The sequence below is a fragment of the Oncorhynchus kisutch genome, linkage group LG18 (genome assembly GCF_002021735.2).
Source record: "Oncorhynchus kisutch isolate 150728-3 linkage group LG18, Okis_V2, whole genome shotgun sequence".
NCBI lineage: Eukaryota > Metazoa > Chordata > Actinopteri > Salmoniformes > Salmonidae > Oncorhynchus > Oncorhynchus kisutch.
In genome coordinates, this window is record NC_034191.2 from 58336935 (window position 1) to 58409023 (window position 72089).

Consider the following 72089-nt stretch of genomic DNA (forward strand, 5'->3'; position numbering starts at 1 on the left):
AAAAGGTTATGATCTGAGATAAGGAATGACAAGGCTTCTCCTTCTGGCTGGTGCATGGCCACATGCTCACTTGGCCGCTCGCTCGCTCACTCACTCACTCACTCACTCACTCACTCACTCACTCACTCACTCACTCACTGGACTCTACCCACACACACACACATACTACACTAACACATACTACACTGACACTCCAACACACACACACACACACACACACACACACACACACACACACACACACACACACACACACACACACACACACACACACACACACACACACACACACACACACACACACACACACACACACACACACAGTCTCCCTGGTGTTTTAATAATGTGACACCAGACCTCAGGCCACAATATGTTTCCCCAGCAGGACACTGCAGCTCCACAGTGGTTCTCAAATCCCAACAGTTACAGAGCAGAGAAAAAGGCATACTGCTGTTAACGGATCTGCGTGAGCTCAGATTCATGTAGATTCAGTCAGCCCCAAGCATAATGGTGGCTTTCTAGTCAAAGGAATTGTTTATACAGTACAGTTCTGTTAGATGAGCTTCGATGACTCGTAATAGATTTGTATGTGGCTTCCAAACAAATGCCTCAGACTGCCTATAGCTTCTACTTAGCAGGACTGTTTCAACACATTATCTGCATCCAAAATGACACCCTGCTTATTCCCTATATAGTGCACTTCTTTTGACCAGAGGTCATAGCGCTGGTCAAAGGTAGCGCACTATGTAGGGAAAGGGGGCCATTTGGGACACAGATTTATCTGGGGTGGCCGTTAGCCTAGCGGTTAGAGTGTTGGACTAGTAATCAAAAGGTTGCAAGATCATATCCCTGAGCTGACAAGGTAAAAATCTGTCGTTCTGCCCCTGAACAATGCTGTTAACCCACTGCTCCTAGGCCATTAAAAATAACAATTAGTTCTTAACTGACATGACGAGTTAAATAAAGGTAAAAAAACAGGCACGGGTCATGCATTTATGCAAATCATTAGATGGAGAAGAATGGCTGGTGCAGCCGATGTCTACCTGCTGCCCAACAGATGTTTTGTGAAATACTGACACTGTTTCCTCCCCCAGTGGCAGTTTAGAAAACTAGAAATCCCATGAGTGTCAGTCTAGACTCAACATTCACTATAAGACTCTATAGTCTGATGCATTAAGACGTACGCTCACGTACCGCTATCTAAACCTCTAAGATTTAGTTTAATGTGAGAGCCCAACATCCAATAGTGTGAAATAATTAAAAGATGTAACACACACACACACTGACACACACTGACACACACACACACACACACACACACACACACACACACACACACACACACACAGACACACACACACACACACACACACACACACACACACACACACACACACACACACACACACACACACACACACACACACACACACACACACACACACACACACACACACACACACACACACACACACTCTACCTGCTACCTGAAGGAGCATCTAGTCTGCAGTTTGTCCTGTGATGAGTCCACTCTGTTGTGCTGGGAATTCAGTACAGGAACACCAATTACACATTTGGCATCCATTTGTTTACTCTTAGAGATCTCAGCTGCCATGTGGAGAGAGACTGGGTCTGCATCCCAAATAGCACCCCATTCCTTACTTCCTTAAAAGTATTGGACAGTGACATTTTTGTTGTTGTTGTTTTGGCTCTGTACTCCAGCACTTGAAATGATACAATGACTGTTAAGTTAAGTGCAGACTGTCAGCTTCAATTTCAGGGTATTTTATCCATATCGGGTGAACCGTTTAGAAATTACAGCATTTCTATTGGGCACAAAATAATCTGAAACACAACCAAAACAAACAGCAAATGCATCCAACAAGTTTGTAGAGTCACGAGCTTGATGTAATATTGCATGCTAGGAATATGGGACCAAACACAAAAACATTTAATACACACAGAAGTGAATTTGTCCCAATTCTTTTGGTCCCCTAAAATGGGTGGACTAAACGGTTCACCCGATATTGATGAAAAGACCCTCAAATTAAAGCTGCAGTCTGCACGTTAACGTTATAGTCATTGTATCAATTCAAATCCAAAGTGCTGGAGTACAGAGACAAAACTCTGTCCCAATACTTTTGGAGCTCACTGTAAAAATGGTGCACTATTTAGGGAATAAGGTGCCATTTAGAACGCAATCTGCCTGGGACTCTTCTTCCTCTCCTCCATTAATGCTGAGCTGCCTACCTACTTCTCTCTCTTCACTCTCCAAAGACCAGTGTCCTTTCAGGAATGGGTTCTAAAAGGACAGGACACAGCCGTTGAATCATGTGGTTGTATTTTTAACTTAGATTAGACATCCCTCAGGTAATGGAGGTTGTATCTGTTGTCTTAGAAACCCGCCACTGTCTCCGAATTGAACAATTAACCTTTGGTTACATCGTATTTCATACTCTTCCCTCAGATTGTATGAGAAAACCATTTCATTTGGTCCAGTTGTTCCCTATAACAGGCTGCTTTGACCCTGTATTCTGAGAAGTATGTCTCACATGATCACTAAAACATCGATGCCCTTGGTAGGAGTTCTTTATGCAGAACACAATATTAATCAAACCAAAGGGGAACGAACTGAATCGATAGGGAAGAGAAGTGTACACTACTAACGCAGTGTACACAATACCCTCCCTGTGTACTGACAGGCATTGGGAGGACAAAGATGAGAGAAAATCCCCTAAATGAAATTATGCATATATCTGGCACTGGGCATATAGTCTGTGGAACGGGGGCAGCATTTACGTCTGGCAACAAGACTGTATTTGATCTGAAGATGACGTGGGAGTGGAGAAGGCATGTGTAGCACACACAAACACAGATGCACACGCTTATACACACGCACATGTGCATTGCTTTGCGTGGCTTGATCAGTAGCTGAAGAACTTGTTACTATGAGTCAGGGTGAGTAAGAGTTCCAACATAGGCTAATTATCATATGCTAGGTGGTGAATCTGAATGAAAACAAACGAGCTATGGACATGTCCGAAATAGCACCCTACTCCCTTCACGCTATAGGGAATAGGGTGCCATTTGGGACGAGCGGACAGAACCCCAGCCCCCAATTGTATGAACGCCCTCCTCGCAACTTTCTCCGTTCTCATCAGAAACAACAGAGACTGCCAAAGGAATTAGCATCAAGCGGGATGATACATTTGTAATCTATTCTGAGCATAGTAAACAACACAAATTGGATTTCTAATTCATTGTGACTCATTTATGTAAAGCGGAAAGAGGGAAAGAGTATCGCCATAGCAACAGGTTTAATTCCATGTGCAACCTATAGCCATTGATATTACAAACACCTTAGTATCACCCTCTTATCAGATTTTGTAGCAAGCCATTTATACCTATGTCCTTTCAGTGTTTACAATGTAAGGAGACGCGTATTCACTCACATGAATGCAAACATACAAAGATGTATGTACGCGTTCCCCAACGCACGCCATACGTACGCACACACACAGTTGAGTGACTGGAAGTCTGTCGGTAGAAGTCAACAGGTGTTGTTGTATTCTGTGGCGTGGTTCTCGGCACGTGCCCGCTGCACCCATTCATTGGTCAGATTAATTAGAGGAAAGCTGTCCAGAAACCCGGCTCTCCATTCGGCCAGGGAAATGAAAATTAAAACCTGCTCCTGAAGCAAAATTGCAAAATGTCAGAGGAAACGAGAGACAAAAATCAATTGCAAGAGAAAGGCCTCCCATTGCAGCAACTGACTTTGAGGCTCACAATGTTTTATTATCTAAATCCATGAGAACAACAAACCTAATTAATGATAGCTCTGTGTGTGTGTGTGTGTCTGTGTGTGTGTGTGTGTGTGTGTGTGTGTGTGTGTGTGTGTGTGTGTGTGTGTGTGTTTGCCTGTGCCTTTTCGTGTTGGAGGGTATTTGAGTGTGTGTGTGTGCCTAAGTTCCAATTTAGCCAATTCATCAATAACTTACAGACACCTAACTGATTAATGAGGTGTAAGCCCCTAATCAGTTAATAATACATTGGCCCAATGCCACTAAACCTGCTTATTCATATGGTTATCTTAAGAGTTTTGTTCATTATAAAGATTGTACACTGTCTGGAGTGTAAATGATATTTCTTTTTTGTCTTAAAACATGGTTATTGAAAGTTGAATTGTTTCTCCACTTTGATGTAGATTAATATACAATAATAAACTGTGTGTTATCTATACTACACAATTCAAGGCACCTGAAAGAGGTTTGAGGAAGGTAATAAACATACTGTACAATTCCCATCCTCACACAGTACCAGTCCAACGCTACACGCTTTCTGAGAAGAGCCATTTTCAGGATGTCTCGGTGTCTGTAAAACACCGCTCCAGCTCTGCCACCTTTCACCGCAAATGTGGAAGTGTTGAGACTCTACCCTGTGCTAAGAAAACAGATATCGCTAGCTTAAACAGACATATTTTGATGGGGATTGGTTTCTGTGTGTTAATAACAAGATTTCGATTGTGTCGGCTAAGGGATGCTTTAATCATAGTATTGACCATGCTATTACAGTAACAGGTGATTCTACTTCAAGACCTCTTGACAGTTCTCTCTCACAACCCGAGGTTTCAAACCTCAACGGTATTTCCCTGGTTAAATAAAGGTTAAGAAAAAAAGGAAAATGTTAAAATGCTATTCTTATCACGCTCATGATTAGCTTGGCTTTCTATTCCCTATATAGTTTACAAGGCTCTGGTTAAAAGTAGTGCACTGTATAGGGAATAGGTTGCCATTTGGGATGCACACATGGACATGATTGGTAGGATATTTGATCGGTATGGCTCCATTTGGAGTAAAATAACACCAGAATATGCTTTTCAGATGGATACATTTTTGAGTACGATACAGTATCTCCTGTCACCACCTTCAATCAGTGGTCTACATCATGGACAAGACCTACTGTGGATTAGCATGTCATCAGCAAGAGAACAGAGAGAGCAATGATAGAAACCTAAATGGCTAAATAAAGTTTCATTGGAACCTGTGTCGAGATGTCTATTTTACAACACTAAAGCCACAGCCTTGGTCCAGTTACAGACCAGTCAAACCATCTCAAGTTGGATCTGCAGATCCAGAACAACTACAGGTATGAACGTCATCAAACTTTATCATTCCCTGTCCTTATATGAATCACTGGTCAATACCCAGTGTTGATAAATAGTTTCTGTTGTTGTCTCAAGCTGAACCAAGTCAACTTATTTGACGGGAACTAAACGTATAAGATGTTGCAAAGCAATATTTCCGAAGTTATGTCTAACTTTGAATTTTCCACTCGAACGAACATTTCAAATTGTTGTTGCTTCCCTCTAAGGGCTTAATGCCTGATTCACAAGTCGACCAATTTGATGTTTTGTTTTTTTTCCGTTTTCTTTCTGATGTTGCAGTAAACACAACTATTATCTCTGTTTCATTATCTCTGTTCCATTATCTCTGTTCCATTATCTCTGTTCCTCCCTGACTAACATTCGCACACAACAGACATGCAGCCATTGAAATATACCTAAGTCATTAGACTTGAGGCCACTTTTAGTAGCTATCTACCAAATCGTTCAATTTTCAGACTCATTTCACCCTGTTGATATGAAAGAGATGAGGAAATCTTCCTGAAAAATAAATATGAACAATATGTAACGTTTCTGAAAAGACTTCTTCAAAAACCACAAATTGCTTTCCAATTATCCAAGTGTCTCCTGTCTGTTTTTTCTCTCATTGTGTGCTCTGTCATGCAAGTATGAGTTTTGCCTCTTGCGCTCCCCTAGCTGCCTGATACCCTGTCTAGCCTTTCCCCTTGTCTTTCTATAAACCACCTGGGAGACAGGGAGAGGGACACGCATCACTGACTCTACCCAGAGATGTGAAGCAGAAACAGGAGAGATGCAGGGATGCAATTTCTGACTGCATCCCAAATGACACCCTATAACTCATAGAGCTCTGGTCAGAAGTAATGTACTAGGGAATAGGGTGCCATTTGGGACAACTTCTTTCTGCTGAGACAGGCCTATGTCTAGGGACTGGTAAAACTCTATCTACACTCTTAGAAAAAAAGGTTCCAAAAGGGTTCTTCAACTGTCCCCATAATCTGTAGAAAGGGTTCTACATGGAACCCAAAAGGGTGCTACCTGCAACCAAAAAGGGTTCTTCAAAAGTTTATTGTATGGGGACAGTTGAAGAAACCTTTAGAGTTCCATATAGCACCTGTTTTTCTATCAGGTTCTGTTCTGTTTGTAACATACACTGCAATGTCACAACAATAGAATCACTTCTTCCAAAAGCGCCCCCCCCCCCCTCTCTCCCTCCCCCTCTCTCTCTCCCTTTTCTCTCGCTCTGTCTTTATCTGAGCTAGTTTCCTGTAGATTCATGTCTAGTGATGCCAACTACAACAGCCAGCCTGCTGCCAAATCCCATGGCGGGAGTCCTCTCTGATTCCTCCTCTGACCACACACTAGCCCCATCCGTCACGCCTGCACACACACACAAACATATGTATGCACACACACACAAGCGCGCGCACACGCACACACACAACCCAGACTGACTGCACCATCCCAGGGAAACAAAAGGGGTATATGTACACCTGCAAGGAGAGGAGAGGATCAGAGGTGCTACCACTGACCCTCCCACTCTAATTCCAGTTTCCAGTGTATTGGCACATTAGGTTGCCCGACAAAGGCTTTTTATCAGTGTAATATGGTGCCATAGATGAGAGATCTTGGGTCCTGTGCCCATCATTATACATTATAGGCACTGCTTTCTTTTGCTCTTTCACGTCGTCCACCACTTACTGGCTGATCTGTACTCCTCTCTTTACCTATCCTCGGTTGGCTTTTGCAGCTTTTATACGTGGAATGAAAATGAAAAACAACAGTGTCCGTTTAAAATTAGATTCTATTTATTGATGTTTATCAAGGTTGCTGCATTGAGTTTACAGTGTCAAAGGTTAGTCCTGTTTGCAGAGGACGACCCTCATCTCTCAACGTGGCGTACGTTTCAACAGCATTTATCCTTTTTACTCTCAGTTAGCATCAGAAACCCAAAGCCACAATAGGTTTTCCATACCATTAATGACAGAGCCGCAGACAGCCGGCGACAAAGACAGGGAGAGGTTGTCTCACTAGTCAGACGGTCATTTGGTTTTTAGAAAAGAAACGAGTAAGGGAAGAAAATCGTAACAAATGACAGCAACAGAATCGAGTATCAACGGCGTGGATTTGTCTTACATTTCCTCCCTGATCTCGTTCCCCAAGCCGTCCCCATTTATTTATTTATTTATTTTTTTTGGGGGGGGGGGGGTCTCATGAGATGGAGTTTTTTTAATGTATTTATTTCTATCGTTCATTTCTTTTTCTCGGAGGAGGTGCCGTGAAGTTCAGCACATTAACCGTATTGACATAAACAGCGTGCGAGGCGCATTCCCTCTTTCCTTTGATGGGGGTTTAAGTAGGACGCCATCGGGAGACTTATGGAGGAAACATTCCCACGGGATCAATAGATTAGGGCACACAGTTAATCTTAGTAAACTGAGAGAGCAGAGCTACACATGCGGAATAGGAAACTCACTGACAGTCAGATAGTCATATCCCTAACATATGGGCTTCCATCAGTCTTTTATTGTAATCACTCTTCTCCCTAATATGGGTCGTAAAGGAAGGAGGGAGAGAAAGAGAGAGAGAGGGAGAGAGAGAGAGAGAGAGAGAGAGAGAGAGAGAGAGAGAGAGAGAGGGAGGGAGGGAGAGAGGGGGAGAGAGAGAGAGAGAGAGGGAGGGAGGGAGGGAGGGAGGGAGGGAGGGAGGGAGGGAGGGAGGGAGGGAGGGAGGGAGGGAGGGAGGGAGGGAGAGAGAGAGAGAGAGGGAGAGGGAGAGGGAGAGGGAGAGAGAGAGAAAGAGAGAGAGAGGGAGAGGGAGAGAGAGAGAGAGGCAGAGGGAGGGAGAGGGAGAGGGAGAGGGAGAGGGAGAGGGAGAGGGAGAGGGAGAGGGAGAGGGAGAGGGAGAGGGAGAGGGAGGGAGAGAGAGAGGGGGGGAGAGAGAGAGGGAGAGGGGGGGAGAGAGGGAGAGGGGGAGAGACGGAGGAGAAGGGAAAACGTCTGTTGTTTTCCAGATGTGTTCGTCTCGCGTTGCTTTTCCCTCCTATGAATATCTTAGAGCTTGATGGAACTACAATATTGGTAAACTGAAATGTTTTCAGGAAGGAATTGTCCATTAGGTTGCTTACTGTATATCTTGATGGAGGTGTCAACAACATTATGGCTACTATACCTTCCATGTTGCTGCCCCTGTGCAGTTGTGGGTATTGTTCCATTTGAGTGAATTCCTAAACATCATGTGTTACTAATGACATCAGGCCTTAGGTGTGTCTAGACTATGTTCGGTGCTATGTCTGGTGCAATGGCACCTGTGCTCTTCCTCACCATTCCCTATCGCTCTCTCTCTCCCTATCGCTCCCTCCCTCCCTCCCGTCCTTCCTTCCTTCCTTCCTTCCTTCACTCTTTTTCTCTCTCTCCCTCCTTCTGACCCTGTGCTCCAGCAGTGGTCCAATGTGAACCGGACAGAACAGGGTCCTCATTACCCCCTTCTCTGTACAGGAGGAACCTCTGCACCATTCATCATGCTGTTTCAATTAAACCCATCTAAAAAATGATTAAATAATCATTTTCATTAAGCCACCGGGTAATGGAACAATATATCCTAGTTATGAAGGACTTTGGACATCAGCTGGGGGATGTCTGTGGTTAGCTACACATCAGATGGACAGACGGGATTGTAGGGACAGACAGAAAGGCAGAGACAGACAAAAAGAAAGACAGACACAGACGTTGCAAGGAATGGAAAAGAGAAAAACAGAGAATGCTCGTTAGACCAGAACAGTCATTTAAATGTGGAATAACTAGCCTATGATGTGTGCATGAGGCAAAAGGGGGGGAAATGACTTCATCTTTGATTTCGGCCACATTATGGAACATTCCATGCATGACCCATTTAATGTCACTCACATGTGCAGACGGGCTGACAGGGCAGACAGTAGGGAGGGAGGTCTCCAGTCATCTATTCTACACATCAGTGAGCAGGGGAGAGGAAGGAGTCAAATGGGAAATGTCATGATTGTTTATTTGTCTCTGATAATGCAGGACTGTGTCTCTGTCTCCCAGTCAGACGGCTAGATAGGCATACAACCTGACTGGCAGTGGGATAGTTTCAAACCTGTCTCACACACTCAAATAAGCCCCACACACACACACACACACACACACACACACACACACACACACACACACACACACACACACACACACACACACACACACACACACACACACACACACACACATACACAGGGTTAAATAATAGCCTTCATTATGGATGGAAATCCTCAGTGCTCTAGTAGCCAGTGGAAAGGGAGGTGACCCTCACGATGGTTTCCATCAGCCTACTGCTGCACATTAACGATTAATTGATGTCACAAGGGACTGCTGATCAAAGGCTTTTTATCCATCACCCCACTGAAATATGCTCCACTGCTCCATTCTATCTGAAATATACCCCACTGCTCCATTCTATCTGAAATATGCTCCAGTGTTCCATTCTATCTGAAATATGCTCCAGTGCTCCATTCTATCTGAAATATACCCCACTGCTCCATTCTATCTGAAATATGCTCCAGTGTTCCATTCTATCTGAAATATGCTCCAGTGTTCCATTCTATCTGAAATATGCTCCACTGCTCCATTCTATCTGAAATATACCCCACTGCTCCATTCTATCTGAAATATGCTCCAGTGTTCCATTCTATCTGAAATATGCTCCAGTGCTCCATTCTATCTGAAATATACCCCACTGCTCCATTCTATCTGAAATATGGTCATGTACTCCATTCTATCTGAAATATGGTCATGTACTCCATTCTATCTGAAATATGCTCCAGTGTTCCATTCTATCTGAAATATGCTCCAGTGCTCCATTCTATCTGAAATATACCCCACTGCTCCATTCTATCTGAAATATGCTCCAGTGTTCCATTCTATCTGAAATATGCTCCAGTGTTCCATTCTATCTGAAATATGCTCCACTGCTCCATTCTATCTGAAATATACCCCACTGCTCCATTCTATCTGAAATATGCTCCAGTGTTCCATTCTATCTGAAATATGCTCCAGTGCTCCATTCTATCTGAAATATACCCCACTGCTCCATTCTATCTGAAATATGGTCATGTACTCCATTCTATCTGAAATATGCTCCAGTGTTCCATTCTATCTGAAATATGCTCCAGTGTTCCATTCTATCTGAAATATGCTCCACTGCTCCATTCTATCTGAAATATACCCCACTGCTCCATTCTATCTGAAATATGCTCCAGTGTTCCATTCTATCTGAAATATGCTCCAGTGCTCCATTCTATCTGAAATATACCCCACTGCTCCATTCTATCTGAAATATGGTCATGTACTCCATTCTATCTGAAATATGCTCCAGTGTTCCATTCTATCTGAAATATGCTCCAGTGTTCCATTCTATCTGAAATATGCTCCAGTGTTCCATTCTATCTGAAATATGCTCCAGTGCTCCATTCTATCTGAAATATGCTCCAGTGCTCCATTCTATCTGAAATATGCTCCAGTGCTCCATTCTATCTGAAATATGCTCCAGTACTCCATTCTATCTGAAATATACCCCACTTGTTGCCCCCGCCACCCCCATCTCTGCCCCACTCATCCCTATCCCCATAGACCCCCTCTTGCTCAGCCTTAGTACCCTCCACCCCCCGTCTACCCCTTCCCAGGGTATTTACCCTTCCCCTTTCCCCCCAACACAGACTCTGAGCTGCTAAATCAAATCAAATCAAATTGGTCACAAAGAGATATTTAGCAGATGTTGTTGCGGGTGTAGCGAATTGTCTGTGTTCCCAGCTCCAACAGTACAACAACAACACACACACATCTAAAAGTAGAAGAATGGAATTAAGAAATATGTGCCCTCGTGATGCGATGATGCGTTGGGCAGGCCGCACCACCCTCTGGAGAGTCTTACGGTTGCGGGCGGTGCAGTTGCTGTACCAGGCGGTGATACAGGATGCTCTCAATTGCTCTCAATTGCTACCTCCTCCACAGTTTTAAGTAGCACCATTCTGGCAACTGTCAGCATAAAATAGCATAAAATAAGGGAAAGTCGTATTTACGTCGCCTGGTTTTAAACTGTTCTAATGTTTCCTTCATGCCCTTTACATTCATGCCACCTATGATTTCCCTTCACCATTGTCTCTTATCTCCATTTCCTTTTCAGCAATCATGCGAATACCGTAAGCGTGCATCACTTAGGTGGTTAGCTAGCGAGCTAAAATTATTGTTAGAATAGATGGTTTATTGGCGTTTTCAACCGATTTATTGGTTCTTTGGATTTTAAACTAGTATTTACGACAATTCTAATCCATTCAAAATAAAACTGTGAAATTCCAACATGTTCTACAAGACTCTTTTCAGTCATCACACCATGTCTTAAACAGCATACATTATGTTTGTGTGCCCATTTCAGCATAGCATTTAGTCCAATTCACTTAAGAAGCCACAGCTTGGACTGTTATTGGCATCTATAGAACCAGTGTATATGCCAGACAGAATTGGACTAAATGAAATTCCCTGCAGGTCTATACTGTGTTTGAAATTGATCTGTTAGAGTCCTGTGGATTTATTCATAGGTTTATATTTGGGTAACAATGGGAGGTAGACTCCCATACAGACCAGGAGCTGAGCTGATCTTTTCTACCCAGCATGCATTTGGTCAAGGTGGAGAGTGGTAGTGATACAAAGGTTACATCCCAATAGGTTGCAACCCTTCCATCTGACCTGTGCACTCGTTCACTACTCCCCACACATCTCAAATCAATATATCCGTGAAGGGAAGTGAACGAGTGCATACTTCAGGAGAAAGGAGGGCTTCAAAGTCAGGGAGGAGACTGGACCGGTTCAGCCGTGCCACAGACTCACGCTGTGCTCTCAAAATAAAGCATTTTGTGCTCACACCTAAACATCTTGGCGCTGCCTTTTATTCTGAGTACAGTATTCTTCACTGTTCCATCATGTGAGAAGTCTTTTTTAGTTCTTTCCAACAATATCTCATCTTTATCTTATGGATAATTCATGGCAAGGTCTTCAATGTAAGGCTTTCACAGTGAGAAAGATTTCACTGCAGGTTTCGAATCAAGTTGTCAAGCAGTGTCTAGCTAATTAGGACCCTGAACACTCAACCACAAACGCAGGTGAAAGGCTAGGGCATACCTAATAGAATAAAGAGGAGAGGAGCCTACAGTATTTCGCACTCTCCTTCTAACTAAGTGCCTTTGTATGCATGGTGGCATGCTGTAGTGTTGTGTACGAGAGCAGCTAGGCGACAGTAATATGGCTGTAATATCAGATGGTTGGCATCAGGCCTGGACTGATTAGTGTAGCCCAGAGTCTGACTTACTGTGTGTTGCCTTCACTGAACATTCCGTCTAAGGCGCTTTAGGTCCCAATTAGTTCAGACAGACGGCATCTAGTGAGCACCCTGAGTTGTAATCGTATAAAGGATTGGACTACTAATGTTCTTTCTATTGGCTAATGTTTTGGCTCTTGATTGCGACATACAGTATGTTACAAACACAGAAAAAAGTTCCCATTTGTTTTGTTTGCTGGGTAATTGAAAGTGTTACGGACGTCTGATCTACACTGTAAAGCCATGAAACATGTGACATGCTTATAACCTAACCGTCAGTGTTTAATTAAATGACATCACCGAAGTCAAGCAACATGTCAATAGCTCTCACAAATAAAAGTAATGATGAAGTCAATCTCTCCTCCACTTTGAGCCAAGTGTTTAAGTCAAATCAAATTGTATTGGTTAAATACACATGGTTAACACATGTTATTGCGAGTGCAGTGAAATGCTTGTGCTTCTAGTTCCGACAGTGCAGCAATATCTCACAAGTAATCTAACAATTCCAACGTAAACTACTGTAACGGCTGTTGGTGGAAGAAGGTGAGGACCAAAGCGCTGAACACTAAATACAAAAATAACAAAGGGAATAACCAAAACAGTTCTGTCTGGTGCAGACACAAAAAGAGAAAACAACTACCCACAAAAACCCAGTGGGAAAAAGCTACCTAAGTACAGTCACAATCAGAGACAACGATAGACATCTGCCTCTGATTGAGAACCACACCCGGCCGAACAACAAAGAAATACAAAACATAGAAAATTAACATAGAATGCCCACCCTAGTCACACCCTGGCCTAACCAAAATAGAGAATAAAAGCCTCTCTACGGCCAGGGCGTGACAACTACTTAATACACACAAATCTAAGTAAAGGAATGGAATAAGAGGATATACATATACGTTTATGAATGAGCAATGAATACAGTATATACAGTATGAGATGAATAATGCAAGATATGTTAACATTATTAAAGTGGCATTATCAAAGTGACTAGTGATCCATTTATTAAAGTGGCCAATGATTTCAAGTCTGTATGTAGGCAGCAGCCTCTCTGTGTTAGTGATGGCTGTTTAACAGTCTGATGACCTTGAGATATAAGCTGTTTTTCAGTCTCTCGGTCCCTGCTTTGATGCACCTGTACTGACCTCGCCTTCTGGATGGTAGCGAAGTGAACAGGCAGTGGCTCGGGTGGTTGTTGTCCTTGATGACCTTTTTGGCCTTCCTGTGACATTGGGTAATGTAGGTGTCCTGGAGGGCAGGTAGTTTGCCCCCGGTGATGCGTTGTGCAGACCGCACCTCCCTCTGGAGAGCCTTGCGGTTGTGGGCGGTGCAGTTTCCGTACCAAGCGGTGATACAGAACAACAGGATGCTCTCAATTGTGTATCTGTAAAAGTTTGTGAGGGTTTTAGGTGACAAGCCAAATTTCTTCAACCTTCTGAGGTTGAAGGAACGCTGTTGCTTTTTCTTCACCACACTGTCTGTGTGGGTGGACCATTTCAGTTTGTCCGTGATGTGTACGTCGAGGAACTTAAAACTTTCCACCTTCTCCAGTCCTGTCCCGTCGATTTGTATAGGGGGGTGGGGGGTGGGGGGGGGGGTGCTCCCTCTGCTGTTTCCTGAAGTCCACGATCATCTCCTTTGTTTTGTTGACATTAAGTGAGAGGTTGTTTTCCTGACACCACACTCCGAGTGCCCTCACCACCTCCCTGTAGGCTGCCTAGTCGTTCTTGGTAATCAAGCCTACCACTGTACTGTCATCTGCTAACTTGAAGATTGAGTTGGAGGTTTGCATGACCATGCAGTCATGGGTGAACAGGGAGTACAGGAGAGGGCTGAGAACGCACCCTGAGGGCCCCAGTGTTGAGGATCAGCGAAGTGGAGATGTTGTTTCCTACCTTCACCACCTGGGGGCAGCCCGTCAGGAAGGCCAGGACTCAATTGCACAGGGCGGGGTTGAGACCTGTGCAAGCTTAATGATGAGCTTGGAGGGTACTATGGCACTATGGTGTTGAATGCTGAGCTGTAGTCAACAAACAGCATTCTTACATTGGTATTCCTCTTATCCAGATGGGATAGGGCAGTGCGCAGCGTTATGGCGATTGCATCTTCTGTGGATGTATTGGGGCGGTATGCAAATTGAAGTGGATCTAGGGTGACAGGTAAATTGGAGTTGATATGATCCTTGACTAGCCTCTCAAAGCACTTCATGATGACAGAAGTGACTGCTTTGGGGCGATAGTCATTTAGTTCCATTACCTTTGCCTTCTTGGGTACAGGAACAATGGTGGCCAATTTGAAGCATGTGGGGACAGCAGACTGGGATAGCAAGAAATTGAACATGTCAGTAAACACACCAGCCAGGTGGTGTGCACATGCTCTGAGGATGCGGCTAGGGTTTCTGTATGGGCCGGCAGCCTTGCGAGGGTTAACACGTTTAAACGTCTTACTCATGTCGGCCACGGAGAAGGAGAGACTGCTGCTACTACGGACTGTTGGTAGCGGGCAGCGTCGTTGGCACCGTATTGTCCTCAAAGCAGGCATAGAAGGTGTTAAGTTTGTCTGGAAGCAAGATGTTGGTGTCCGTGACGTGGTTGGTTTTCCTTTTGTAGTGATTGTCTGTAGACCTTGCCAAATACATCTTTTGTCTGAGCCCTTGAATTGCGACTCCACTTTGTCTCTATACTGACATTTCGCTTGTTTGATTGCCTTGCGGAGGTAATAACTACACTGTTTGTATTCGGCCATATTCCCAGTCAACTTTCCATGTTTAAATGTGGTGGTTCACCCTCTCAGTTTTGCGCAAACGCCACCATCCAGCCATGGTTTCTGGCTAGGGTAGGTTTTAATAGTCACAGTAGGTACATCTCCAATGAACTTCCTTATAAACTCACTCACTGAATCAGTGTATACGTCAATATTATTCTCTGAGGATACCCGGAACATGTCCCAGTCCGCGTGTTCAAAACAATCTTGAAGCATGGATTCCGATTGGTCAGACCAGCATTGAATATTTCTTAGCACGGGTCCATCCTGTTTTGAGTTTCTGCCTATAGGAAAGGACGAGCAAAATGGAGTCGTGGTCAGATTTTCCAAAAGGAGGGAGGGGGTGGGCCTTGTATGCATAGCAGAAGTTAGAGTAGCAGTGATCCAGTGTTTTGTCAGCGCGAGTACTACAGTCAATATGCTGATAGAATTTAGGTAGCCTTGTTCTCAAATTTACTTTGTTAAAATCCCCAGCTACAATGAATGCAACCTCAGGCTATATAGTTTCCAGTTTGCATGAAAGTTCCTTGATGGCCGACGTGGTATCAGCTTGAGGGGGGATATACACGGCAGTGACGATAACTTAGGAGAATTCTCTTGGGAGATAATACAGTCGGCATTTGATTGTGAGGATTTCTAGGTCAGGTGAGCAAAAGGACTTGGAGTTCCTGTATGTTGTTGCAATTACACAATGAGTCGTTAATCATTAAACATACACCCCCACCCTTCTTCTTGCCGGAGAGATGTTTAATCCTGTCGGCGCGACGTACAGAGAATCCAGGTGGCTGTATCGACTCCGACAGAATATCCAGAGAGAGCCATGTTTCCGTGAAGCAGAGTATGTTACAATCCCTGATGTCTCTCTGGAAAGAAACCCTTGCCCTAATTTTGTCTACTGTGCTTTGGTGTGAAGAGACTGGACATTAGTGAGTACTATGCTCGGAAGCGGTGGGTGGTGTGCGCTCCTCCGAAGTCTGACCAGCAGTCCGCTGTTCTCCGGTGGCGTTGTTTTGGGTCAGCCACTGGAATCAGTTCAAATGCCCTGGGTGGTTCGGACAAAGCATCTGCTTCAGGAAAGTAGTATTCTTGGTCATAGTGCTGGTAAGTTGACGCTGCTCTGATATCTATTAGTTCTTCCCGGCTGTATGCAATAACAATTGAGATTTTCTGGGCTAACAATGTAAGAAATAATACATTAAAAATCTGAACACTGCAAAGTTTCCTAAGGACTAGAAGCAAGGCAGCCCTCTCTGTCGGTGCCATGATTTGTGCATGTTACTTTCCCATAGTCCTGTTTAGAGTGCAATGACTAAATTGGTAATTGATGTGACTTTCCATATCTTTTAATCAGATCAGTGTTAGGAATATCTATCACCTTACCTACATTTCAGCACAACTGAACAGGACATTTGATTCAATAAATATTTTCAATCACGTGGTGTTGTTAATTCTGTTGAGTTAATTTCCGTCAACTCTCTCTGAGTGAAAAGACATGGTAGGGGTCTCATAAGGGTGGCAGGTAGCGTAGTGGTTAGAGCGTTGGACTAGTAACCAGAAGTTGCCAGATCAAATCCCCGAGCTGACAAGGTAAAAATATGTCGTTCTGCCTGTCATTGAAAATAAGAATTTGTTCTTAACTGACTTGCCTAGTTAAATAAAGGTTAAAAAAAGATTCATATTTCCCAGCATGCTTTGTTGCAGCTAGATTTTTAGAATAGTTTTTTTAATATCTATGTTTCCTCATGGACATTGATTGATTAATTGATCTTATACAGAACAAAGATAAATAACTTGCATGTTTCTAAACTAATCCAATCTGTAAAGGGTTGGATTTATTGCACCCATTACTGAGATGGTTGTTCTTGTTTCAATATTCTTAATTGTTATATCTTTCACCCAAGCAGTTATTCTGAGTGCAGGTTGCAGCTAATAAAGTATTCAAATTGTTGGATATTCTCCCTCTGGCTGGATTCCAATAGAAATTAATAATCACTAAATGAAGCAATGTATTGTGACTTCCAGATCTGATGTGCCCATGAGGCAGGACTTTCAGACAACAATGTTGGAGAAGACTTAAGAAACAGATCTTATTGAATGCAACAACCATGTCTTTGTCACTAACAAACACAGTCATGGGTGGGTATCTCTTACATTCACTCAAAAAGCATACTGGGATATATGTAAATATACCCAACACTTCCAGTGTTTAGTGTTTAAATCCTAAACGCCTTGAGCTGAATAAACATTTGAATGTGTTTACAAAGTGTTACAGCAAATAAACATGTTCTGGTGATTACAATCTAACACTGTGATGAGTTTTCATTGAAATTCTAAATGCCTTGACGCGTTTAAAAAGTGTTACAGATCCTAAACACTTGGTTTGACAGTGCTGGGAACTGTATGGGGTGCTTTTCCAGGGATTTTTCCGTATGCCAGCAACCTAAACTGTATCAGAATCCTACCAATGTCGTTCAGTACTCTAAACATTTAAATTGTTTTCCTTTCAGTTCTATATCACAGGAAATTTGATAACTAGTTTGCTCTAGATAGCATTCTAGTTTGCTCAGTTTTTTTTGTTAATTCTTTCCAATCCCTCCCTCCCTCCCTCCCAAAGAATGAAGACATTTCAAATGTCATATTATGTGCAAATAGTTAAAGTACAAAGGGAAAATAAATAAACATAAATATAGGTTGTATATACAATGGTGTTTGCTCTTCACTTGTTGTCCATTTCTTGGGGCAACAGGTCACACATCTTGCTGCTGTGATGGCACACTGTGGTATTTCACCCAGTAGATATGAGAGTTCATGAAAATTGGGTTTGTTTTTCAAATTCTTTGTGTATCTGTGTAATCTGAGGGAAATATGTGACTCTAATATGGTCATACATTTGGCAGGAGGTTAGGAAGTGCAGCTCAGTTTCCATCTAATTTTATGGGCTGTGTGCACATAGCCTGTCTTCTCTTAAGAGCCAAGTCTGCCTACGGCGGCCTTTCTCAATAGCAAGGCTATGCTCACTGAGTCTGTACATAGCCAAAGCTTTCCTTCAGTTTGGGTCGGTCACGGTGGTCAGGTATTCTGCCACTATGTACTCTCTGTTCAGGGCCAAATGGCATTTTTGTTTGCTCTGTTTTTTTGTAAATTTTTTCCAATGTGTCAAGTAATTATCTTTTGGTTTTTTCATTATTTTGTTGGGTCTAATTGCGTTGCTGTCCTGGGGCTCTGTGGGGTCTGTTTGTATTTGAGAGCCCCAGGAACAGCTTGCTTAGGGGACTCTTCTCCAGGTTCATCTCTCTATAGGTGATGGCTTTGTTATAGGTTTGGGAATCGCTTCCTTTTAGGTGGTTGTAGAATTTAACTGCTCTTTTCTGGATTTTGATAATTAGCGGGTATCGGCCTAATTCTGCTCTGCATGCATTATTTGGTGTTTTACATTGAAGACTGGGGATATTTTTGCAGAATTATGCATGCAGTCTCAATTTGGAGTTTGTCCCATTTTATGAATTCTTGTTTGTTGAGCAGACAACCATAAAGGGCAATAACTGATTAAAGTCAATTTTGCCAGATCCTAATTGGTATGTTGACTTTTATGTTCCTTTTGATGGCATAGAAGGCCCTTCTTGCTTTGTCTCTCAGCTCATTTACAGCTTTGTGGAAGTTACCTGTGGCGCTGATGGTTAGGCCGAGGTATGTATAGTTTTTTGTGTGCTCTAGGGCATCGGTGTCTAGATGGATTTTGTGTTTGTGGTCCTGGCAACTGGACCTTTTTTGTAACATCATTATTTTTGTATTTCTGACAGGGCTCTATCTCTCTCTCTCTCAGCATGGAGAGATGTCCCAGTGGTGGGTCCCTTCACTTGACGAAGTGCCAGCATCCCTCCCTGGTCCTATCTGTGTTGCAGCCACCTGTCCGCATGCATGAGCATATTCATCTGTCATGTGCCAAGGCACTAGCCTCCTCTATAGCTGTGGGGTTTTACCTCACCATTCTAATGCTGGGTACAGGTGCCAAGGCACTGGTAACAGCCCTTCTACAGCTGTGTTCTTCTCCAGTAGGGTGCATGGCACTTTCCTTCTTTGTGTGTTTTTACCTTTTAGTGCTGGGTACAGACACCATAGCACTAGTCTGAGCCTCTTTTGTAGCTATGTTAATTTATTTATTTTACCTCAGAACTAGCCCTAGCCTCATCAATAGTTGTGTATTGTCCACTAGTATTCTAATGTTGTGGGTAAAGGGGCAGTTGGGTTGTTATTACTAGAGCGCCATCATACCACCCCTTATACCTCACTAAACTTGAGAGACACTGGACCACAGAGCTGTAGTAGTAATGCTGCAATTTGCCTCAGCCTTTCAGCCTCAGGTTTTCTAGAAGTGAATCATCGGAGGAAGCACGTGATTGACTAATGTTAGTGACTGGTTAAATGTACGCTACATACTGTCCCCTCCTCTAGAATAGGTCACAAAATAATTATAGTAATCATGACAGTCCCTGGAGCAACTACCTGACAGACACCTGAAATCCTGCATAATTCTCACTTCTGAATGGACCTCTTAAATTAGCTTGCAGCCTTTACAAGTGGAACAATGTGAGAAAATACCAGTCTGGTTCACAGTAAAACAAAGTAGGCCCTTTTCTACAGAGAACCACTCGTGACACACACACATCTATCACTCCAACGTGCATTACATCGATGACTGACACAACATTGTGAAAGAACTGGGAGCCTCCACCCAGCTCTAACACCTAACTAACAATTTGGTTCACCTCACATTGCTTCACCTGAAGACTCCAGACCCGCCCTGATGTCACACAGGTGGAGGACAAGTTCCCGTGTCATTTCCATACTGTTTACTTGGGTTTATCCTACACAACTGGTTGCTACTCCCACTTCTAGTCAGACCCTGGGTTCAAGTAGTATTTGTTTTCTTTTAAGTACCTTATTTGAACTTTATTGGGATTGTCTGGCGCAATGGGAGAAGTGGGAATATCTAAAAAATGCAAACCCCAAACCACACCCAACTGGGTACTCCAGGCATGCTCAATAAAGCACTCAAAGTATTTGGAAGAAAACAAATACTATTTAAACCAAAGTCTGCTTCTACCTACAGTAACAAACACTGTGTTAATTCTCCTCCACATCAGAGCCACTGGGTGGATTGCTAATGAGCGTGATTGAAAAGAAAAGGTCTTCTGATGTGCAGCTTCTATGGAGATTCTCTCACCTCACTTTAAAGTATGAATGAATGGAATTAGCTGGTCAATACTTAGGGGCCAAGAGAAAATGTCAACCGGTTTAATCAGAGGCTGGAAAAAAGAACACGCTGAAACAATGAGTCATTGCATAATCTTTGGACGTGGTTTGAATGTCTTTGCCCATCCACACTCACCCAGACACCTATAGGTAGGTGCTATGAGTCAAGGACCATATGGCAGGGGCTTTTGAAATATCTCTGCAGAAGCTCTATGTGGTATATGTGATGCCTACTGACAAGCTGAACACATTTCCTTCAACAGTAAACAGGAATACAGAAATACTTCCACACTGACCCAGACAGTTAGCTAAGAGAAACATCTTAGAGGGTGTTTTGCTATATCTCTGCAGAAGATGTATGCTGTGCTACATAGCGGCCAACTGAACAAGAATACTGAGAAATTCCCATAAACAGTAAAAGAATTAAATTAAAATCAATTCTAATTAAAATCAATTAAGTTTAACTTTTGTAAACAGTTGGGATTTCTTCCCGTAACCATGACAGTTAACTCCCTCTCCATCTTGTCTCTGGCTGATCATCACTGGGATGTGATTTAAGTGAAACAATGATATGGATTTAACCTCTCATTCCCTGGGTTTATTCCTGTTAATATATCTGTAAAATCCCTCACACACTCACACACGTTGTACTCCTGCCTTCCTTTCCACTGTTTCATAGACTTGTATATATTTTCTGTGTCCGTATCACTTCAGTACGTTGGGAGTCAAGTGGCTGTCACACGTAATTGAAAGACAGTATTTTGTAAAGTACAGAACAGTTCCTTAACACTTAAACATACATTACTATCAACATATTTACAATAGTAATTCCTAATACCTAAGAAAAGAAACTCCTCTGCTCCTACTAGTACCGGAACGACTGCATGTAGAGTGTTTTAATTAGACATGATATCTTCATTTGCGAACAGCTGTCTTATACTGTGATTATAAAGTATTTTCCTAAGACTAAGCAGACTAATGTTGAAATCCCAAACTGCCTGTTGACTCTCACTGAGGGTATAAAATAGCTAATTTAGCGGACAGTGTGTGTGTGTGTGTGTGTGTGAAGCTTGTCTTCTTTAAGTAAGATTTCCAGTCTTGTCCCTTTGGGACGAGTCACTGTCATTTATCACAGACGCTAATTATTCAAATAGAGAGAGAGAGAGAGGAGAGAGAGAGGGAGAGAGGGAGAGAGAGAGAGAGAGAGGGAGAGAGAGGGAGAGAGGGAGAGAGACAGAGAGGGAGAGAGAGGCGCAGAGAGAGAGAGACAGAGACAGAGTGAGAGAGAGGAAGAAGCACAACAATGAAATCATCACTAGACACAAGACGCTGGCACCAGCGGAGCAATGAAAGCACCATATGTCTGGATTCAGGAGTGCTGTACGATGATTAGAGGACATATTTCTTCTCTGAAGGAAAATGGAGACTTATGCTATTTTAGTAGAGCATCTGGTTCCAAGCCTTTAGTTTTAATGGAGCAAAGAAATATGTCCTTTCCTTTTATGAATATGAAGTCCTCTCACTGACCCATGTCATCCGATTGGCTTTCCTTTTATGAATATGAAGTCCTCTCACTGACCCATGTCATCCGATTGGCTTTCCTTTTTTTCTCTCTTATAAAAACAAAACGCACAATGCAGGTGTTTCAATTGAGTTTGAGTTTACTTACTCTTGCTCACAGATACAACTAAAAGAAATGCAGAATTTACATTACTAATAATTGCAAAACACTAATTTAAAATACATAACACATAAAACGTGACATAAATATAATGAAATAGAAAACATTGGTTGTAATACAGATTGACATGAGGGAAAAAGTGGATGTATGTATTGTGTTAGCAGCAACATTTATCATCAACCTCTTGAAGAAAACACTTGGGGATGTGTTGTTAGTACAGATTGCTCCAGTTCTGTGATCATTGTGGGTCAATAGCTCTGATGAAGAGGTATCAGAGATACCGCTCGGAGTGGATCATCACAAAAGCTAATTACGTTAACGAGCTCAGGCATAACGTTTGATAACAAACACAATCTCACCGCTAAGATGATATGACAAACACTGACGATTCTGCTTTCATCGTTAATGATGTTTGGTCTGACAAAACATATTGGACCTGACCAACATCACAGCGTATTCATAAGTATATCATAGAGAATATACAGTACTATAGTATACTCCCACTCACATTAACATTTCATGTTTTGTTGTTCTAATATGCATGTATGTGCCAAATATTTTAATATGGATTATGCATAGTAGAAAGTAGGTCACTTGTGATTTTTCTAAATATGGGTTAATGTGGAATTCTCCAAAATGCACATTACGAAATCAAGCGTGCGAAAAACATATTTGAACAACACACTGAGGAAAAAAACAGTTCATGATCCAACACCAGAGCGTCACATTTGAAAAACATGTACAGCATTTCCACTAGACAAGACGCCATTAACACTTGGGACCACATAGCAGAGATAGCTCTACTTAATGATGGCTAGATCTGGTTGTGGTAGTTGTAACTGAGGAGAAGGGGGCTATAAAACACAACACCACACTGTAGCCAATACTCCTCGATCTCCTAAAGAGTAACTGTGTGTAAACTGGCCCTCTTGACTCTAGTACAAGATTAAGTGTATTCCCCTCCTTCCCACTAACTGACTGGCTGACTGGTTTACTGGCTGACTGACTGGCTGAATTAAGACTTATACATGTACCAGAAGGGACACGTCTCAGGTCCTGTACAGGATTGGGAAAAAATGTATGTGTTCCTTGAAAGCATAAACTACGGTCTAAAATGTTGTCACTTCAATATCATCAGTTAATACCTTCAGTTAGTTTACAGTCAGATATATTCAAAAGATAAACATTAATACAGATTAGAGTGTTCAGTCTATTCAATCAGAGAATGGGAATAGTGGTGGATAACAGCCCTTTATCTCCATTTAAGAAGCAGGAATAAAACATGGTCTTTCCAAGGTTTCTCTGCTATTCAATGCTGGGGGAAAAAAATACTTTTCAGACAGTGTTTGCCCTAGAGGCAATTTTATGTAACTTTCAATCCCTCCAGAGTTGTGCAATGTACATTATATCCAGAATCTGAGCGTAGAGTGCTAAACATATGGAATATCTCTCTCTGTCACGGCCGTTGAAAGAACTGGACCAAGGTGCTGCGTTGTAGGCGTACATTTTCTTTATTAGAATGAAAAGACGCCGAACAAAACAATAAACACTACAAAACAACAAACAAACCGTGAAGCTAAAGGCTATGTGCCATAAACAAAGTCACCTACCCACCAAGACAGGTGGGAAAAGGGCTGCCTAAGTATGGTTCCCAATCAGAGACAACGATAGACAGTTGTCACTGATTGAGAACCATACCCGGCCAAAACAAAGAAATACAAACCATAGAAAAATTAACATAGAATGCCCACCCAAATCACACCCTGACCAAACCAAAATAGAGACATAAAAAGCTCTCTAAGGTCAGGGCGTTACACTCTCTCTCAATTTCAATTCAATTTAAGGGCTTTATTGACATGGGAAACATATGTTAACATTGCCAAAGCAGGTGAACTAGATAATAAACAAAAGTGAAATAAACAATAAAAACGAACAGTAGACATTACACTCACAAAAGTTCCAAAATAATAAAAATATTGGTATATACAATGGTGTTTGTTCATCACTGGTTGCCCTTTTCTTGTGGAAACAGGTCACAAATCTTGCTGTAGTGATGCCACACTGTGGTATTTCACGCAACATATATGGGAGTTTATCAAAATTGGGTTTGTTTTCGAGATCTTAGTGTATCTGTGTAATCTAAGGGAAATATGTGTCTCTAATATGGACATACATTTGGCAGGAGATTAGTAAGTGCAGCTCAGTTTCCATCTCATTTTGTGGGCAGTGTGCACATAGTCTGTCTTCTCTTGAGAGCCAGATCTGCCTACGGTGGCCTTTCTAAATAGCAAGGCTATGCTCACCGAGTCTGTACATAGTCAAAGCTTTCCTTAAGTTTAGGGCCAAATAGCATTCTAGTTTGCTCTGTCTTTTGTTGTTCTCTCATGATTTGGTTGGGTCTAATTTTGATGCTATCCTGGGGCTCTGTGGGGTCTGTTTGGGTTTGTGAACAGAGCCCCAGGAACAGCTTGCTTAGGGGGCTCTTCTCTAGGTTCATCTCTCTGTAGGTGATGGTTTTGTTATGGAAGGTTTGGGAATTGCTTCCTTTTAGGTGGTTGTAGAATTTATGTCTCCTTTCTAGATTTTGATAATTCGTGGGTATTGGCCTAATTCTGCTCTGCATGCATTATTTGATGTTTTACAATGTACATGGGAGATATCTTTGCAGATATTGGTGTTTGTCCCATTTTGTAAATTCTTGTTTGTTCTATGCGTTCTATAACTGATTAAAGTATTTTTAGCCAGATCCTAATTAGTATGTCAAATTTTATGTTCCTTTTGATGGCATAGAAGGCCCCTCTTGCCTTATCTCTCAGCTCGTTCACATCTTTGTGGAAGTTACCTGTGGAGCTGATGTTTAGGCCGAGGTATGTATCGTTTTTTGTGTGCTCTAGGGCAACAGTGTCTAGATGGAATTTGTATTTGGAACACCATTATTTTGTCTTACTGAAATGTACTGTCATGGCCCAGGTCTGACAGAATCTTGTGCAGAAGATCTAAGTGCTGTAGGCCCTACTTGGTTGGGACAGACACACCAGATCATCAGCAAACAGTAGACATTTGACTTCAGATTCTAGTAGGGTTAGGCCGGGTGCTGATCTCGTGCCCTAGGCAATTCGTTGATTTCTATGTTGAAGAGAGTGGGGCTTAAGCTGCATCTCTGTCTCATCCCATGGCCATGTGAAAAGAAATGTGTTTTTTTGGGCCAATTTTAACCGCAAGCTTGCTGTGTCTGTACATTGATTGTTGTATGTTTTTCCCACAACACCACCTTCCATCAATTTGTATAGCAGACCCTCATGCCAAATTGAGTCTAAAGTTTTTTTGAAATCAACAAAGCATGAGAAGACTTTGCCTTTGTTTGTTTGTTTGTCAATTAGTGTGTGCAGGGTGAATACATGGTCTGTCGTACGGTAATTTGGTAAAAAGCCCATTTGACATTTGCTCAGTACATTGCTTTCACTGAGGAAATGTACAAGTCTGTTGTTAATGATAATACAGAGGATTTCCCCAAGGTTGCTGTTGACGCATATCCCACAGTAGTTATTGGGGTCAAATTTGTCTCCACTTTAGTGGATTGGGATGATCATTTCTTGGCTCCAAAAATTGTGGAAGATGCCAGAGCCAAGGATGATGTTAAAAAGTGTAAGTATAGCCAGTTAGAATCTCTCTCTCTCTCACTCTCTCTCTCTCTCGTCTGCGCGAAATAAGTGGGCATTAGGCCAAAATACAGTGAAATCTCCATGTATGGTATGATCCTCGACTCATCTAGCTACAGTATTTATCTATAAGATTTTACCGGCCGTGAGTTTAGTGTTACAGATTACAGTTGTAAAATAAAATACATTGAAAATGTCTTCTGTGACAATAAAGACATTAATAAACCTTGAACTACAGCTCTCATTACATTTTAATAACTTGGGCAAAGCAGTGGTGACCAAACTGTGTTGGACTACACCCAGTCAGCTTCAACATTATGTTTGTGTGATACAAGTACAACCTCATATAATAGCACACATTTTTAACATTCAAATAGTCAAGTATGCACTGTTGAAGCAAACTATTTCCCATTGTCTATGTGCAGTGTATTTATAACGATCCCAAATATGGGACAGGTCTCACAGAGACCGGGTGATAAGCTGTGAGTTTATAATGGAACTGTGCCATTTCAAACTACTCTTAACCCATCCATTGAGCATTATGAAAACTTGGACATATGAGGCTACTCATCAACCATTATCTTATGTACACTACACATAAGCATGAGGATCAAATAAACAGTCTGTGAACTATTACACTCTGTAGAAGAAGAGCTGTTGCAACCTGGTCTAAGTGCAGTTCGTATCACTCTGTACGTAAATCTGAGACGTTGAAACCTGGTCACAGAGCACTTCATATTATTCTGATATGTAAATCTGTGACTCTTTATTTAGTTTTATATGTTACGTTTGGTATGTTAATATAAGACAGATGGTTACTTATGGAGAAAACGAAAGGAGGGAGGTTGGTTGGGGTGGATAGGTGGCAATATAACGCAAATGTCTAGCAACTCAAAGGTTTTGAATTCGAATCGCATTACAGACAACTTTATAATGAGCTAATTAGCAACTTTTCAACTAATTGCTACTTTTTAGCTACTTTGCAAATACTTAGCATGTTAGCTAACCCTTCCCCTAACCCAAACCTTAACCCTTTAACCTAACTCCTAAACTTAAGCCTAACCTTAACCCCTGACCACTAGCCTAGCTAATGTTAGTGAGCTAGAATTCGTAACATATCAAACATTTTTGCACGTTTAGCAAATTCGAAACATATTGAACATTTGCAAATTCGTAACATATAATATGAATTGTAATTTGTAACATATCATATGAAATGAGTGATGGACATCCACAAATGAATACATACGATATGATACGTAACTTATCATACTAGGGTGTTTCAGATTTAGTAACAGAGTAATATGAAAAGCTTTGAGACCAGGTTGGCTATGAATATTCTCTGAGAAAGATCATACCATATGAACCATCTTTTTACAAGAGCGAATCAAATCAATTTGAGAGCCTGTCAGGATTTCCTTCATTGACTCAACGTTTTTATAGAGATGCATGTGTGCACGTGGCAAGGCTCCAGAGAGCTGAGTTGCAGGAAATACTCATGTCTGTCTAGACGAAATTCATTCAGAAACTCAATAACTTCTCTCTGTGCAGGACCAGACACAGATGTGGTCGTGTCCAGACACACACTGTTATTCAATGCGTTTCTATGGGCTAATCGCAGTAAGGCAGTACACTTCAAAATCAAATAGCTAAATGTATGGCAATCTTAAAACAATTCCATATGTTAGCTTAGAAGAAACCCAGCCCCAGGCCTTTAGACTCTAAGGGTTATTAAGAGTCCAACAATAACAAGGGACGCTAATGTACTGTATTAACATTTTATTTAGACAATCGTGTAACAAGCAGGTGGCGGTTCATTCTCCAGTCACACCTGCAACCAATCAGAACACACAAACAATTCATTCAAACGGACTGTCATGTCTTTGGCTATGCCGGATTAAGTGATATGACATGCTATTCTATAAAATAATTTATCCGTAATTAATATCACCTGATTGAGCTAATCATGTAAATGTAATTAACTAGAGAGTCGGGCACCACAAAATAATATTTATAGAGCTGTTATCTTCCGAATAAACTCTTAAAGACCTAGTAATATTTTACATCAATATCAATCGTCATCTTACTTCAGTGTCATCTGAAAGTTGTAAATTCTTGGTTATCTGCACGAACCCTGGCTAACAATTTGAATCAGCAATGCAAAATTGGGTTTAATGATTTATTTACTAAATACCTAACTAATCACACAGAATTACACATACACATAATTAAATCATAACTTGATTACAAATTACGTCATAAAGGAAAACGTCCCTAGCGGGCAGAACAGATATGACAGCTTGTTACACAAAGGAAAAGGGGCTGGTTTGAGTGAAGGAGCGGGAAGAAAGGAACAATGGTGAAGCTGTGCTATTGTAAATACAGTATCTTATGCATTCTAAATTACCCGCCATTTGGAAAAGGAAAATGCAATAAATATTTACTCTGAGCTGCGCTTCAGTAGGTTGGTGGTAGATGGAAGGCCGTGTTGCCCAACCGAGTCCTTTGAAGAATGTCTCTGTTTGTCAATTGGATACGTTGTAGTAACGTTGTTGGGTGATAGATGGGATACTCTGTAGTGAATAAGAGTTCAAAGTTCATACCATTCGCAACCAAAGCTCACGCTGATGTTGGCTTCGTTTTGTAGTTATTATCTGAACCATTCTGACATAGGACCGTCGTCCTACATCCTCGGAACAGGAAGTTATATTGTCGTCAAGGGCTTATATAGGAAGGGAGGGGAGGGCGTGTTTGAAAGGTTTTATAGCCCATGTCCCTTCATAGGGGCAGGCCACTGATTGAGCAGCCCTATCTTATGAAAACCCAAATCTCACATTTTAGAAGCTAAAATCACATTTCATCCCATCACGAATTATTTCATTTTCAAACATTTAAATTGAACAACAATTCCATGTGAATCCGATAACTCTGATGTGTAGACTTTCCACTGTAGAGTTTATGTAATCTTATCATTGATGAGAATGTCTCAGATGACAACCGAACTGACATCATATTCATTAAGTCCCACCGCATATGTCCAATTGGTCGCATTACCAGAATATAGTTAATTTCCCCCCACCTTCTGATGTTCCCCGAATCTCTATGTTACCCAAGGGTTTTGCAAATGTAACCTCAGTAGGGTAGAGAGAGGAAAAAGGGGGGAAGAGATATTTATGACTGTCATAAACCTACCCCCCAGGCCAACGTCATGACAGGACCAATCAGCTCACAGTTCACAATCACATGGCTACAATAATTCACTAAATAGGGGCACCTCTATTATATTATTACTGCACTGTTTAGAGCTAGATACACAAGCATTTCGCTGCACTTGCGATAACATCTGAAAATCTGTGTACGCAACCAATAAACTTCATTTGATTCCACTCTCCCACAATTATTTATAGATTAAAATACGCATTCTGAAACAACAATTCCTGATGAAGGAAAAAGGATACCGCACACTGCTCTTGGTAGTATCACTGATATTTAATACGTTTACGTATCGGCCTCGCGGCCTTCATCAAGAGTTTTTGTGAATTTTTTAAAATTAGCAACCTTATGTAGACCTAGCCCCATCCACATCCGTTCCACCAAATATAACATGCATCTCACAAACACTACAAAAGTGTATCAATAAGACGCTTTAAACACGTCCATAAAACCACAATGAGGACACTGCCACAAAATCTGAAGGTAGAAATGTCATGCTTTAGGTCATTAAAATGTACTGCGACTGGATAATCCCTGTCGTTTCTCCTGATTGAACTTTTATGTTCACTAATTCTCTGTTTGAGAGAGCGGGAGGTTTTACCCACATAGCAGAGCCCACATGGACATTTAATAATGTAAATAAAATGGGTGGTAGAACACGTAATGATGTCATTTATTTGAAACCGTTTTCCTGTGTGTGGGTGGCAGAAATATTCACACTTCATCATATTGTTGCACTGTGCGCATCCTCTGCATTTATAGTTACCATTTGGCAGAGGGCGTAAAAGATCCTGGCTGATTTTCTTTTGTGGCTGGCAGTTGGCATGAACCAATTTATCGAGTAAATTGCGACCTCTCCTATACACAATAATCAAATCAAATCAAAATTATTTATATCTAGATAATCCTCTGTGGAGTGGCATATACGGCGAGGTCTAAAACATTGGCTTCTTTGGAAGTCCTCTTTTTAATGGCTCAGGATGGAAGCTGTCCCCCTGTAATAGAGTATTTCTGTCCGTTTCTTTTCTATACAGAGTTGTACTGTTGCCATGCACCTGCAAAGAAATTGCTCAGATGTGCGAGTGCCTTTTGAATTTTGAAACAACAATTGGTTTGAAATGATTATGTTTTAGTCAAACATATCTGTTTTGGGCTTCGTTGAAGTGTACAAATTATTGGTCATTATGTTCCGGCCCCTCGGCCATCCACTCAAGAAACAATCGTCCCGCGGCTGAATCTAGTTTGTTCTGCTTCCACTGATGCCAACCACAGGCCTGTGCGATTGATGGGGGCTGAACTAGAGCAGTGTTTGTGAGACAAGGGTAGACCCGAAAACTGTTCTTCTCACGAAAACATCAGTACGAACGGTTATGACCCACCATGATAAGCTGAGACTCTCACGAACGCGCACTTGTAATCTGTTTGCCCTACAAAGCTTAGTGCTAAGGGTTCTTCAACATAGATCCTCATACACTCCCCCAAAAAGGAGCTATCTAGAACCTAAAATGGTTATTTGACTGTCCCCAAAGGATAACCCATTTGGGTTCCAGACCCTTTCCACAGAGGATTCTACATGGAACCGACAAGGGTTCTCCTATGGGGACAGCCGAAGAACCATTATGGGACCCTTTTTTCTAAGAGTGTATACAATTATTGCATTGTGATCTTGTTTCTAATTTGTGATCAATGTTATTGCATCAAATATTATGCGGCAGTGAAGACACTTGTGTTCCAAATGGCACCCTATTTCCGGCTTGTAACGTCGATATGTGATGACTCCATAGTCGACGTTACGGCTTGACTAATGGAAAACGATGTCAAATACTTTTCAACTAACCTGGTCTTGGCGATACTTTCTTCATTCTTGATTCGGGAAAAAGTGTATCTTATAAATGTATGCGTCCATTTGCAGGTGGTTCTACAAAAAACAGAGACCATTTGGAAAGTTATTAAATCCATGTTTTGTATCGAGTGAGGAAATGCCTCTTGCATGTGTAGATCTTTGTTTTGGTGGCACTGTGTGATGCGGTGTCATCTGCTACATGTGGCCTGGCATCTTCGCATAGAAAGAGCCTGCAAAGATGTTGGGAAATGCTAGATGTGCGGCAGCTAAGATGCCGAGGAACCATGGATTTAATATCTTTATGAATTTTTGATGTTTTTTTTAGGAGAATCACCTGCAACTGGAGATTACAATTTACAAGATACACTTTTCCCCCGAATCAAGAACGAATCAAATCGAATCAAATTTTATTGGTCACATACACATGGTTAGCAGATGTTAATGCGAGTGATGCGAAATGCTTGTGCTTCTAGTTCCGACAGTGCAGTGATATCTAACAAGTTCCCCAACAACTACCTACTACACACAAATCTAAAACAGTGAATGAGAATATGTACATATAAATATACGGATGAGCGAAGAAAGCATTGACAAGACCAGGTTCGTCGAAAAATATATGAGAGCATTTTCCATTAGCCAATCCGTAACGCCGACTATGGAGTCATCACATATCGGCTTTACAAGCCTTAGCTCGCTGAAGTTGAGATTGAAAAGGCTGTTTCAGGGCAGATCACTCCTCCTCCATTGTCAGCTAGGGGAATTTTCTTTCCCCTGAGAAACTCCTGCTGTTTGACAGAATTACTCAGGGCAGATTCAATTCAGCCCAGCAGTTCTCCATTTTACAAACCCAGGGAGAGAGAAAGGGAATGAACAGTTTAAGGTCAGAAGCTGAGTGGCATCCTCAACAAAAACCTAAACAGTTTTATCACTCTCCAGCTGGATAAGGAAAATGGAGGGAAAGAAGGAAAAGTGCATTTAGAAAAGGTAACAAAAATACATTTGAACAAAAATAAATGTTCTGACCCCTTATTCTAAACACAGATAATGTTTAATGACACATTCACCAGTATCACATTGTAGATCAATTACAAATTCACGTCATTATGTCCACGGTTGCAGATAAGAGCAAGTGAATACCACATACATGTCTCAACAGGTCCTTGTGCCTGTGGCAGCAGGGTTAGCTGTAAGCCATGGTCTTTACCTTACTAATCCCATGGTTTTGTACATTTCCTACTCCATCCACTCCCTCCCTCCTTAGCCACGGTCAATAAATAACTGTCACGGCAAGGAGAAGCAATGCTTTATCTATCCTCTTCGTGCTGCTTGTGTGGGAGTCAATCTGTTCATTTCAATGGGAGGCATGATAGATGCAGCGCTAGGATCATTCTACACAACTAGAGGAACAGGAACTGCATTTCTTAGCTTATCTCCCCTATAGCCATTCATCTAGCTGACTTGGACATGTATCCACATCACTACCAAGGGAAATGACTAGCCAAGAAAGGCTGTGTTTTCTGTTTTCATTCAGATTCTGCGCCAGACTTTCGTCTTTATTTTCTGTGTATACACATGGATCAGCATTTTAATAAAGAACATTTTCCCAGCACTCATTCCCTGGGCTTAACAATGCACTGACAATGAGACTGGCATGGAGGAATGTCAGTGATTGTCCTGACATTCAATTATAGTCGGACTGAATGATGGCTTATATACCCGTCACATGAGGTTGGTGGCAACATATTTGGGGGGAAAAAGGCTAGAGTGACTGGACCGGAATCAGTGGATTGGTATCAAACACTGTACATCAATCAAGTGGTTTCCAGGTGTTTGTTGCCATTCCAGTTGCGCCTTTCCGGCCATTATTATGAGCCATTCTCCCCTCAGCAGCCTCCTGTGATACCAGTGAATATTGTTCCTCCTATTTCTCTCGGTTGGCTTGTTTATTTTTGTTACATTAAATGCAGACATTGTAGGGTGCAGTATTGTACTCTTTCCAGGCTCTATTCTAGACAGGAGTGTGGAGAAAAAAAAGCTTTCTCTAAATATACACTACTGGTCAAAAGTTTTAGAACACCTACTCATTCAAGGGTTTTTCTTTATTTTTATTATTTCTATATTGTGGAATAATAGTGAAGACATAACAACTATGAAATAACACATATTTCCATATGTGGTTAAGTTTGCCTTTAATTGTAAATAAATCACAGACAGTGTTACCAGCAAAGAACCCACACACCTGCTTCATGCTTTACAGTGGGAAATACATATGCGAAGATCAGTTGGAACCAAAAATCTCAAATTTGGACAAATTTCCACCGGTCTAATGTCCATTGCTCGTGTTTCTTGGCCCAAACAAGTCTCTTCTTCTTATTGGTGTCCTTCAGTAGTGGTTTCTTTGCAGCAATTTGACCATGAAGGCGTGATTCACACAGTCTCCTCTGAACAGTTGATGTTGAAATGTGTCTGTTACTTGAGCTCCGTGAAGCATTTATTTTGGCTGCAATTTCTCAGGCTGGTAACTCTAATGAACTTATCCTCTGCAGCATAGGCAACTCTGGGTCTTCCATTCCTGTGGCAGTCCTCATGAGAGACAGTTTCATCATAGCGCTTGATGGTTTTTGCGACTGCACTTGAAGAAACTTTCAAAGTTCTTGAAATGTTCCGTATTGACTGACCTTCATGTCTTTAAGTAATGATGGACTGTCATTTCTCTTTGCTTATTTGACCTGTTCTTGCTATAATATGGACTTGGTCTTTTACCAAATAGGGCTATTTTCTGTATACCACCCCTACCTTGTCACAACACAACTGATTGGCTCAAACGCATTAAGAAGGAAAGAAATTACATAATTGAACTTTTAACAAGGCACACCTGTTAATTGAAATGCATTCCAGGTGACTACGTCATGAAGCTGGTTGAGAGAATGCCAAGAGTGTGCAAAGCTGTCATCAAGGTAAAGGGTGGCTACTTTAAAGAATCTCAAATATAAAATATATTTTCATTTGTTTAAAACTTTTTGGGTTAATACATGATTCATATGTGTTATTTCATAGTTTTGATGTCTTCACTATTATTCTGCAATGTAGAAAGTAGTAAAAAATAAAGAAAAACCCTTGAATGAGTAGGTGTTCTAAAACTTTTGACCAGTAGTGTACGTATCAACATTCTTTTGGTATTCACCCAAGTAGAGAGGTGGATTAGACCTGCTCTTAATCACAATCAGTCCCTATGACATCACCACTTCACCTGACTAACATGGGTGAAGTTCCATATTCCATACTGTACATACATTCCATGCATTATAGCCAGGTTGCACGTGCCTATCAGAGTGCAGGTACACCGATGTGCGGTACATAGAACTTATAGGCGACAAAAGCAGTTCATCAGGAAAGCGTGAAGGTGTCTGAAGGAGGGAGGATGGAGGGATGGGGGTTAAATTGCCTGCTAATAGTCTTTCTCTCCCCAGCTGTTTGAGGCTGAGGTGCAGCTGTCTAGGACTGCATCCTAAATGGAACCCTTTTCTCTACATGATGCTCTACTTTTGAGGGACACTACCCTATAGGTCCTGGTCAAAAGTAGTGCACTATGTAGGGAATAGGGTGCCATTTGGGACGCAACCTAAGTCTGGGGTGTTGCCTGAGAGGTGACCCACATGGGGACCCCAGCATCCGTACTACCACTCCCATTTCTCCCCACTTATTTGGCCACAACAAATTCATTCTGAACAGACCTGGAAAGGCACGATACAGCTGGATGTTGGCTAATAGTCATGCAATTTGGTCTCCGTCTACTGTGTCTGTTGTATTAAGGAACTGCATGATTGAATGTTGGATGAGGTGAATATTTTATTTGGTCTGCTAACACATGATTTGCACAGTATGGCCTAGATATTTAGGTGGATAAATTGCTGGGAAGAGACCTTGCAGGTGACTGATGACTACTGTCATGAGGGAAAAAATGTCTGGTGTCTTCCATGTAGTTTATTTTCAAAATGTGGTTAGACTTTCACAGTCTATCCAAATTCTTTATCGGTGTCATAACATCTTCTTGAACAATGTATTGATCCCCCCCCCCCCCCCCCCCCCCCACATCATTTTCACAACTTAGTTGGCACTGCACAAGAGAGAAAGTAGTCCTGAAGTCTATACAGAAACGCCATCACACTAATGTTTTATGTATCACACCTACTGCTGCAACAACAAACAAACAACAACTATGACCATCAGTGCTTGGCTCAATCCCACTGGCACAGACACACACACGAAAGAGGCTGTTGTGTCTGATAAATATACATGGAGCAGATCCCAGCGGCAATAAATATGTTGAATCGCTTAATTGCGACATTTGAGTGTTGTCGACATTTCACCAGTCACAACTTACTTTCAAAGTAGTTTGTGTTGTTTTCTCTCTCTCTGCTGTATTTCCCCAACTACTGAAATGATTTTGTCCAGCAACAACAACATGGTGTTTTATCCACGGTGACCTAAATAAATCACCAGTATCTCTCGTTTGGAAACCTCGGCAACAAGCTGCTACGCTCGCTCTTAGATCATAAAGGCCTTTGAACTAGTCCTCCCAGACCCCCAGACTGGTTATTAACGAATCCATTATTTTGAAAAGAGAGAGTCCTCATTATCATCCTGATATCAACGTGTCCCACAAAGAGAGAGAGAGTCCCAAACGAAAAGCAGTTGGTTTCACACTACTGTCTTCACAGGCCTGTCAAATTAAGGGGGTCCTCTCATTACACTTTGAGGATCACTCTCCGAAATAACAGAATAAATGAATTATGCAAAATCCTTTCTGAATATTGCATTCATAGCAGAGGGGATCCAGTATCCCATATGACTAGGCTAGCGTACCTCCTCTTCCTATTTTTTGGTGTTGGAAAAAAAAGGCCTCACAATGGCACAGTACAACAGCCCCCACAATCACACTGAACTGTTCTTCAGTCTATGGAGCTCTTCTGTGTTTTCTTCGAGAACGGCCTGAAGGAGATAAGGGAGGAGAGAGGAGGCTATCATTGATTGGACTGGAGAGTGGCTGGGTCTGGATAACATCAGAGGTTCTTGGAAGATGGCTGCAGTTCTGGGAAGTGGGAAGAAAAATAACGGTCATAGGGTGGTGCCTCGTTAATAAATATTCTGCTTTCTCCAAGATCATTTCAGTTTCTCCGTTCAGTTTTCAAAGAGAGAAAATGAAATGTAGATTAGACTACGCCACTGATGCAACTTATGATCAAACAAACATCACATAACGGACAGATAAGAGTGTTTACCAATTTACTCCCTGTAGCTTCCTAAGATACTAGTAACACTGTATATACAGTATTGCCAGCCATGCCAAATAGAGAGCCAAAACATGGAAGCAGAAATAAAACAACTTGTTTTCTAAATACATAAAATATTCCACATTCTATTAGTTTTACTGCTAATCACTTTGTCTGCCACGCTGTTTATTTTATTGACCTCATTTGAACAGCTGCAGACTGCATGATTTTGTTTAATTCTGCCCTCCTTTTATCCCTGGAAGGCACAGAAGAGAGATAATTGAATTGCACCGAACACATATTCGGTGCAATTCAATATATATATTCAAACTTGAGATGAGGTCGCACGGTAGGCTGTGAATCTTCATTTTCTGCCTCGATAAACCCTGTCTAATTGTTAGGATTATAATTAGGGGAATAGTAACAACCATGCTTCAGTGTGCTGCTATGAGGAATATGTTACAGCTGTTCTAGAATAACATGGCATCTCTACCATTCCAGATGCTGTATCTTTAAAGAAAACGACTGATTGATAAGTTCAGTATTCCACTACTGACTTCTGATGAAAGTAAACACAATGCCAAGATAAATATGGCAAACGCATCTTCAAACAATCAAAACACAGAGGTGGCTAACCTTCAATTCATTGACTTTGGGGAAGTGATAGAGCATAAAGTTGACTCACCCTGGAAGGCCCCAGGACAATCAAAGAGTGTAGGTTTGGGGTTATTCTGTGCTTATGCATCCGTATTTCAGCGCCACACCCACCACAGTGGTGCATGGCCAAATAGCTCTATTTTTTTTATGTCATCTAAGTTCCAATCCAAGTGCCAATGCCGTTTAGCAAACTCCAGGCATTTACATTTGCTTTCATGGAGGACTGGATTAAATTTCGAAGATGACCACACAAATGATTTTTATCATGAGCCAAATCCATTGGTTTTCTACACAAAGTTGCAAATACAATGTTGTGTTCTATTTAATTGACACAAGAGACCAGCAAAATGGATAAAGAATGTGTCTGTATAGGTTGGTGTCATGGCTTGCTGAAATTAAATTGGAACAATTCTACCCACTGATCACACCATAAAATTTTAACGTGGATAATTGGGTAATATTTGGTTGAGACGTTGATCAATGAGATTGCAACCTATATTCACCCACTCAAAAAGACAGCCAAAAGTTTGCTACATTTCCCACTATGCTTTCAATATTAGAAAATCACAACCAAATTCCAAAGGAAAAACAATGTCTGATTATTGGTTTACATCACTGTGCTTTCAACCATTTAAAAGCACAGCAAAGTTCAAATGGAAATACAATGTCAGATGAATGTGTTATGACTGTGCTTCATCTAATAGCAGAACCAAACCGGATTGCAGTTGAGATTACATGAAAAGTACACGGAGCAATTGATCAATGCCGTTCGAGATTCTGTACAGATTATTACAGCAACTGTGAAGATCTCGACAACAACCTATGCATGCTATCTTGAACATGCACGCTTCATATTATTACCTAGCAAGAAATGTACAGTTACAGTAACCTCAAAATGTGGCCATGCGTTAGCTGACTAGGTGAAAAAACTGCCAATGCGCCTTTGAGCAAGGCACTTAACTCTAATTGCCCCTGTAAGTCGCTCTGGATACGAGCATCTACTAAATGACCAACATGTAAATATACATTTAATGTTACGTTACTTTGTAAGATACAATAAATATCCTAATATTAAGGCTACTTCAAAAGTTATATTATCTTGTGTTTGGTTGTCAATGCAACCAAATATCAACATTTGAAAGAGATGTATCTTCTGCTTGGATAGTTTCATCTGTGCCACTGACTTCTGACTTCAATTCCAGTTTGTCTACACATTAATAATTGATATGTTGGATTCGCCTCTCTATCTCAACCAAAAATTTTGTCGTATTCGAAGTTAAAGAATAGGACTAAATTGAATCAAACTTTAAATGCACTTTAAATTAAGTTTAATTTAACCATATTCTTTAACTTTTGTTTTGGTTGATACGAAGACGTGAATCCAACATATCAATTATACATTTGTAGAGACCCAGATGGAGACACAGGAGGCAGATGGTTGGAGTCTTAAAATGTTTATTAATCCAAAGAGGTAGGCAAGAGAATGGTCAAGGACAGGCAAAAGGTCAAAACCAGATCAGAGTCCAGGAGTTACAGAGTGGCAGACAGGCTCGTGGTCAAAGCAGGCAGAATGGTCAGGCAGGCAGAATGGTCAGGCAGGCAGAATGGTCAGGCAGGCAGGCAGAATGGTCAGGCAGGCAGAATGGTCAGGCAGGCAGAATGGTCAGGCAGGCAGGCAGAATGGTCAGGGAGGCGGGTACAAAGTCCAGAGAACAGTCAAGGGTCAAATCCGGGAGGACTAGAAAAAGGAGAATTAGCAAAAGGAGTACCGGAACAACACACTGTTTGTCTAGACTTAAACATGGAAGACGAACTGGCACAGAGAGACAGGAAACACAGGGATAAATACACTGGGGGAAATCAGCGACACCTGGATGGGCGTGGAGACAATCACAGGAACAGGTGAAACAGATCAGGGCGTGACACAGACTAAGTCAGTGGCACAGATGGAACTATCCAAGCAGAAGATACTCCTTCAAATGTTGATCAATTGGTTGCGCCGACAACCAAAGACTTATCAATTTTACAAAACGTCATTACATATGAAATCAACCGGAGCTTGAAACCCTAGGCCTATTGTATTATGCCCCCCCCCCCCAAAATTGAATTAAAACAATAGCTGTTGATGACTTTGCAAATGCTATATAATTCTAATTAGCATTATTTATGAAATATGAGTGATAAAGTACGGTTACATGTCATTTGCTCTGTGAAACCTACCCTTTGGAATGGATCTCTTTAGTTTTAAGTGGAGATCTCTCGACATTCTTTTCCTTGAAGCACATTGGTAATACTCAGTGACAAATATCACAGCCCTAAGCAGGGCTTGGTTAAAACCCTGGACGAGAGACTTAAAGGGTTGCTGTATATCAATTCTCCAGTAAGAGGTGATGCCCAGGCTATAGTTTTTGCTGATAGTTTTACTGATCATTTTAAAGGTACAAATGTAGCATATTTTTTAAAAGGTTTGTCTATGTTAAAACTTGGTGACAATGATTACATAATGCTATGGTTGAAATGTCACCATCAAAACAACAGTTGATTACTGTTTTTCAAAGATCCAATGTATTTTCCAAGTAGATTCCACATCACAATACATTGACAAATTGCATTGAAACAACGCTGATTCAACCAGTGTGTGACCAGAGGGTACACTCTTTGTTGCTCATCTTTATCAAGGGTGCCAATCATTTTGGACCTGACTGTATGTGGGTGCATACAGAAATCACTGAAGATTCATTGGCGTATTCAGTCCACATGTTCACCATCTGTTGTGATCCCTGGCAGGGAGGCTTACAGTTTGAACGGGGGGCTAGTGGGCTGCTCCAGAGGCAAACATGGTGATGGGCTACTGGCTGCTTGCTGAGTGGTCATCAGCTCGCACAAAGACACAGCCACTCTGAAAGCGCTCAGCTCAGGGTCCAGGCAGCATTTGTAAAAATGTCTCATTTGCTGTTAATCCATCATCCCCTTAACGCCGCACGCTGGCTGTTCTCAAACGCATGCATCAGTGCCAGACACGGGTAGAGTAAACTCTCTAGCCCCTGCAGTGGCCTTACCCCCTGAACAGTGTGTGTGTTTGTGCGTGTGTGTCCACCAGTGCCAATGAAAACAAATGCACTCAGCATAAACATATGTAAACTCTGGCTCGTGCCAGGGGAGTCTCAGTGTGGAAAGTGCCATTAATGATGTGATTTTAGATGCCTGGCTATTTGGTTTATTGATGTAATACAGACAGGGAAGGACCATAGAGTAGTGTAATCAGAATTAGACATTTACATTTCAGCAGATACTCTTATCCAGAGCAGGTGATACAGATTTATACTTCTTCATATGGGTCCCCCATGGGAATCAAGCCCACAACCCTGGCATTGCAAGCACCATGCTCTACCAACTGAGCTTCACGGGACCATTTCTTCATCTAAAGTGGATGTACACTGCGATAGAGCTACAGTATGAGTGCATAAGCCAAAAGCCCAAAAAAGGAAATCGATTGGCATACAAACCCAGCTTCACAGCATTAACACATTCAAGTCACAGTAAAAAATATAAAAAAATGTTTTCAGAACAGATGGTCCTATTTTATGCAAACGAACATTGTGCAAACGAGAGCCCGGAAGGCTTGCCCACTTTTTCTGTCTTTTAATTGGCAAAGACGACAGAGGTGCCAGACGTTGCAGGTGGTGGCAAGGTAGCTAACACTTTCTTTTGTCACATCCTGAGAGAGAATTATACATTTACTGTTATTTCCAACCATACCTGCATTGGCACTGCCATCTGTATGCTGAGAGCATGAACCTTTCATGCTCTGTGTGATCTCACTGTTTCTCAAAGCTCAGACAGCTGAACATTTTGCTAGGCGCTTGCACTTCTCAGCAGGCTCCTGGCTCACCGCAGAAACAGCAACCAGTACTTTTTATACTACAACAACAAGGAAGGTGAGTTTTGTCTAAAGTCCATGTCTTAGTCCCAATTAGCTCCACTTCCTCCCAAAGTGTGCCTTGACCAATCCAATGCTTTTAGAATTGTGCAAAGTACATTATATATACAAAAGTATGTGTACACCCCTTCAAATTAGTGGATTCAGATATTTCAACCACACCCATTGCTGACTGGTGTATAAAATCGAGCACACAGCCATGCAATCTTCAAAGACAAACATTGGCAGTAGAATGGCCTCACTGAAGAGCTCACGGCCCAGCAGCCACACGCAAGCCTAAGATCACCATGCGCAATGCCAAACGTCGGCTGGAGTGGTGTAGAGCCATTGGACGCTGGAGCAGTGGAAACGCGTTAACTGGAGTGATGAATCCCGCTTCACCATCTGGCAGTCCGATAGACAAATCTGGCTATGGTGGATCCAAGGAGAATGCTACCTGCCCCAATGCATAGTGCCAACTAATGTTTGGTGGAGGAGGAATAATGGTCTGACTCTGTTTTTCATGGTTTAGGCTAGGCCCCTTAGTTCCAGTGAAGGGAAATCTTAACGCGACAGCATACAATGGCATTGTAGACGATTCTGTGTTTCCAACTTATTTTTTCTTTATTTTTATTATATATATTTTTATTTCACCTTTATTTAATCAGGTAGGCCTGGTTGAGAACAAGTTCTCATTTACAACTGCGACCTGGCCAAGATAAAGCAAAGCAGTGCGACACAAACAACACAGAATTAAACATGGAATGAACAAACGTACAGTCAATAACGCAATAGAAAAATGTCTATATACAGTGTGTGCAAATGTAGTAAGCTTAGGGAGGTAAGGCAATAAATAGGCCGTAGAGGCAGAATAATTACAATTTAGCATTAACACTGGAGTGATAGATGTGCAGAAGATGATGTGAAAGTAGAGATACTGGGGTGCAAAGGAGAAAAAATAAATAACAATATGGGGATGAGGTAGTTGGGTGGGCTATTTACAGATGGGCTGTGTACAGGTGCAATGATCGGTAATCTGCTCTGATAAGCTGATGCTTAAAGTTAGTGAGGGAGATATAAGTCTCCAACTTCAGTGATTTTTGCAATTCGTTCCAGTCAATGGCAGCAGAGAACTTGAAGGAAAGGCAGCCAAGGGAGGAATTGGCTTTGGGGATGGCCAGTGAAATATACCTGCTGGAGCATGTGCTATGGGTGGGCGTTGCTATGGTGACCAGTGAGCTGAGATAAGGAGGGCCTTTACCTAGAAAATACTTATAGATGATCTGGAGCCAGTGGGTTTGGCGACGAATATGAAGCGAGGGCCTACAGGTCGGAGTGGTGGGTAGTATATAGGGCTTTGGTGACAAAGAGGATGGAACTGTGATAGACTACATCCAATTTGTGGGAACAGTTTAGGGAAGGCACTTTTCTGTTTCAGCATGACAATGCCCCCGTGCACAAAGCGAGGTCCATACAGAAATGGTTTGTCGAGATCGGTGTGGAAGACCTTGACTTGCCTGCACAGAGCCCTAACTTCAACCCTATCGAACACCTTTGGGATGAATTGGAATGCCAACTGCGAGCCAGGCCTAATCACCCAAGATCAGTGCCCGACCTCACTAATGCTCTTGTTGCTGAATATCCCCACAGCAAAGTTCCAACATCTAGTGGAAAGCCTTCCCAAAAGAGTGGTGGCTGTTGTAGCAGAAAATGGGGGACCAACTCCATATTAATTCCCATGATTTTGGAATGAGATGTTCGATGAGCAGGTGTCCACATACGTTTAGTCATGTAGTGAATCTATCTATCTCTCTCTATCTGTCTATATGCCCTAATGTTGGTATTGGCTATACAACACAAACAGATCTGGGATCGGGCTAACTTGGCAGCTCTGATTAGCTGTGATGATCTGAATTGCCCCTGGTCTGGGTAGGTCTGTTCAACTTTCCTCCTCAAGTCTTGGCCATTGAACGAAACACATTTCGCCTCAGAAGTTGACCTCCAAAATACACTATAACAACTTGTGCTTGAATCCAGCACAGGCAGAAACCAACCTGGTACCAGATTGTCAAAAGATGTGCTCCCTTAAAGGCCTAGTTTTTGGACATCGACCAGATGAGGAAATACAGTGCCTTGCGAAAGTATTTGGCCCCCTTGAACTTTGCTACCTTTTGCCACATTTCAGGCTTCAAACATAAAGATATAAAACTGTATTTTTTTGTGAAGAATCAACAACAAGTGGGACACAATCATGAAGTGGAACGACATTTATTGGATATTTCAAACTTTTTTAACAAATCAAAAACTGAAAAATTGGGCGTACAAAATTATTCAGCCCCTTTACTTTCTGTGCAGCAAACTCTCTCCAGAAGTTCAGTGAGGATCTCTGAATGATCCAATGTTGACCTAAATGACTAATGATGATAAATACAATCCACCTGTGTGTAATCAAGTCTCCGTATAAATGCATAGTCTCAGAGGTTCGTTAAAAGCGCAGAGAGCATCATGAAGAACAAGGAACACACCAGGCAGGTACGAGATACTGTTGTGAACAGTTTAAAGCCGGATTTGGATACAAAAAGATTTCCCAAGCTTTAAGCATTCCAAGGAGCACTGTGCAAGCCATAATATTGAAATGGAAGGAGTATCAGACCACTGCAAATCTACCAAGACCTGGCCGTCCCTCTAAACTTTCAGCTCATACAAGGAGAAGACTGATCAGAGATGCAGCCAAGAGGCCCATGATCACTCTGGATGAACTGCTGAGATCTACAGCTGAGGTGGGAGACTCTGTCCATAGGACAACAATCAGTCGTATATTGCACAAATCTGGCCTTTATGGAAGAGTGGCAAGAAGAAAGCCATTTCTTAAAGATATCCATAAAAAGTGTCGTTTAAAGTTTGCCACAAGCCACCTGGGAGACACACCAAACATGTGGAAGAAGGTGCTCTGGTCAGATGAAACCAAAATTGAACTTTTTGGCAACAATGCAAAACGTTATGTTTGGCGTAAAAGCAACACAGCTCATCACCCTGAACACACGATCCCCACTGTCAAACATGGTGGTGGCAGCATCATGGTTTGGGCCTGCTTTTCTTCAGCAGGGACAGGGAAGATGGTTCAAATTGATGGGAAGATGAATGGAGCCAAATACAGGACCATTCTGGAAGAAAACCTGATGGAGTCTGCAAAAGACCTGAGACTGGGACGGAGATTTGTCTTCCAACAAGACAATGATCCAAAACATAAAGCAAAATCTACAATGGAATGGCCAAGTCAAAGTCCAGACCTGAATCCAATCGAGAATCTGTGGAAAGAACTGAAAACTGCTGTTCACAAATGCTCTCCATCCAACCTCACTGAGCTCGAGCTGTTTTGCGAGGAGGAATGGGAAAAAATGTCGGTCTCTCGATGTGCAAAACTGATAGAGACATACCCCAAGCGACTTACAGCTGTAATCGCAGCAAAAGGTGGCACTACAAAGTATTAACTTAAGGGGGCTGAATAATTTTGCACGCACAAATTTTCAGTTTTTGATTTGTTAAAAAAGTTTGAAATATTAAAAAAATGTGGTTCCACTTCATGATTGTGTCCCACTTGTTGTTGATTCTTCACAAAAAAATACAGTTTTATATCTTTATGTTTGAAGCCTGAAATGTGGCAAAAGGTCGCAAAGTTCAAGGGGGCCGAATACTTTCGCAAGGCACTGTAAATACTACGAAGTCCAAAAAAATGATTGGCCTTTTCCACAGAATAAGACGTGCGTTTGATGTTTGATCCGATTTCATATCCAAAGATGAATTGTGGTAGAAATGTGCTCCTGATCAGTGTATGTTGGATTGTGCATGTTATAAATTATTTACTTCCTGCAACATCTGTTCTCTGGTCAAGTGTCATCTGGTGACTATTGGAATCACAGGAAATTATGGGATTAACTGTTGGCACGTACCACGAGAACACGCAGGACCACTTCACTTCCTCTCTGATGTTGAGGACTGAAATTAAATGTAATCTCAGACAATCCGTTGGCAATTGATTTTGGCATCAATCAAAATAATTTGGATTTTCTTCCTGGATGTAGGTAATCCAGAATCTGGATTTCGTTGGAGTGAGGGAATTCCCTCAAAGAGTCAAAATATCTCTATTTTTGGATCAACAGAGATCTCAACCAGGAGACCAAACTTAAAATGTAGTGTGGCACCACCACAGTTATAGGCCTATGGTGTTAAACTTGATAGATAAGTAGCTTTCTCTTGCTGCACGTCTGGCTGCTTGCCTTGCAGAGAGTCTTAAGCATGTGGTAACAGTGTAGGCCATGATCTGAGCATGATTTGACCTCTATGTGGGCCGTCTAGGGTAAACACTGTAAATAAATAATGCTATCATTGGCACACCCATCAGTTGATTATAATGGATAAACACCATTTTTTTTGGGGGGGGGACTAGATGAAGTTGATCTCAGGAGACCTCTTTCACGAAGAATAACAAACTGCAAACAAGAATAAGAGTGTAAACTACAGATGGGTTTTGAAACTGTGATGACTACGCTTACACCTGTATCAATATATGGGATATTTACATAGGGTTCTCTGAAAACATGTAGAGTGATTCAAGACCAACATTTAGTCAGGCATTGATTCCTCCCATTTTCATTAAAATAGGCCTCCAAATTCAATTAAAGCTGTTCCCCGAAATCAAATGATTGAATTAAGGCTCACATTAGCTCCTGCTTGCAAAACCATTTTGTGCTGTGCCTAGCTTTAATTGCTGAAGCTCTTGATGGGAGAAGAAAAACATTTCAGTGTTGTGTGTGTGTGTGTAACTACGGGATACAGACTTTTGAGATAAAACATAACATTTTGTAGAAAGAAAAGCGACCAACAACACCAAGCTAACATGTGTGACTGCAGTGAGAGGATTAATAATAAGCTCCCTTATTGAAAGGCCTCACTCATAAGTTGTCTTGCTCTCCCCAGGGAGCCAGCAAGCTACTGCAGGCAAAGATCGTTGTTTTTTTTTTTTTCATTACTCGAAAATTCCTCATAACTCCCAAGCACAAACACAACACCCCTGGGGGTAGAATGCAGGGGGAACGGAAGCTTTAAAACACCTATGAGGCCTTCAATTCGTCCTGAGAGCATGTTATGTTACGGATCTAGTTTATGTTCCCTCAATAAAACATGTCTGGCTTGCTCCCTGCTGCTGGAAACTGGGGCATGGCGAAGGATGAAGGAAACATGGCTGAATTAATACAAAACTTCATACAGGCTTCAAACTGATCAAAACTTAATAAAGGCATCATACTGAACCAGACTTCATACAGGCCTTATACAAGCCACATAGAAATTCAGAAGACGTTCACTAGGCTTTGATTCATCCCCCTTTTTCTTTTTTTAAAGCAGGCATTGTGTACTGGAAATGATCAAAGGGGTGTTGGGAACCATCCAGGTTAGGGTTGTTGCGAGGATGGAGAAAGGTCTCACTGCGACCCGCATCCAGGGAAACTCCAGGGGAAAAAACGAACTTTGGCCTTGGATAAAATAAATCTAATTCTATGACTGTGGTCCATGATGTTAAACAATTCACTAATCCATCAAAATCTCTGGATATGAACATTGTTTTTGTAAGAGCCTGCTACCTAGAAAAAAAGGACCTTTGGTTAATAATGTAGTTTCAGTTCGCAAATAGCATTTCGAAAGCTTATTGGAAGCAGAAATGACAGATGTTTGTGGTGTGGACATTACTCAATAAATGCTGGAGTAAAAATATCTCAGAAGGCACTTATGTGCATGCTGAATAGAACTAATCCCCTCTGTGAATCACTACAGTAAAAAGGATGGATAAAGAGCTACTGAAGTGACTTGGCCATTCGAGAAGCAGGTTCTACTTCTGAGTTTTGGCAATTGGGTCAAGCCAAACGGCCTCAAACCTCACCTGCTAGTATCAATATAAGTTACATTCAGTCCATATGATTGATTAAACCTACTTCAGCAGTGATCAAGATTATTATTTTAAATCAAGGTCCCTTTTTAATTTGAGTATACAACATCAAATACAATTTGTTTTTGTTGTCATTGAAAAGTATAGGGTACTTAGCAGACACTTGTTACTACTGTATGTAACATGACTGAGTGTAATGGGGGTCAGTCTGCTGCTTGCAGCTTGGCTTCCTCCACTGTTCGACTGCCTCATACTGGGCTCAAACTAGTGACCCTCTGCTCCGTAACACACGTGACCGCCAAATGCCACCCCATTCTATATATAGTGCCCTATGTGTCCTGCTCAAAAGTAGTGCCCTGTAAAGTACACACGGTTCCATTTGGGACACATCCATGGTGCTGCCTGTGCGGCATGAGTGAATTCACAATTCAAAGGACGGACGGACAGACAGGCAGACAGACAGACAGACAGGTGTGTTTCATTACTTTAACCTTTATACATCCCTGTTGGGCTTATTAACTCTATACCTTCATCACTCCCACATGACTTGTTTGCCAGGTTATATCTGGTGATAATTGGTAATTAAACTGGTGTAAGCTCCACTTTATCACCTGTTTAATTCCTTATGCAGATTGCAAGGTCAGCGACCTTAAGCAGACAGAGTCTACGTCCCAAATGACACCCTATTCCCTACATAGTGCACCACTTTTGACCAGGGCCCAGTAGTGTCTGGCTGATTCGAGTCAAAGTAAATACATCTGTAATTATGTTGTAAAGAAAAATTAAGGTCAATTAAAAGGAGAAATTCTCAAAGACCAATTAAATGAAATGTGTTTTTGTTTTTCAGGCTCCATCTTTTCATCATCCATCTGAATAAATGTTTCAGACTCAGTTTGCAGACTGTTAGAATGGCAATGTTCATGGTGAATAGAAAGCAATCAGGTTGTTTCTACCTTCAATAGTGTTAATTAGCATGTCATTTCTCTGTCAACAATCACAAGCACTTTGTCTTTGTCACAGTTATTAATAATACCAGTGTGTATGTTTTTTAATTCTGTAATCAGTTGATTTCTTATCAAACAGTTGGTATTTTAACAATTAATGGGGCTTGTATTGTTTTACAAAGATGTTATCCTTTGTAGAACGCATTCGCCAATATTAGTGGTAACGGCGCCGCTGGGGATGGCTGCCGTTTTACGGCCTCTAACCAACTGTGCTATTTTGTGTGTTTTTCCACATTGTTTGTAACTTTCTTTGTTAGTAACGTTGCTACTACCGTCTCTTATGACCAAAAAGAGCTTCTGGATATAAGAACAGCGATTACTCACCTCGAACTGGATGAAGATTTTGTCTTTAATGAGTCCGACGTGAAGGATATACTGCTTCTCCGAGACAAGGCCCAAATCCCTGTCATTCGTGTAAAGAAAAGATGGAAATACAGGGGGCTGAGTGCTGGGTGCCTTGTGAGAATTCGCCAGCGAGTGGGTAACCCAACATGCAATCACTGGAAAATAAACTGGATGATCTCCGTTCGAGAGAATCCTACCAACGGGACTTCTAAAACTGTTATATCTTATGTTTCACAGAGTCTTGGCTGAACGACAAAACAGATAATATACAGTTGGCTGGGTTTTCCATGCATCGGCAGGACCAAGCATCGACATCTAGTAAGATGGGGGGGGGGGGGGGGGGGGTCTATTTGTTAATAATAGCTGGTGTGCAAAGTCTAATATTAAGAAAGACTCAAAGTATTGCTCGCCTGAGGTAGAGGACCTCATGATAAGCTGTAGACCACACTATCTACCAAGAGAGTTTTCATCTATATTTTTGTAGCCGTTTATTTACCACCACAAACCGATGCTGGCACCAAGACCGAACTCAACGTGCTGTATAAGGCCATAGCAAACAAGAAAATGCTCATCCAGAAGTGGCGCTCCTAGTGGCCCGGGGATTTTAATGCTAGGAAACTTAAATCCGTTGTACCTCATTTCTACCAGCTTGTCACATGTGCAACCAGAGGACAAAAAACTGTAGACTACCTTTACTCCACACACAGAGACGCATACAATGCTCTCCCTCGCCCTCCATTTGGCAAATCTTACCATAATTCTATCCTCCTGATTCCTGCTTACAAGCAACAACTAAAGCAGCAATTACATGTGACTTGCTCAATACAAAAGTTGTCAGATGACGTCGATGCTACACTACAGGACTGGAATATGTTCCAGGATTCATCCAATAGCATTGAGGAGTATATACCACCTCAGTCACCAGCATCTTCACCAAGTGCGTCAACGACGACGTCCCCACAATGACCGTAAGTACGTATCCCAACCAGAAGACATGGATTACAGGCAACATCTGCACCGAGTTAAAGGCTAGAGCTACCACTTTCAAGGAGCGGGACACTAATCCGGACACTCATAAGAAATTCTGCTATGCCCTCAGACGAACCATCAAACAGGCAAAGTTTCAATACAGGACTAAGACTGGTTCCTACTGCACTGGCTCTGACACTCGTCCGATGTGGCAGGGCTTGCAAGCTATTACGGACTACAAAGGAAAACCCAGCCGCGAGCTGCCCAGTGACGGCAGCCTACCAGATGAGCAAAATTATTTTTATGCTTGCTTCGAGGCAAGCAACACTGAAACATGCATGAGAGCACCAGCTGCGCCGGACAACTGTATGATCACGTTCTCCATAGCCAACGTAAGCAAGACCTTTAAACAGGTCAACATTCACAAGTCCGCGGGGCCAGATGGATTACCAGGATGTGTACTCAGAGCATGTGTAGACCAACTGACAAGTGTCTTTTTCAACCTCTCCCTGACCGAGTCTGTAATACCTACATGTTTCAAGCACATCATCAAAGCCCCTGTGCCCAAGAAAGCGAAGGTAACCTGCCTAAATGACTACTGCCCCGTAGCACTCATGTAGATAGCCATGAAGTGCTTTGAAAGGCTGGTCATGGCTCACATCTACACCATCATCCCGGAAACCAACTCCAATTCACATACCACCCCAACAGATCCACAGATGACGCAATCTCAATCGTACTCCACATTGCACCTTTCTCAACACCATAGTGCCCACAAAGTTCATCACTAAGCTAAGGACCCTGGGACTATACACCTCCCTCTGCAACTGGATCCTGGACTTCCTGAAAGGCCACCCCCAGGTGGTAAGGGTAGGCAACAACACATCTGCCATGTTGATCCTCAACACGGGGGCCCCTCAGGGGTACGTTCTTAGTTCCCTCCTGTACTCCCTGTTCACCCACGACTGCGTGGCCAAGTACGACTCCAACACCATCATTAAATTTGCTGACGATACAACAGTGGTAGGCCTGATTTCGGACAACGATGAGACAGCCTATAGGGAGGAGGTCAGAGACCTTACAGTGTGGTGCCAGGACAACAACCTCTCCCTCAGTGTGAGCAAGACAAAGGAGCTGATCGTGGACTACAGGAAAAGGAGGGCTGAACATGCCCCGGGGCTGTAGTGGAGCGGGTCAAGAGTTTCAAGTTCCTTGGTGTCCACATCACCAACAAACTATCATGGTCCAAACACACCACAGTGGTGAAGAGTGCACGACAACATCTTTTCCCACTCAGGAGACTAAAAGGATTTGGCATGGGTCCCCAGATTCTGGAAAAGTTATACAGCTGCACCATCAAGAGCATCCTGACCGGTTGCATCACCACCTGGTATGGCAACTGCTCGGCATCCGACAATAAGGCGCTACAGAGGGTAATGCGTACGGCCCAGTACACATCCAGGACCTATATATGAGGAAGGGCCAAAAAATTGTCAAAGACTCAGTCACCCAATTCATAGACAGTTCTCTCTGCTACCGCATGGCAAGCGGTATCGGAGAGCCAAGTCTAGATCTAAAATGCTCCTTAACAGCTTCTACCTCGAAGCCATAAGACTGCTGAACAATTAATCAAATGGCCACCCAGACTATTTACATTGGCTGCTACTCGCTGTTTATTATCTATGCATAGACACTTTACCCCTACCTACATGTACAAATTATCTTGACTAACCTGTATCCCCACACATTGACTCAGTACCGGTACCCCCTATATATAGCCTCGTTATTGTTATTTTATTGTGTTACTTTTAATTTGATTTTTTTACTTTAATTAATATAGTAAATATTTTCTTAACTCTATTTCTTGAACTGCATTGTTGATTAGGGGCTTGTAAGTAAGCATTTCACGTTAAGGTTCCATTTGCTGCATGTGACAAATAAAATTGGATCTGATTTTGATTTGTTCAAAACACTGTTTAACCTTAAAGTGGAACTGACAGCATTTGAGCAAAACAAATAATCTTATACAAATCTGTTCATATACACCCCCAGGAGAATATGACTGTCACGTTCTGACCTTCTGACCTTCCTTTGTTATGTCTTTGTTTTAGTATGGTCAGGGCGTGAGTTGGGGTGGGTAGTCTATGTTCTTTTTTTTGTGTGTGTTTATGTGTTTGGCCTGGTATGGTTCTCAATCAGAGGCAGGTGTCGTTCGTTGTCTCTGATTGAGAATCATACTTAGATAGCCTTCTCCCACCTGTGTTTTGGTGGGTGATTATTTTCTGTTTTTGTGTTTTTCGCATCTTACAGGACTGTTTTGGTTTTTGTTTATTTTCACGTTGTTATTTTGTATTTTCAGTGTTCAGTAAAATAAATCATCATGGACACATACCACGCTGCGCACTGGTCCGACATTTCATACTCCTCGTCAGAGGACGAAGAATTCCGTTACAATGACACTTAAAAAATAAAATATCTTACATGGGAGCATTTAGATATGGTCATTTTCACATTTTCATGAATTCTTAGAATGTTTGGGAATTACTTATACTAAGGCATTTGTGAAGATTATATAGCAATATAGAGTGGGAAAGCAGCCATGCATTTGGACAAGTAATAGACACTGTACACTGTAGTAAATAAAACCTAATAAAAACATCTGTCTCGACCGGAGTCTACGCAGACCGGTGCACCATAGCCAACCAGAGCTACAGTAGGCCTTTATACAAGCAAGCCATTTGCCACACAGGGCTGCCATCATTCACGTTGAATTGGACTGTGTGTTTACAGGCAGTTGCAACAGCGCGACTTTAGATCATTAAAAAGCATTTGCCAAAAGCCACGAAATACACCTGAATGGATTTTTGCAAATATATCAATACCACGGGAGTCCTCTTACATTTGGGAATTTCACAGTAATATTGATCAAACAACCATGAAAAGGTAGACTCTCCCTCAGTTATGTACAACAATGATCAACAACTAATGCTTGTCAGCAAGATGAGCTCAAATCTAACAAAGGAACATTGGATAAACCTTTTCAGCTAGTTGGCCATCACAATTGCACTGAAAAACGATGTGGAATTGTAGCCTACTCATCCTTCTGCAGCTTGCCTGTAACCAAGCACCCAAGCTAATTGGCTAACTTCAGCTTGCTAGGTAGCTAGGTAGCTACTTCCAACACCTCACTCTGACCATTTTACTCACCCTAGTAGAGCATGTTAGCTAGGCTGTTTACATGTTATCTAGAGCATTAGTGATTAACTATTTTTTTGTTGTCTAGGTTTACTGATACCGGTCATTTTCAGCGGGTATTGCAAGTTCGTAAAATTTATCAGTTGTTCTATGCTCTGGCACACTCAAACGGGTGTGCTCCGAAATCGGAGTAGATAGCAAGAGGGAATTTTCGAACACAAGAGATATGCTAACTGATTAACAGTCGTTCAGCTGTGTATAGCCACCAAAAACGATATAAGGGGGAAAAGTCAGTCACTCACCCACTCCTCCAATGACATCACACAGCTAACTAACATTAGGCTCCGAGTTTTTAGCTTGCGACATAGACTAGCCTATTAGCCACATTATGATTGACTTGTGATCATTGCCCTTGCTAGTTTGATTGTATTGACATTCCCAGCCTTAGTTACAATCGTCAAAAATATTCAGTCATTGATACTGAAACAGTGCATCCTGTATAGAGGCAGCAAACAATGTACCAGGCCAGCTGTGATTTACAACCTGATAGCAATATTTTTTGGACTAAGAAATGTGTTGGGGAATTATATTGATCATGCATTGAACGGCATACATCTATTCTGTCAACAATGCCTTAGTGTACGTCATCAAATGTTGAGTCAAACAGAACCTATTTTTAAAACCTCTTATAAAGTTGGTTTTGTAGCATAAACTGGGAATTTTATATTTTTTACTGATATTTTGATTGTTTGTTTCATATCTGCAAAATATTTTAAACGCTGTCAGTTCCACTTTAACCCCTACAACTAAACCTGTCAACACTCAACTGTTAAGGGTCAAAGGGAAATAAAGGAGGAATGGGAGAAACAATCTCTTGGATGTACATGGGGACTGAATGGGAGAAACAATCTCTTGGCTGTACATGGGGACTGAATGGGAGAAACAATCTCTTGGCTGTACATGGGGACTGAATGGGAGAAACAATCTCTTGGCTGTACATGGGGACTGAATGGGAGAAACAATCTCTTGGCTGTACATGGGGATTGAATGGGAGAAACAATCTCTTGGCTGTACATGGGGACTGAATGGGAGAAACAATCTCTTGGCTGTACATGGGGACTGAATGGGATAAACCATCTCTTGGCTGTGCATGGGGACTAAATGGGAGAAACAATCTCTTGGCTGTACATGGGGACTGAATGGGAGAAACAATATCTTGGCTGTACATGGGGACTGAATGGGATAAACCATCTCTTGGCTGTGCATGGGGACTGAATGGGAGAATCCATCTCTTAGCTGTGCATGGGGACTGAATGGGAGAATCCATCTCTTAGCTGTGCATGGGGACTGAATGGGAGAATCCATCTCTTAGCTGTGCATGGGGACTGAATGGAAGAAACCATCCCTTGGCTGTAGTATAGATGGGTTATGAAGGGAGAGACCATGGGTGAGTTCTCTAGACCAACTAGCTACCGTTGGCCCTCCCTTGCATGCTGCCTGCCTCACCTGGGACAACAATAGCCACAAGGCTGTTGACAACCAGTTGTTTATTAACATAGCAAACAACCTATTTTCTGTAGTCTCAAAATTATAAAATGTTTTGTGTAATGTAGTAAAGTTAATTATTGCACTCTACTTTAAATGGAGCACACTTTGTTAATATGTATTGAATCATATGGGGCGGCAGGATAGTGGCTAGTGGTTAGAGCGTTGGGCTAGTAACCGGAAGGTTGCAAGTTCAAATCCCCGAGCTGACAAGGTACAAATCTGTCGTTCTGCCCCTGAACAGGCAGTTAACCCACTGTTCCTAGGCCGTCATTGAAAATAAGAATTTGTTCTTAACTGACTTGCCTGGTAAAATAAATATGAAATGTCATTCAAATACTCACTCACATAAGTATACCTGGATCATGGAAACATGGTTCTTTGTTTGGGCTAATGGCTAGGCTAATGTTGCTTCTAGCATCTGACCGCATTGCATTTGGTAATAGCCTGCAATCCACACCTCCCATATAGATGGAGAGAATTAGCATAAATCCCAGTGCACAACCCCTCTTTTCACCAAACATGTCTTTGTTCATTGAGAAGCTTTGTTGTGTGAGCTAGGTGGTGGAGAAGTATGATATATAGTTTTTTTTTTGTTGCTGGGATGTTGCGTGTCCTACTTAAATCAATACACTCATAACAACTTAATCATTACGAAACGTCTATTCAATCAAATTAACCTCACCTAGACAATAAGCCACACATTTTTTGTTGACCAAATTCGACACTCTCTCATTGAACTCCATACAAAAATCCATCCTCACTTGGTGGGCGAAACTATGAAAAAACAGCCTCTCTCTTCCTCTCTGCCTTAGCTGAGGAGTGTGCCCCATGTCTTGGATGTACATGGATGAGTAAAAGGGAGAAACCATTTCTTGGCTGTAGTATAGATGGGGGTGTGAAGGGAGAAACCATTTATTGGCTGTATATGGGGGTGTGAAGGGCAGGTGAGGGGGAGATGCCAGTGGCTGCTGCAGATATCATAATCTTTACAAGACAGAGATGATGCTGAGGGGCATTTGGCAACAACACTGCATTGTCGAAAATATTGTAGTTGGCTATGAAATCAACAATGTTTCAGACAAATAAAAACCTTTACATAATGACTTGCTATCCTTTTTTGCTAAATGAAATGATAATAAAATGATGTTGTTGCGATGAAACAACTCTGAACAAATAAAGAGTGTGGAAAACACACTCTTAAACTGATCTCATAATTTTGTTAAATTATAGGACAATAAAATTAGATGACAGTCAACAGACCAAACTTGTTACAATGACACAACCTGAAGAAATACAGGGTATACCATAAGAAATAGAAGGTCTAAATGAACTGCTTTTCTCGCAAAGACAGACTGTGCTATTCTGTGGCCTTTACCTGACAATGCGGTGGCACATCAGGCAGTGCCCCAGTCCCAGACAGAGGAAAAGGCAGGAAGAACTGTCACTGGATCCCTTATCATCCTCCACCTCATTGTGGGTGTCAGGACTCCTGCTCTTTTCATTTATCCCCCTCTTTTTTATCTTCTTCTCTTCCCTCCCCACCTTTCATTTTTTTCTTGGTATTTAAGCAGTTTAGGCAACAGACCTAATCTTCAACCACCCAGCCAGCCCTATAAGCCTCAAAGAATCACCCTGTCCGATATGGCAGCTAGGATGGAGGTGGAGGTGAGCTATCTGCTAACCTGCGACCGTGGGCCAGGGGTGATAATAATTTCCATCCCGCCAGGGGGAAAATGGTTTTAATAACGTTGTAAAGGTAACTTTTGTATGCCTTATCACATGTGGCAGATGCATTGGAGGGGAGTGAGAGAGAGAGAGAAGAAAAAACATGAGAGAAAAGGAAGGAAAAAAAATCAGCTGCCTGATAACATTCCCCTCCCCAAGGAAGGATGAGTCTGGAATTAAAAAGTGCTTTCTTCAGGAAAAGTTGAAGGGTTTAGGTTGGTCGCTATTACTCCTCACCTCACCTCATCCTCTCCTCCCTCTCCTCTCTCCTCCCTCACCCCCCTAGACAGCTGTTACCCCCTGGAAGGAGGATTTCTCGCTCATAAAGACAGCCCCCACTCCCGCTCTCACCACAGGGAACACATTCCATTTTCATCTTGACCTTCGAGGCAGGTTTTTGTTTTCCTCATTCAACGTGGTTGTATCCCAAACCACACCCTATTTCCTTTATAGTGCACTAATTTAGACCAGGGTCCGTAGGGATCTGGTCAAAAGTAGTGTATTATATAGGGAATAGGGTCCCGTTTAGGACACATCCCATGTCCCCTTCAGAATGTCTGGAGGATGACCACGATCCATCTGCATGGCAATGATATACGAGACACATGTCCATCTCATCTGCTTTTTCCCTTTCATGTTGTGAAGTTGCAATTTTATCCAGTCCCCAGATTGAAACACCAATCCCCCAATTTTCAAAGGCTTTTTCTTGGCAGGTCTACACTTGACCTATAGGAAAAGTCAGAGGTCCTGAGTGGAACGGAGTATTAACTGATGTTTTCATAGGGAGTGCTGCCCTTTGTCTATGGAGTTATGGGATGCTTTCATTTTAGAGTGGAGAGACGTGGACTCAGGCCACATATTGGCCTTTGGGGGTATCGCTCTCTGGCCAAAACAGTATGACATCATCTCTTTGTTCTCTTGTTAAAGCTTTGTGTTTGCCCTCAAAGGTCACTCATGTCTTTTGAAATACATATTTCATGCATTATGCCATTTTACCCCATGACATGAAGGGAACTATATAACATGATATTGTTCCCCTTTCAACCAATTATGTTTTGGAATATTCTAATGCAAACATGCGAACACATGGTCTACATGAACTACCTAAATAAAATCTAAGTCCATGAAGAAGAGAGGAAGAATTGTCACTGATGGGATTGCAACACAGAGCCAACAGGAGTCAGTCAGTGTACAGATACTTTTGATTGACAGTGATTTCTCTTTAATGGGGTATGGAGCACATAACCAATCACTCTGCAACATGTGGTTATCAGCGACAGATGGATGAGCTGTCTGGGAAAACGTTGACAGTAAAAGTGCATCCCGAATGGCACCTTATTCCCTTTATAGTCCACTATCTTTGACCAGAGACCATAGATAGTGACCAGAGCCCACAAAAAAATTGCCCACTACATAGAAAATTGTGCGTAATTTGGGACGCAGCCTAAGTGTCAGTCCCCATCCACTCAGTCACCATAATGGCACTAAACCAATCATCTTTAAAGTCACAATAATGACATCAAGGCAATCAGTCTTTAATGGAACATGGATTCTTCACCTGTATGACTGAAGAAGACAAAATAAAAAAGAGTAAGGGCTGGATTAAATCTGGAGCACTGAATATCAACATTACAGCGTGATTGAAATTTAAAGGCAATGTAACCGCGGTCATGGTAAACGCTGTATGTCGGCTCAATTGGAAATGACCTTTACATTTCACCGCTGAACTTCAGCAGTATGGATTGAATCCACTCCTACGTCTTTTTGTCTCAGCAACATCTGGGAAGGTGGAATATAGAGAGGAGACCAAAAATAGGGTGATCTACTACCTCTATTGCAGCAAGACGGTGAAAGAGGGTATTTTCAGCAAACGGCTTTCTCTCTCCACCAAACGCACTTTGAAGTGTTTAGTGGTGTTTAACATTCCCATTAAGCTGCAGGCTAGAGATAACTTAAGACACACATCTCTATCTCTCTAACTCTATCTTCCCTTTCTCTCCTTCTCTCTCTCAGAGGCATTGACACTGTTGCTATCTGCACCCTTAGAGTCCCAATTAATTTTCAGCCACCTGCTTGTCAACTCGCAAGTGTAAATTGTGCTGTTAGACGCCTAAAGGTATTATATCAGTGTCTCACTAAAGACAAACTAGGTTGGCGCATTAAGACTATTTTACGTTGCTCTCAGTTTGCTGCTGGCAGTAATTAAGTAAATAGTTATTTTTTTTACAGGTCTTGTTCTGTACCTTCAAATGACATACTGTTTCTTTCATTAAACAAACCACATGTGCCCTCACGCTTCTTATTCAACCAAAATGAGACGACGACAGTGGTAGCAAAAGGCAGTCGATTACACACCTGCACTCTATTACCCACCTGCAGTCTATTACACACCTGCAGTTGGAAACCTGTCTTGCACTGATGTGCAAACCAAGTCAATCACAGACAGAAATATTTCACTGCACAGTTTCACATAGCGATGTACCATGAAATAATACAACTGCTTTTAACCTTGACGATCAAAGAGAGATGTGACTAACTCCTGGCGAACTGAAAAGATGAAAACAGAGAATAGCATTATACTAGCTAGAAAGAATCATCATTGAGCATTTGTCAACAATATTGGGTCATTTGGGTTTTTCACGCGAGCTCAATGCAAATGGCTGATAGTGGAATGATGTTTGCTTTCACAAAACAATGGTTGAGCCTTAGGCTGTGTTTCCATGGCATTACAATATAAACAGAGTTGTGCAATAGTTCATGGGAGTGGGTGGAGTGAAGCAAAGGTTTGTACGCTGTTCCTTCGGTCAAACAGACGGGAAAATGTGTGTTTAAAATCACACTTTAACACTTCCATACTTAGAGTGGATGGTATTCTGATGATACTCTTTAAAGGTTTTTCTTTTCACCGAATCATTTCTTTGAAGTGTCAAAATCAGTTGTCAATTTAACATGAGAGGGGGATGTTGAATCTATAGAACACCAAGGTCTTAGGAGAACTCAGAAATTCAGATTTATACAGTATTGAGATATACGCAGCACACTGCAGAAAGTGACTGATGCCAAGAGCACAAACTGCCAACACCTCAGACTCTCTTAGTCTATCCTGACCTGACTCAGTGGATGTGATGATATGCGTAGGTAGATGAAATGATTTTAAATCATAAGAATATTTCCTCTTTCCCTCTTCTCATTGAGCGACTCTGGAGACAGCAGGCCCAAACCAGCCAGCATCTCTTCAGCATCTCAGAATGTGTGTCCCAAATAGGACCCTATTCCCAATGTAGGAATAGAGCCCTTTGGGCCCTGGTCAAAATGTGTTCACTACATAGCATTTTGCTACACCCGCAATAACATCTGTTAAATATGTGTATGTGACCAATACATTTGATTTGAGGTATTATTGTGTTATTTAGTCAGGCAGCCCTCCACTCCAGGCCCAGGGTGTTTTTGACACAGACACCAGCCACGCGTGAACATGTAATTACTTTCATAATGTATAACTGCAGGGAGGAGAAATCATTCACACTTCCATAACTACAGCATGCAGCTTCTCCTCTCCTCATACTGTGTAGTAAATCAGGGGTTCTCAAACTTTGCAGGGTTGGGGACCCCTTTTGTGATAGCAAATTCATCAGGAACCCCTTCATAAAACGGGAGGCTGGTAGCCTAGCGGTTAAAAGTGTTGGGCCAGTAACCAAAAGGTCACTGGTTCAAATCCCAGAGCCAGCATGTGGCAAAATCTGCCGTTCTGCCCTTGAGCAAGGCAGTTAAGCCCAACAACTCCTCCCAAGGTGCTGATGGCATCGATTAAATCAGCCCCCCACACCTCTCTGATTCAGAGGGGTTGGGTTAAATGTAGAAGACACATTTCTGGTCGAATGCATTAAGTTGTACAACTGATTAGATACCACCTTTTCCCATAATCAGAACACAACTCAAGTGAGAGAAAAATAGCACAGAACATTTTAAAGTCCCACCTCCTGGCATCGAAGAGAACATTTACCAGTTTTCAAGCTAATTTCCTGCACTTCAACAGATTTTGTCATGTTGCACAGATGTTTTGTTGATGCAGCTTTAAATCTAATATCCTGCATTTCTACATTTTTTTTCCATGAGGCAGAAAGAACACTTTCCACACAGTAAACTTTATGAAATGCTGTGCCATTAAGTAGAATTTATATTATACAGCCTTTAAATTTTCAGCCATGGGCACTCTCGAATGTCTTAATTATAGGCTACCCTGACTTTCTCTGATTCCGATTTTTATCATGTTAAATATTCGGCACTATCAGTATCAACCGTCAGTAGGCCTAATAACCACACATATTCAACTGCCAATTTACTGTTAGTTCCCTTCAGGTCTACATTATCATTCAATTACATTGTTTTGTGTACCTTCATTTGCTTCCTTTGTAAACGCCCTCATGGCCGTGTGGTTGTTGCTGAGGATCAGTAGTAACAACAGTTGATAATATATATATAAAGACATGTAGGCCAATTAAATTGTTTTGGAGCGGAGCGCAGACCAACCGTTTAAATCTGACGCAATACTTGGCTGTGTCATCACAGTTCCATGGTTAGTGCAGGCAATAGGCAGCTCTTGTGGACATTCCTGCAGTCAAATGCTAATTGCTTAGACATCTTTGGCATTATGTTGTGTGACAAAACTGCACATTTTAGAGTGGCCTTTCATTTTCCCTAGCACAAGGTGCACCTGTGTAATGATCATGATGTTTAATCATCTTCTTGATATGCCACACCTGTCAGGTGGATGGATTATCTTGGCAAGTAGAAATGCTCACTAACTGGGAGGTAAACAAATTTGTGTACACATTTTTTGAGAAATTAGCTTTTTGTGCATCTGGAACATTTTTGACAACTTTTATTTCAGCTCATGAAACATGGGACCAACACGTTTTTCTTCAATATATTTTGAGATCTGGAAGCGGAGCACATGCAGGACCTACCACATGAAGAACCCTTGAGTAAATCATGAAGCTGGAGGGTTTCTTTAGGTGTGGCTAGTTTAAACTAGACCCTGGTTTCGTTCCAAACAGCACCTTTTTCCCTATGAAGTGCACTATTAAGTACTGCACTACACAGGGAATAGGGTGCCATTTAAGACATGGCTACTGCCTTGGTTATTTATTTCAACAGTCAGAACCTGCCAATCATTCCTGGCCTTGTTCCCATTCCCAACTCCATTTCCATCACTTCTCCATCCACACAGTGGTCCACAGAGGGGAACGGTCTCTCTCTACAACAAGGCTTTACTCAGTCTTCCCTCCCTTAGAAAACTGTTTTCAGGGCTAGATTAATCTTCTCCTCTTGATAAGCCATACTGCTTACTGTTTCCCCTTAACTCCCACCGTTTGGATAACCCCCCAGCAGTTTCCAAAACCCATCTCCCTAATCTCTCTGCCTGTCTCTCTCTCTCTGTCTCTCTCTGTGGCAGTTGGATGGTGCTGTGCTGAAACAGACCCAGAACTCAGCAGCAGCAGGATGCTCAGCAGCTAGCCCTAAGCCCTCCATGCCTCTTTGTCCGGACAAAGTAAAGCTCAGCATCAGCGGTGGCAGAAAAGTTTCCCCCTGCAGTCTTTACAGTCTCTCTCTCCCAATCTTGTTCTGTCGAGCTCTCTCTCTATCTCTCTGTCTCTCTCTTCTCTCTCTGCTGTAGGTTTTCTCATGGATACTGTGCTCATCACAGCTTCAGGGGAGTGCAGCCTGAGGCCCGGATCGGACACATTACATCCCATCACCGGTCACTAATCCCCAACAATCCTGTGGTGGAATGAAGGTGGAAATAGTACGCGCTCAGCCCGTTTCCAGGCAAATCCTCCCTCCTGATGTGTCTGTCTGTCTTCCCAGTCTCTCTGTCTGCTGATGGAAAGTGTATTGTAAAGTAATGGAGAATATCAGGTTGACTGACAGGGCACACATCCGCTTATCACTCTAAATTTAACCTAGCTTTGAGTTTCTACACACCCGCAGGATGTGGTGTGACACATCGAGTATCTCTCTTTGGGTGTCTGGCTCTGCTTCATATAATTAGATTTTGTAAAAACTGTAACACATGCAGATAGATATCTGCCATCCAAGTTGAAAATGATAGGAGAATTGTGTAGAATTGTGTAGTTAAAAGTTTTTTTGATCCAACAATCCATTCATTTTTTCCCACAATGTACGAGGGGCTTTATGTTGATGCTCCTACATAAGAGATTCCACCCCATCAATAAATCACATAGCATTAACATAAAAATAACATAGAATAGCCTAAAAGAGGTAGAATTGTGTTCCACTGCAGTTTCACAGTGTTCCGTGTGTAACCTTTTAGAATCAATGTTTCTATGTTTATTGATTTCAATATGTCCCCTGTTGCATAAAAAGAGACAAATATACAACATCACTGAAACATTTGGATTCTATCAACCCAATAGTGACATTTTTTCTTGACATTATGTGACATATATGCACTGCTCAAAAAAATAAAGGGAACACTAAAATAACACATTCTAGATCTGAATGAATGAAATATTCTTATTAAATACTTTTTTCTTTACATAGTTGAATGTGCTGAAAACAAAAATCACAAAAATCATCAATGGAAATCAAATTGATCAACCCTTGGAGGTCTTGATTTGGAGTCACACTCCAAATCAAAGTGGAAAACCACACTACAGGCTGATCCAACTTTGATGTAATGTCCTTAAAACAAGTCAAAATGAGGCTCAGTAGTGTGTGTGGTCTCCACGTGCCTGTATGACCTCCCTACAACGCCTGGGCATGCTCCTGATGAGGTGGCGGATGGTCTCCTGAGGGATCTCCTCCCAGACCTGGACTAAAGCATCCGCCAACTCCTGGACAGTCTGTGGTGCAACGTGACGTTGGTGGATGGAGCGAGACATGATGTCCCAGATGTGCTCAATTGGATTCAGGTCGTGGGGACGGGCGGGCCAGTCCATAGCATCAATGCCTTCCTCTTGCAGGAACTGCTGACACACTCCAGCCACATGAAGTCTAGCATTGTCTTGCATTAGGAGGAACCCAGGGCCAACCGCACCAGCATATGGTCTCACAAGGGGTCTGAGGATCTCATCTCGGTACCTAATGGGAGTCAGGCTACCTCTGGCAAGCACATGGAGGGCTGTGCGGCCCCCCAAAGAAATGCCACCCCACACCATGACTGACCCGCCGCCAAACCGGTCATGCTGGAGGATGTTGCAGGCAGCAGAGCGTTCTCCACGGCATCTCCAGACTCTGTCACATGTGCTCAGTGTGAACCTGCTTTCATCTGTGAAGAGCACAGGGAGCCAGTGGCGAATTTGCCAATCTTGGTGTTCTCTAGCAAATGCCAAATGTCCTGCACGGTGTTGGGCTGTAAGCACAACCCCCACCTGTGGACGTCGGGCCCTCCTCCTTGCACGGTCCTGCTGCCGGGTTGTTGCCCTCCTACGGCCTCCTCCATGTCCCCTGATGTACTGGCCTGTCTCCTGGTAGCGCCTCCATGCTCTGGACACTACGCTGACAGACACATCAAACATTCTTGCCACAGCTCGCATTGATGTGCCATCCTGGATGAGCTGCACTACCTGAGCCACTTGTGTGGGTTGTAGACTCCGTTTCATGCTACCACTAGAGTGAAAGCACCGCCAGCATTCAAAAGTGACCAAAACATCAGCCAGGAAGCATAGGAACTGAGAAGTGGTCTGTGGTCACCACCCGCAGAACCACTCCTATTGGGGGTGTTTTGCTAATTGCCTATAATTTCCACCTGTTGTCTATTCCATTTGCACAACAGCATGTGAAATGTATTGTCAATCAGTGTTGCTTCCTAAGTGGACAGTTGGATTTCACAGAAGTGTGATTGACTTGGAGTTACATTGTGTTGTTTAAGTGTTCCCTTTATTTTTTTGAGCAGTGTATATACAGTTGAAGTCGGAAGTTTACATACACCTTAGCCAAATACATTTAACTCAGTTTTTCAGAATTCCTGACATTTAATCCTAGTAAAAAAAATCCCTGTTTTATGTTAGTTAGGATCACCACTTCATTTTAAGAAAGTGAAATGTCAGAATAATAGTAGAGAGAATAATTTATTTCAGCTTTTGTTTCTTTCGTCACATTCCCAGTGGGTCAGAAGTTTACATACACTCAGTTAGTATTTGGTAGCATTGCCTTTAAATTGTTTAACTTGGGTCAAATGTTTCGGGTAGCCTTCCACAAACTTCCCACAATATGTTGGGTGAATTTTGTCCCATTCCTCCTGACAGAGCTGGTGTAACTGAGTCAGGTTTGTAGGCCTCCTTGCTCGCACACGCTTTTCAGTTCTGCCAACAACTTTTCTATAGGATTGAGGTCAGGGCTTTGTGATGGCCAGTCCAATACCTTGACTTTGTTGTCCTTAAGCCATTTTGCCACAACTTTGGAAGTATGCTTGGGATCATTGTTCATTTGGAAGACTAATTTGTGACCAAGCTTGAACTTCCTGACTGATGTCTTGAGATGTTGCTTCAATATATCCACATAATATTCCCTCCTCATGATGCCATCTATTTTGTGAAGTGCACCAGTCCCTCCTGCAGCAAAGCACCCCCATAACATGATGCTGCCACACCCGTGCTTCACGGTTGGGATGGTGTTCTTCAGCTTGCAAGCCTCCCCTTTTTCCTCCAAACATAACAATGGTCATTATGGCCAAACAGTTATATATCTGTTTCATCAGACCAGAGAACATTTCTCCAAAAAGTATGATCTTTGTCCCCATGTGCAGTTGCAAACCGTAGTCTGGCTTTTTTATGGCGTTTTTGGAGCAGTGGCTTCTTCCTTGCTGAGCGGCCTTTCAGGTTATGTCGATATAGGACAAATTTTACTGTAGATATAGATACTTTTGTACCTGTTTCCTCCAGCATCTTCACAAGGTCCTTTGCTGTTGTTCTGGGATTGATTTGCACTTTTCGCACCAAGGTACGTTCATCTCTAGGAGACAGAACGCGTCTCCTTCCTGAGCGGTATGACAGCTGTGTGGTCCCATGGTGTTTATACTTGCGCACTATTCTTTGTACAGATAAACATGGTACCTTCAGACTTGTGGAGGTCTACAATTTTTTTCTTGGCTGATTTCTTTTGATTTTCCAATGATGTCAAGCAAAGAGGCACTGAGTTTGAAGGTAGGCCTTGAAATACATCCACAGGTACACCTCCAATTGATTCAAATGATGTCAATTAGCCTTTCAGAAGCTTCTAAAGCCATGAATTCCTTTTCTGGAATTTTCCAACCTGTTTAAAGGCACAGTCAATTTAGTGTATGTAATCTTCTGACCCACTGGAATTGTGATACAAACAATTGTTGGAAACATTACATGTGTCATGCACGAAGTAGATGTCCTAACCGACTTGCCAAAACTATAGTTTGTTAACAAGAAATTTGTGGAGTGGTTGAAATCAGAGTTTTAATGACTCCAACCTAAGTGTATGTAAACTTCCGATTCAACTGTACAGTGCCTTGCGAAAGTATTCGGCCCCCTTGAACTTTGCGACCTTTTGCCACATTTCAGGCTTCAAACATAAAGATATAAAACTGTATTTTTTTGCGAAGAATCAACAACAAGTGGGACACAATCATGAAGTGGAACGACATTTACTGGATATTTCAAACTTTTTTAACAAATCAAAAACTGAAAAATTGGGCGTGCAAAATTATTCAGCCCCTTTACTTTCAGTGCAGCAAACTCTCTCCAGAAGTTCAGTGAGGATCTCTGAATGATCCAATGTTGACCTAAATGACTAATGATGATAAATACAATCCACCTGTGTGTAATCAAGTCTCCGTATAAATGCACCTGCACTGTGATAGTCTCAGAGGTCCGTTAAAAGCACAGAGAGCATCATGAAGAACAAGGAACACACCAGGCAGGTCCGAGATACTGCTGTGAAGAAGTTTAAAGCCGGATTTGGATACAAAAAGATTTCCCCACTGTCAAACACGGTGGTGGCAGCATCATGGTTTGGGCCTGCTTTTCTTCAGCAGGGACAGGGAAGATGGTTAAAATTGATGGGAAGATGGATGGAGCCAAATACAGGACCATTCTGGAAGAAAACCTGATGGAGTCTGCAAAAGACCTGAGACTGGGACGGAGATTTGTCTTCCAACAAGACAATGATCCAAAACATAAAGCAAAATCTACAATGGAATGGTTCAAAAATAAACATATCCAGGTGTTAGAATGGCCAAGTCAAAGTCCAGACCTGAATCCAATCGAGAATCTGTGGAAAGAACTGAAAACTACTGTTCACAAATGCTCTCTATCCAACCTCAACGAGCTTGAGCTGTTTTGCAAGGAGGAATGGGAAAAAATGTCAGTCTCTCGATGTGCAAAACTGATAGAGACATACCCCAAGCGACTTACAGCTGTAATCGCAGCAAAAGGTGGCGCTACAAAGTATTAACTTAAGGGGGCTGAATAATTTTGCACACCCAATTTTTCAGTTTTTGATTTGTTAAAAAAGTTTGAAATATCCAATAAATGTCGTTCCACTTCATGATTGTGTCCCACTTGTTGTTGATTCTTCACAAAAAAATACAGTTTTATATCTTTATGTTTGAAGCCTGAAATGTGGCAAAAGGTCGCAAAGTTCAAGGGGGCCGAATACTTTCTGAAGGCACTGTATATTTAAAACATGGTCAAGAAAATAATGTTTTGTGACAGTAAAAAGACAAGACTTGTTTGTGCCGTGCATGGATTCAATTATATCCATTTATAAACATTGTGCTTTGGTTAAAATCTATTAGCAGATATTTTTAAATGTCAGTCAGTGTAGACACTAGAAAGGCGGTGATTAAGTGCGGAGCTGGGGCAGCCAACCAGAGTCTCAGTGGACTCGATGTGCGTCCCAAATGGTACGCGTTTCCCATTATTGTGCACTACTTTTGACCAGGGCCAAATGGGTTAGCTGGTTCGGGTCCCCGATTTGACTTGGCGAGAGATCTGACGACGTGCCCTTGGGCGGGGCACTTGGCCCTGGTTGCTCTGGATGAGCGTATCTGCTAGATGACTGAATGTAATGTAAATGTTGAGCGGCTTAACTCTGGGTAGTTTGTATGTTTTAAAATGTACAAAAATAACATTTGTAATGTTTCAAAAAGGAAGTAGGGTCCCATTTGGGACAGAGCCTATGACAGACCTATGTTCCCCACACTTGGCTTGGAACTAAATGCTAGACGTCTAGGGGCGATACTGTGTGTGCCAAAGAACCTGTTTCTAAATACCACACCACTTTCAGCGTGCCCTGGAGCCAAGGGGAGTTTTGGGCCGGGCCATGCAGCACTAATAAAGCTCAGCAGTTCCTCTAATGTGAGACAGTCTGCACTGTTCCACTGCTTTCATGCTGTAAACATGTAATCATATCATATTCACCACCAATGACAATAACATAACAACATTACACTATGCAAGTATCATTCCCACACAGGTGAGGTGAACTGATGATGGTTCTGCTCCAACATCCATACCAGCATACTACCTACAATGAAACAATGTATTAGGCATGCATTCTAACTCATTTTCTCGCTCAATTTCCGCCTTAAGAACATTTGCCTGATTTTCACCACTCCCCCCCCCCAATATTGCTCTTTGGTCCAGGTTTAGAGTGGTATGGGCCTAATGCTAACTACAGTGTGACAGCTTTCCCCCGTCTCTTCCTCCTCTAGCTCTCCACTTCCATTAGCACCAGGGGCCCCTGACTACAGCCCTACCCAGGGGTCAGGGACCCTCACTGCAGCTGTAATTCAGCAGAATGATCCTGAACACTGGAGAACCAGCAGACATCACACTCACCTAATGAATTGTCATCCAATTTGATACCAAATTACACTAAGGTGAAACCTAATAAACGAATCCGTCAAACATTAACCTAATAAGGACCCTTTCGCTCTCTGTCTCTATCCAACCCCCCCCCCCCCCCCCCCTCTCTGTGCGCTTCCTTTTAAATGTATAACCCCCATTACGCTGAACTCATTCACGATGTCTTACCATAGAGGACACTGGGACTCTTTATCATGTTCTTATTTGATTCTTATTCTGAAGATCCTTGGTGAAGGCTGGTGTAATTCCCTAATTGAGTGTATGTAACTGTCTCATCAAAACAGAATCAGTCAGTAATATGGCTCTGCTTCGACCTCCACCATGTCAGCACTCTGACGTTGCCCAGACTAACTGCTCTACTTTGCCCTGCTAGTTCCATTAGCCCTTTCTTATCCTCCTTTATGGCTGCATCTGAAATAGCACCCTATTCCTAATGGGCTCTGGTCAAAATTTGTGAACATTAAAGGAAATATTGTGCAATTTCAGGGAACACATACAGTGCATTCAGAAAGTATTCAGACCCCTTGACTTTTTCAACATTTTGTTACTTTACAACCGTATTCTAAAATTGCTAGAATAAACAATTTTCCTCATCAATCTACACACAATACCTCATAATGACGAAGCAAAAACAGGTGTTTAGATATGTTAGCAAATGTATTAATAAGTAAAAAACTAAAATACCTTATTTGCATAAGTATTCAGACCCTTTGCTATGAAACTCGAAATTGAGCTCCTCCTTTAGATGTTTCTACAACTTTATTGGAGTCTACCTGTGGTAAATTCAATTGATTGGACATGATTTGGAAAGGCGCACACCTGTCTATATAAGGTCCCACAGTTGACAGTGCATGTCAGAGCAAAAATCAAACCGTGAGGTCGAAGGAATCCAAAGAGCTCAGAGACAGGATTGTGTCGATTCACAGATCTGGGAAAGAGTACCAAAACATTTTTGCAGCATTGAAAGTCCCCAAAAACACAGTGGCCTCTGTCATTCTTAAATGGAAGAAGTTTGGAACCACCAAGACTCTTCCCAGGACTGACCACCCAGTAAACTGAGCAATTGGGGCAGAAGGGCCTTGGTCAGGGAGGTGACCAAGAACCCGATGGTCACTCTGACAGAGCTCCAGAGTTCCTCTGTGAAGATGGGGGAACCTTCCAGAAGGACATCCATCTCTGCAGCACTACACTAATCAGGCCTTTATGGTTGAGTGGCCAGACGGAAGCCACTCCTCAGTAAAAGGCACATGACAGTCAGCTTGGAGTTTGCCAAAAGGCACCTAAAGACTCTCAGACCATGAGAAACAAGATTCTCTGGTCTGATGAAACCAACTTTGAACTGTTTGGCCTGAATGCCAAGAGTCACATCTGGAGGAAACCTAGCACCATCCTTACGGTGAACCATGGTGGTGGCAGCATACACAGCCAAGACAATGCAGGATGGGCTTCGGGACAACTCTCTGTATGTCCTTGAGTGGCCCAGCCAGAGCCTGGACTTGAACCCAATCAAACATCACTGGAGAGACCTGAAAATAGCTCTGCAGCGATGCTCCCCTTCCAATCTGAGAGAATTTGAGAGGATCCGCAGAGAAGAATGGAAACTCCCCAAATACAAGTGTGCCAAGCTTGTAGCATCATACCCAAGAAGACTTGAGGCTGTAATCGCTGCAAAAGGTGCTTCAACAAAGTACTCAGTAAAGGGTCTGAATACTTATGTAAATGTGAAATCAGTTTTTTATATACATTTGCAAATCAATTGTATGTCTTTTAGCCTGTTCATAGCTGCCACAGGCAGGGATATTTCTCCACCTTAAGATAAATTGAATACTTTTCAAATGATCAATTTCTTATTTTGCAGTTGTTCATAAAGTTTCCGGTATGATGAATATCTATCAAGCATCCAAGATTCTGTTTGTTAAAAAACAATAACAAAATAAATATTTTTCATTATACAGAAAAGCCATTATCAGACACATTTATAGATGTGCCACTTGAAAAATGTATTTCCATGTGTCCATTGAGGGCAGATGATTAACACAGAAAGGGAGAGAGAGAAGCAGAATGATATGACACACTATTACTCTGTTTTCTGTTTCCCCTCTCTCCCATACATACACTATGTACTGTATACAAAAGTATGTGTACACTCCTTCAAATGAGTGGATTCAGCCATTTCAACTACACCCGTTGCTGACAGGTGTATAAAATCGAGCACACAGACATGCAATCTCCATAGACAAACATTGTCAGTAGAATGGCCTTACTGAAGAGCTCAGTGACTTTCAACATGGCGCCAGAAGATTAGAGGCTGTTATAGCAGCAAAGGGGAGACCAGCTCAATATTGATGCCCATGATTTTGGATTGAGATGTTCGACTAGCAGGTGTCCACATACTTTTGGTCATGTAGTGTACGTCCCAGTTTTAAAGGCCATCATCTAGCATTTCCCACCTCAGAACACGATCAGAAAAAAATATGTTTTTGAAGGCACTGATCTGGAATCAGAGATACATTTGAGTCATATTTCCTGGTAAGGTAAACCATCATGAGAACGCTGTTCATTGACTACAGCTCAGCGTTCAACACCATAGTGCACTCCAAACTCATCACTAAGCTAAGGACCCTGGGACTGAACACCTTTCTTTGCACCTGGATCCTGGACTTCCTGATGGGCAGCCCCCAGGTGGTTAACAGTGACTGTGTGTACAATTGTGTATCTTTAACAGTGACAGTGTGAATCAGTATGTATCAGTGTGTATCTTTAACGGTGACAGTGTGTACCAGTGTGAATCAATGTGTATCTTTAACAGTGACAGTGTGGATCAGTGTGTATATTTAACAGTGACCGTGTGTATCAGTGTGTATCTTTAACAGTGACAGTATTTATCAGTATGTATCATTGTGCATTTTGAACGGTGACGGTGTATATCAGTGTGTATTTTTAACAGTGACAGTGTGTATATGTGTGTATCGGTGTGTATCTTTAAGAGTGACCGTGTGTATCTTTAACAGTGAAAGTGTGTATCAGTGTGTATCTTTAACAGTGAAAGTGGGTATCAGTGTGTGTCAGTGTGTATCTTTAACAGTGACAGTCTGTATCAATGTGTATATTTAACAGTTACAGTGTGTATGAGTGTGTATCAGTTTGCATCTTTTACAATGACAGTGTGTATCTTTAACAGTGAAAGTGTGTATATTTAACAGTGACAGTGTGTATTAGGGTGTTTAACATTGAAAGTGAGTATAATTGTGTATCTCTGTGTATCTTTAACATTGTCAGTGTGTATAAGTGTGTAACTTTAACAGTGTGTCACGTTCTGACCATAGTTATTTTGTGTTTTCCTTGTTTTAGTGTTGGTCAGGACGTGAGCTGGGTGGGCATTCTACGTTTTACGTGCCTAGGTTGTTTTTCTGTGTTCGGCCTAGTATGGTTCTCAATCAGAGGCAGGTGTCGTTAGTTGTCTCTGATTGAGAATCATACTTAGGTAGCCTGGGTTTCACTGTGTTTTTGTGGGTGATTGTTTCCTTGTCTGTGTTTTACACCACATGGTACTGTTTTCGGTTTTCACGTTACATTTCTTGTTTTGTATGGAGTGTTCAGTTTATGTGTTTAAAAAAAAAACATGGACACTTACCACGCCGCATATTGGTCCTCCGATCCTTCTCGCCTCTCCTCTTCAGACGAAGAGGAGGAAAACCATTACAGAATCACCCACCAACCAAGGATCAAGTGGCGTGGTAACAGACAGCAGCAGCAGCAACAGCAGCAGCAGCAGGAGCAACAGCAGCAGCAGCAAAAGCAGCAGCAGCAACAGCAGCAGCAGCAGGAGCAACAGCAGCAGCAGCAGGAGCAGCAGCAGCAGCAGCAGGAGCAACAGCAGCAGCAGCAAAAGCAGCAGCAGGAGAAGCAACAGAAGCAGCAGAGGAAGCGGCAGCAGAGGCAACAGCAGCAGCAGCAGGAGAAGCAACAGAAGCAGCAGAGGAAGCGGCAGCAGAGGCAACAGCAGCAGCAGCAGCAGGAGAGGCAGCATTATCTGGACTATACAACTTGGGAAGAGATAGACAGATGGGCGGTCGACCCAGAGAGAGTGCCGGAGCCCGCCTGGGATTCGCTGAAGCAGTGTGAGGAGGGTTACAGGAGAATGAGGTTGGCGAAACGAGCATGGCGGCGCGGTAGGAAGCCTGAGAGACAGCCCCAAAAAATTATTGGGGGGAGGCACAGGGAGAGTGTGGCAGCGTCAGGAGTCAGACCTGAGCCAACTCCCCCTGTTTACCGTAAGGAGCCATGGATGGAATCAGAGCTGTCGGCGAAGTGGAGGGTCGAGGAGTTATTGGACAGATTGGAGGAGAGTGAACGGATGGGAGATGATGAGACATTCGAGGAGTTGTTGATGGAATTGGAGGAGAGTGAAGAGAGAGAGCTGTTGGTTTGGCGTAGTATGCACGGCATTCGCCCTGAGGAGCATGTTAGCTGTCCGATGCCACCTGTGTCAGTTCCTCGTACTCAGCCTGAAACTTGTGTTAGAGTTCCGGGGGATTTGATGCCGGCTATACACACCAGGTCTCCAGTACACCTTCACAACCCGGTGTGTCCTGTTCCTTGCACTCACCCTGAGGTGCGTGTCCCCAGTCCAGTACCACCAGTGCCGGCACCCCGCACCAGGCTGTCTCTCCGTCCCATCAATACAGGTGCTCCCGCCTGTCCGGTGCTACCAGAG